Raw genomic sequence first — 72,089 nt, 5'->3', positions numbered from 1 at the left:
AATTATTTTTTTCTTCATTATCCTATATTTTCCTCATACCTAAACTCTACCAATTTTTCTCTCTCCTTAACTTTGCAATCTTCCTCTAAAAATTCGAAATAATATTATTTTTACTTCATTATTGATTCTTTATATTGATTTTTATTTTTTTTTCTATGAATTTTTTATCTCTAATTTTCTCTAATTCTCCATAAATATATGAATAAAGCAAATTTTTCATCGTCAAATTTTAATATATGTTTCATAATATTCATATAAATACTTATATATGAATTATATTTTTAAATATTTTATTTGATCAATTCTTTTATTATAAATTTTATTGTTCAATATTGTTATGAATTTCTAATGAAATATTTTTTTGTTGTTGATGTTTATTAATAATATATATAAGTAATTAGTATATAAGTCTAAACATACTATGGATAAAAATAATAATGTTGAGAATGTTTGTGGGTGAAGTACTATATAATAAGAGTCAAAATTAAAGTTTGTAAGGATGTATTCAATTTAGAATTTCAATGACTTTTGTAAACTTTTTAAAATAAAAAGTTGATAAAAGTCTATGAATGTTTTTTATATAGACTTTTATAGAGTCTTATAAAGTTTTAAAAAGTTTTGAACGACTCTACGAAAGTCAATCAAAGTTTATTAAAATCTATCATTTTAAAAGTCTTTAAAACTCTACTAAAGTCATGATTGAATACACCCCCCTTAATCTCTTTTTTTCTTTCTTTCCTTGCTGCGCAATTCTGTAAAGGAAAAATAAAACCAAACTAATTAAGTTAAAATAATAATAATTATATTAACCTAATGACACCACTTAACTTAATAAATAAAACATTAATTTAAAATTTAAGATATAAAACTACCAAATAAATTTAATACTATAGATAAAATAAAACTCCTATTTACATTAATAAAAATGCAACATTAGCCTAATATTTATTAAAACCCATCTAAACTAGTCTAAACTAGTAACATATAACTAAATATAATATTTATAATAAAATTAACCCTAAAACTTAATTTATTTATGCAAATCACTAACTAAAATTACTCTAAATAATGTCTAGAAATTAATCTTATCACTCGGTCCGACCCCCGCCGCGTGGCCCGGGCGCAAGACCGGGCGCGGTCAACTTGGAGATCCAACTACCCTCACCCCCCCCCCCCCCCCGTTACAAGGGGAGGCGGTTGGGGGGTTTAGGTTGTATAAAAGCCTCCCTACTTGTCCTAACAAGGGACATTCTATCTTACTTACATACTTTGTACTAGCAAAACCATTGTAATAGCCTATTTACGGCATATAATACGATATACGGTCTTCACGACCAGTTACGACACCGTTTTTGTCTATTTACTATTCGTGTTCTTATCCGGGTTTAATAATTCGGGCCACCCCGGGTTAATTAAATCCATCATTGGTGCTCTTGTTGAGAGCTGTTGTACCAGCTCAAGCGTGTTCTTTATTCCTTGGTCTACCGTGACCAGCCACCATGGCAAGATCGAGATCCCACTCTCACCACAGCAACGGTTCCCGCGGCACCCGGCTAGTCGCGACCGGGAACGGCCTCAATGGGGCACCCCGCCCCCAAACGACCGCTTCTATCAGGTCGGGGGAGACCTGAGGGATCAACGCATCGCCCCCGTTTTGAATCTCGCTCTCTTCTAGGAGGGAGTGGTGGTTTTTCAACAAACCTCCGCGCTTTTAGCCCGGGTCGTGGAAGGCCTTCGGGCAGGTGCGCATGCTGATCCGGACGTCATTCAAAGGGTGTCGGCCCCGCCTCCACCTCCCTCCAAGGGGCACAGCAGTGGTGCACCGCCCGCCGCTGAACCCGTTCCGGACCTCGCTCTCTTCCAGGAAGGGGTGTTGGTCTTTCAACGAGCCTCCACGATGCTAGCCCGGGTCGCGAAATGCCTTTGGGCAGGTGTGCAAGCCGACTTGGACGTCAACCAAAGGATGTCGGACCCGCCTCCACCTCCCTCGGACCGCCATCACGCAGACGATGGAAGGAGGTCAACCCAATCCAGGCCTGCCATGGAGAGGTTGGGGCAATTATGTGTCGGCCCGAGACAGGTTGGGTACGAGGCCAACTGCTAACGGGCCACTACTAGCCTAAACGTGCTCCCGTAGGTCGCCACGACAAGAATCAATCGCTCGGAGGTTACCGAGCCGCGGGCCCCGAGGCCCGCCGCGACAAGAGTCATGTTCACAGAAGTTGCCGGGCCGCAAGCCCCGAGCCCCACCGCAACGTGAGCAGGCCTCGCAGGTTGAGCTTCAGCTCTCGCAACACGACCGGTTTCCGTCGCACCCAACGCGCCGCAATCGGAACGGCCCCAACGGGGTCCCTAGCCTCCAATTGACCGTCTCTAGGAGGTTGCGAGGGGACTTGAGAAATCACCCCACCATCCATCGCAGCGGTGGTGTGCCGGTTTCCGCCACCCCTCCTCCGAATCTCGCCCCACTACAGGAGGGGGCGGTTGCCCTTTAACAATCCTCTGCGACTTTGGCTCACCTCGCAGAAGGTCCCCAAGGAGGAACGCAAGACGGTCCGCCCCTCCTGCGAATCTCGCCCCGCTGTAGGAGGGGGCGGTTTCCCTTTAACAATCCTCTGCGACTTTGGCTCACTTCGCAAAGGTTCCCCACGGAGGTGCGCACGACGGTCCGGAGACCACACAAAGGACGCCGACCCCGCCTCCACCTCCCTCAAGGGGGCGCACCGGTCCAAGCACGCGGCCACCCCCGGGCACTCAACACTCAAATCGAAGAAGAGGTCAACACGCCCCGGCCATCGGACACGCGGTGAGGGGGTGACATCTGCCAAGATCGCTATCGAGAGGGCGATAAAGGGAGGTCGACCCATGCTAGGCCTGCCTTGGAGAGGCTTGGCTTGCGCGTGTCGGCCCGAGATAGATTAGGCCCAAGATCAACCCCCAACGCACCACCAGCGGGGGAATCATGTCCCCGAAGGTGGCCGAGCTGTGACTTTCGAGCCCCGCCGCGACAGGAATTATCTTCACGTAGGTCGCCGAGCCGCGGGCCCCGAGCTCCGCCGCGACGTGAGTGGGCCTCCCGAGATGAGAGGTCGGGAGAAACGAATGGTCGAGCTCTAAGAGCCCACCGTGATGAGGTCGGGCAGCTCCGTAAGCGAATGAATGAGCTCCCGGAGGGGATGGTCGCGCTCCAACAAACTACCACCTTGTCGACCCGCTCCGGTGAGGGGCTCCAAGGAGGTGTCCGAGCCCTCCTGTTCGGCCCGACGTCTCTCGAGGGGTGCCTAAATTTACCCTACCCCTCCCAATGGGGCGTAATAGGTCGAGCACCCGGCTTCCCCGAACCCCCAGGAGCTCAAATATGGACATATGTTTTTATCAACCCATGGTCGCGGTCGTGCGCGCCGGCCCCGACTTTGACATTCCCTAACGGTAGTATAGGGGGGACGCCCCCGCTCACTACCTAACGAAAGAACCTATTGTGGGTTGCTTGCCCCTTGACATGGCCGATGCCAAGCGGGTAAGGGGAATCTACCTACTACTCGGTGATACACACTACAAGAGGTTCTATAGCAGCACCCTACTACGATGCATGTACCCCGATGAAAATGTCAAGAGGTGATCCGTCCCCTTCATTTAAATAAAGTTAGTAAAAATTTCGCCATGGACTTATTTTCACTACTTTTTAAGACGGGGGGAGAGAGATGGACCCGCATAACCTCTCCAACTATACCGTAAGGGGGCACGAGGTCCGACCTCACGTACCAACCCCGACGGGGGAGCTTAACGGCCTGGCGTCGCACGACCTGGGTCTAAAGGCTAGTACCCTAAGGGGAAACGAGGTCCGACCTCGCGTACCAACCCCGACGGAAGAGCTTAACGGACTGGCGTTACACGACCTGGGTCTAAAGGCTAGTACCCTAAGGGGGCACGAGGTCCGACCTAGCGTACCAACCCTGACGGAAGAGCTCGGTGGCCTAGCCCAACAGGACTCGGCCCAAGCGGCTTGCGCACCCTAAGGGGTCACGAGGTTCGACCTCGCGTACCAACCCCGATGGCCTAGTCCGACAGGACTAGGCTCATGCGGGTAGCGCACCCTAAGGGGGCACGAGGTCCGACCTCGCGTACCAACCCTGACGGAAGAGCTCGTTGGCCTAGTCCGGCAGGACTAGGCCCAAGCGGCTTGCCTAAGGGGGCATGAGGTCCGACCTCGCATACCAATCCCGACGGGAGAGTCTGATGGCTTAGTCCGGCAGGACTTGGCTCATCCGGTAGCGCTTCCGAAGGGGGCATGAGGTCCAACCTCGCGTACCAACCCCGACGGAAGAGCCGAAGTACCTAGGCTCGAATGAGCTAGGTCGGAGCGGCTATCGCACCCTAAGGGGGCACGAGGCCTGACCTTGCGTACCAACCCCGACGAGAGTGATCATCATTAAATAAAAAAAATAAAATAAAAAAAACGCACACATGAAACTAGGAGGAGCCCGGCCTCGAGTCAGGGCCGAGGGCGGCAAGGCCCCGGCTTGACTCTTGAGGGGTCGACGGGAAGTCGGTAATGGACCCCTACCTGTGGGGTCGTGGCCTACCTTTCGCTGCCGCACCGACACCACGACGAGGTCCTAGCAATAGAAAAATGGGGTGTGTTAGAGGTGTGTTCGGGGTGTGTTGGAGGTGTGTTCGGGCTGTGTTCGGGGGTGTGTTGGAGGTGTGTTCTGGGGTGTGTTGGAGACTTGGAGGTGTGTTCAGGGTGTGTTGGAGGTGTGTTCGCAGGTGTGTTGGAGGTGTGTTCGCGGGTGTGTTGGAGGTGTGTTCGGCATAGATGTGATGGGTTGACTTTGAAGATATCTAGGGAAGATGGATGAGATTTATTGGGACTCTACTGCATATGAGTCCTAGCAGATGAAGAAGCCATGTTCGGGGCGGAGATTTCAGCCTTATCACAAGAAGTGCGTTCCGACAACGCACTTGCGAGTCCTGGACGCAGGCACCTCGAGGTCGGCGTTTTTGGCGGGTCGGCCGAAGCATCTACTCTCCTTCGCTGACGATCACTCGCAACTCGGAGAGTGAGGGACTGATGATGGATATATTAGGAATCGACCCGAGCCGACCCGAGAGCTCGGAGCAAGAACGGGTCCCGGGGCGGTGCCGTGTACCCGCCCCGGCGCGAGGCCTCGACGCGTGGCCTCTGCACGAGGCCGACTTGAGGTCGGACCGACCTCTATTCGGGGTCGGACCGACCTCCAGAGGGGCTCGGTCCGAGCCCTAAACGGGCTCGGTCCGACCCCCGCCGCGGCGCGGTCAACTTGGAGATCCAACTACTCCCCGTTTTAGGGGGAGGCGGTTGGGGGGTTTAGCTTGTATAAAAGTCCCCCTACTTGTCCTAACAAGGGACATTCTATCTTACTTACATACTTTGTACTAGCAAAACCATTGTAATAGCCTATTTACGGCATATAATACGATATACGGTCTTCACGACTTGTTACGACATCGTTTCTGTCTATTTACCATTCGTGTTCTTATCCTGGTTTAATAATTCGGGCCACCCCTGGTTAATTAAATCCATCATATATAATAATAATGTCATTGTCTATAAGCTCAATTGGTTTTAAATTATTTATTCATTTTTATAAACTATAATTCTTTATTTATGAAAACACTGATGCAGTGATTGATTATTTTAAATTTAGGAATGCATCTATAATTGTTTTCATGTGTATGTAAAATTGTTAAAAGCTCGTGAATGTTATTTAAGTTATTTGACATTAGTATTGTTTCCTTATTTAATTTAAATTTTTATTATAAAAATATATATTAATTTCATATAGAACCCATTTTCGTTGGTATGCCCCAAGCCTAAAGAATGATAGGACCGGGCCTGTTGACATGGAGCTGCTATCCGTTGACAATTAACAAGAATGTCTTAGCCGCTATTCGAAGGTGTATATTAGGAAAGGCTCGTCTTGTCAAATTTGAAATTTTATGCTTAATCAAGTTAATCGTCCGATCAACTCGACTGGATTAGCCCTTTACTAAAATGGCGGCAAATTATGCTCTGGACCCGTGTCCACATTGAATTGTGGACACGGGCCCAAAACGACGTCGTTTTAAAAAAAAAAAAACGCGTCATTTAGTTAAAAAAAAAAAAAAAAAAATCGCGCGTGTTTTGCCGTTAACGGCGTTATTTTTTTTTTTTTGATTATGAATGTACAGTTATGCCGTTATGAATGTACAGTTATGCCGTTATGAATGTACAGTTATGCAATTATGAAATTATGAACACAGAGCTCTAACATTATGAACTTACAATTATGAACATATATAGTGATAAAATTATGACCATGGAGCTTTAAAATTGTGAATATAGAGCTTCGAAGATTATGAATGTACAGTTATAGAGTTATGAATCTACAGTTATGGAGTTATGAATCTACAGTTATGAGATTATGAATCTACAGTTATGGAATTATGAATGTATAGTTATTGATCGAATTATGAACAAAGAGCTCTAACATTATGAACTTACAATTATGAACATATAGTGATAAAATTATGAACATAGAGCTCTAAAATTGTGAACATAGAGCTTCGAAAATTATGAATGTACAATTATGGAGTTATGAATGTACAGTTATGAAGTTATGAATGTACAGTTATAGAGTTATGAATGTACAGTTATAGAGTTATGAACGTACAGTTATGAAGTTATGAATGTATAGTTATTAACATATAGTAATAAAATTATGAACATATACTTCTATAACAAAGTGATCTGAAATTTAAAAAAAAAAAAAAAAAAAAAAAAAAAAAAAAAAAAAAGATAACAGTGCCTAACAGCACTGTTACCCGTGTCCAGCAAGCATGCTGGACACGGGTCCAAGGCATAACGATTGTAAAATGGCATACTAGGTTGCTTCCTTGCTTTCCTCCCCGAAATTTATAAATGACAATCATAGATAAAAATAAAAAAAAAAAAAGAAAAAAAAAACTATTGAATTATCTTCGTTAAGTTATTTTTTCTCGGAACAAAGACAATCAGGTGACTATCTTTTAGACCGTTCAAAAACATAATTCTTTTAAATATTTTTGTTAGTATCCAATTCATATGTAATTTCAACCAAATCACCGTTTTGAAAAAAGTATATGCAAAAGTGTAGTCAATAGTAACTCCTTAAATATGTTACATTTGGATTAAATTGTACTTTTTGTTCAATATAAGGGCCAATTGTACAATTCACTTGATTTAGTGATTTACATGGGCTGACCCAACCAATTTTTGAAAATCAGTTGGAGAGATAAATGAGTTAGCCCACATTGGCTCACGGTTACAAAAACGACGACGTTTTGAATAAAAATGTGCGTCTCACTTTAAAAAAAAAAAAAAAAATCAAGTTCGATTCCTGGCAATAGCATTTTTTTTGTGCATAATTTGAATTATATATCCACAATGAATGAACTAAATATCCACAATGAATTAACTAAATATCCACAGTGAATGAATAACTAAAAATCCAGAATGAATGAACTAAATATCCACAATGAATGAACAACATAATGTTGTTGAGAGGAATCGAAACTAATTTTTTTTTTTTTAAATGGGACGCGCGTTTTTAGTCAAAACGACGTCATTTTGCAACCGTGTGCACCATGCATGGTGCACACGGTTGCACACCATAACTATTGCTATTTAGGGGTGGAATAGACCAGTTCCCTATCAAGAGGTCTACAACTTGGCCTAGTGTATTTAATAAAGAGGCCAGAAGTAAACTCTCTCTCTCTCTATCTATCTATATATATATATATATATATATATATAGAGGCGAGTTCAGGTGCGGCAGTGTCTTACGGTGCGGCTATTTCTTACGGTGCGGCAACACCAATAGTTCAACAAATATGCACCATCAACGTTAGGAAAATACACCACACAAAACAGAGTAAACAGAGTCCTGCATCACCAAACACACACCATTAGGTGTGAGTAAAAACACCATACACTGTTCGGAAATACACCATTGGGGGTGGTGAGTTATATGGTGTATTTTTTTGAGTCTGTCGTGTATTTTGTGATGTTTTATTGCATTTCATTGTGGTGTGTTTTTATTACACTGTTGGTGCATAATGTTAACACTGTTGGTGTATTCTGGAATTTGACCGCACCGCCGCACGGTAAGACCCCGCCGCATATGAGCGCTCTTCTATATATATATATATATATATATATATATATATATATATATATATGGGGTCGCGTTCAGGTGCAAACTCAAATTGTGTATTAATTCAAATTATTTTTATTATGACTAATTCTTATTTTTAAATATTTAATTTTGATTCAATATGTGAATCAAACGTTGTGCTGTTAAGTTGGTTGCAATATAACTGACATTTTCATATACTAAGGATTACACCTAAATTCAAAAAGTCCAACTGCTCCTGCCCTGAACATTTTCACATACTATAGTTAATTACAAAGATATGTACTATAAGTAATATAATTGAATATCCACTTCTTCATTTCCGTGCTTCATTTCTTTTTCCATTGTCTAATAATGTCTGTTCTGCATTGACTACATCAGATATGCTTCATCGATCTCCAATTCACAAAACGGATTTTCCGTTAAAAAGCAGTATATATAATTGATAGACAATCAGTTTCCTAATTATTAAAAAAAAAATAGATATATAAAAATTGTTTTAGAGGCAATGAGACATGTTAAATTAGTTGAGACTTGAGAATGAAAACTCAAATCGTTGATAAGTGGGTTATTAATGTAATTGCATGATTAGAGAAGTCAAAACTTTAAAAAGAAATTAGTTGAGATCGAATAATGTCTATAACTAAGAATTTATTGATATTAGATTCTTCTTCCAAAAGGTTGAACCCCAACCCTAAATTGATATTAGATTCTTAGAGATAGCATGCGAGGTTTTTTTTTTTTTTTAGTTAAGGATTATATATAATATGTTATTACGATTGATTTATCATCATATATTTGAAGGTACATATTCCTTATTATGTTGTCGAAGGTTGTGTAATTTAAATTGTAATATTACGCATTTTAAAGGATGATGTGAATATGAACGTCGCGTTGAAAAGCAACGAAAAGTTTTCCATAGTAATTAGTGAAAGAGATTTGAGTATTTTTTTTTTTTTTTTACTATGGTGATTGATTGACCCATATAGTGGTGGTAAAAAGAATTAAGAGCATTCCAATAGGATTGTTTTTTTATAGTTTTTGAAACAGTAAAAAATTAGAAGGTTAGTTTTTATTAGATGGGGAGGGTGATTTTTAGTTGGATTTTTCTTCTGTAATAAATGTTTTAAAAAAAATATTGTTGTCAACCCTTGTTACAACCCAAAAATTAATTTTATAAATCCAATTTTAAGAAATTTCAAAATAGTCATTTTCACTCCATTAAAAATTTTTGAGATAAATTGGTGTTTGAATAAATTATTTTACGTTACATTTTAAATTAATTCAACACCGGAACTTATTTTAATTCTAAAATTCTAACTTTTCGGGTACTTCACGTACCAAGTTTTAAATTGAGAAATCTATCTGAGTGCGATTGGAAGGCATCTGAACCAAGTGTTTGTTTAGAAATCATCTTTGAAAAAATATATTTTTACCCCAAACAATTTAAAAATCACCTTTCTAGACTATGGTTCATGAAGCTTGGTGGACCACTTTCCTCCAAAACCTTTCCCTGATTCATCTTTTTGGCTAAGCAAATTACCATTTTGCCATCCACCAATCATGAGAGAATCTCCTAGGGTTTTGCACCCTATAAAACTCACCTTATTCCCTCATTGATTCACTGATCTCATTCCCTTGCCTCTTCCAAACCTTGTATGATAGAAGAGAGCCACAATCACAGTAAGTTTCCTCCTCCATTTTCCATTCCTTCACTTTGTTCTAGTATTGTTTCCTTAGCCCCTTTCTCTGAGTCTTCTCTTAGTTAGTTTGTGTTGTTGTTTGGGGTGCTAGGTGGTGAAGGTAGTGGTGGAGTTTGAGTGCAGAGGAGGCTGAGGTCCAAGCAAGAAGAGAAGCTACAAAGGTATAACCCCATGGACTCCCATCTTATGTTTGGCTCTGTGAAGCTATTGTTTTATGGATAGAAATAAATAGAAATGCTAGATTCTTGATGTGTTTGAACTATTAAGTGATCTATTACTTGCCTATGATGTGTTGGTGATGTTTTAGATGTGTTAGATTTGCCTAAAAATGTTTAACAGATGAAAATAAATCATCTGGTGCACAAGCAGTGTGCACCAGTAGAGGCACCGGCCCTAGCCAACGGCCCAACAAGGGGATCGTTGGCTAGAGCCGTGGCCAGCCGGGCCTAGGGAACGGCCCTAAGAGAGGGCCATTGCCTAGGGCCGGCAAGTCAGCAGCTTGAGGGGGCGGGCCTTGATGAGCCCAGCCCCATGGACTATGAGATGCTCCTGTGCAGTGGTCGGGCCCTTGTGGCTCAGCTACGTGTCGTTTCGGACCAGGTGTCACGGGCCCTTGTGGCTCGGTATCTCGGGGCCGTCTTGACACACGTTTTGACTTTGATTTCGTTGAATTTGGATTAGAAATGAGCATGTTATGGTAGAATTTGTGATGAAATACTTCATAGTAATGATATTTGAGTTGACTGTTTTGGGAATTGCTTTGTTTTATCCTCCTAATGCTAATTGTGTATTGAATAGAGAAGCATGAACACTTTGTGAATAAGAATTGTTAGAAAAACATGAGTGTAATGTGTTGTATGTTCAATGGAATTCGAAGTCTGTTTTGATGGTAAAAATATACAGAGTTTGATATGTTACAAACCAAGCATGATATTGTGTTCTTGAGAGATCACTGTGATAGATAAATTTGAAGCATGTTGTACAGTAAATTGCATTCCAAGTAAATTATGTTTTAAAAGTGCATAAGTGGCCAACGTGAGGCTAAGTATTATTTTCCAAAAATCTCATTCCACGTAGAACATCTTTATCTTGTCTTTGAGAATGAATTGAGAAGTATGTGCATGTCTTTTGCATAAGTTAAGTGTTGCATATATGAGATGCATGAGCGATATATCTATGGTGAGGAAATCTTATTTTGGAGGACCCGTTTGGACTACGTCCTCTCGGAAGAAAGTTATGGACATTGCGGTCCCAGTATATGTAATGCACCGTATTCCCACGTAACGAGGTTGGAAACTGCCCGCCAAGCTTGGAATCCTGGTCAGGGGGTGTGCACGTTGATAGTTCGATACCTGATTCCACAGAGTTTGAGCATAGAACCAAGAGAGTGGTTCGGTGGACGAGATGAGTATTAGGCCAGCTAGACGCCATGCCCGGATAGGTTCGTTTACGCTACGGTGAAGTTCCTACCTCGTCCATTTGTAGAGAACGCGAGTCATTGTGACTCTAAGAAAAGAAAGAAAGAAAGAAAGAAAGAAAGAAAGAAAGCGAGTCATTGCGACTCTAAGAAAAGAAAGCAAGCGAGTCCTTGTGGCTCTAAGAAACCTCCACAGAACAGTATTCTATTTTACAAATGAGTGTTTGAGTATACTTATAGTATTGCACGAGATTGCATTTGAGTATAGTATTGCACTAGATTGCATAATGAGAATGATTAACTGAGATTATATATTGAGCATGATTGCTTAGTTTCATTTTGATGTCTTTTATATCTAGTTTGCAAGATGAGAACTTGAAAGCATGAAGATAATTTCGTATTGATTGATAGTATGCAATTGCTTGTTAGCATGAGTTCGTTATGATGAGTTTTGTTATGAGAAATGTGTTGGAGTATTTATGTTGATGAGTAATTTATATTTGAAGCATGCCTGTTGATATTATAGGTTGCGAGCATATAGAAAGTCCGTGATGTATCTAAAGTTGTCTAAGTGTTGAGATTGTTTGATTGAGAGTTTGTGAACAAATGTTTTTCCAAAGTATATACTATAGTACTTTACAGCGTTGAGTGTGGTTATACATACTTAGCTTCGTGCTAACGGGTTTTTTCCTACTTGTCTACTTGTTTCTTTGCAAAACCCCTTTCAGGTGGGCCAAGCGTTTGAGAGATGATCGAATTAAACTAGTTTAGTAGATCTAGTAGTCTAAACTCTCTTTATCATTATGATGTTTGATGATGGATTGTAGACTTATGATGCTTATGTTCGATGATAGACATCGTGGTGTTTTTCCCCAAGTGACTTTAAGTTAAGTAATTTGAATGTTAGTTTGGTTTAATGATTTTAGTTCCATCCTTAGCCTGTGTAATCACCGTGGAGAGGTGGTTGTGGCGGTGACATCCCCACTAGTTTATTATTTAAGTTGTTTATCCGCTGCTTAGTTTATCTTAATTTTGGTTTTAGAACTGTAATGAAGTTTAAGAAAAGTGGGGTGATACAACCCTTCTTTTTCTTCCCTTTTTTTTTCTTCTCCTTTCTTTTTCTTAATTGGCATCTCAAAAACTAGAGCTGCTCCTTTCTTTTTCTTAATTGGCATCTCAAAAACTAGAGCTGCTATTGAGGTTGCTCTAAGGAATGTACTGGGCCAAGTTTTTAACAAATGTTTTATTAAATCATTCTTCTCAAAGGTTGAATCCCCAACTCCAAGGGCTCCCCACGCCCCGGCCCGACAGAGCATATGAGAGGATATAAATCATGGTAACTCATTTGAACCACAGAGGCTAGATCTTTATTTACTGTGCACAAGGAGCCCCCATCACATTGAGAGGTTGCTCCACACTGCCGCTGGTGAGACTCGATCTCTGGTCATTCTTCCCAAATTTCACCCCTATGACCAACTGAACTGTCCATGCGGGCATATTTTATCAAATCATGTAGCATGCATGTGATGAGTATCACGTTTACTTTATATTCATTAATCTCAACTTCAAATAAACGAATTAACTATAGTGGTACACATAATGTGCAAACCACTTAATTAATGTAATATACTTGGTTAGAGATATGTCTTTAGGTTGGAAATCAAGTACCAGGTTGAAGAGTTGCTTGGGTCTTTCGGAACAATATATTTTGTTAGGATCAAACGTTTATCATTTACACCAAAAGTTATAGTTAATAGTAAAGTCACAATTTTATTTTCTTATACGCTATCGCACATTTTTGAGACATTAAATGTTGGACTTGATCTTTACCCTTTATCAATTTCCACCCTGTAATTTTTTAATTACTGAGTGCTAGACTTAGTCTTTATGGATCTCTGTCCAACATATTTGGTGATCAGAACTCAACCTTGAAATCAATTACCCATGCATAGTCCAAACGCATAGCCTAGTTGACATACCTACCCCATGAGGCATCTTGACCTATAGGCCATTATCCTACTTAACCCCTTAATAAACTAGTCATTTAACCTCGTTACATTGTGGTGGAGAAATTTTCAATTTTGGTCATATGACTATAGAGGTTTTGTTAATTTCAGCACCTGATTTTCAAAAGTGTCAATTTAGTACCTTGACTATGCAATTTTTATCAATTTTGGTCACTCCAGTCAAATTGCCGGCCAAATTTCGTCGGAAAATTTTAACAGTTAAAATAATAAGGGTATTTTAGTCATTTCACATCTCTTCATTCTTTTCCGGCGAAATTTTTTTTTTCCAACGAATTTTGGTCACTCCAGTCGCACGCGATCCGATCGCGCAGAATATTAGCTTGGCACTGGTCAAATTGAACTACTGTTGGCCCATCTCCATCCCCGCCTACGGGGATACTACCAAGATCTCGCCATCGGTTCAGCAGGCCCTCAATAACACCGGCATCGCCCTCAACCATGTCCCTGCAGGTATGTATCTCTGTGTTTGTAGTGGTTTTGGAAGGGTTTGAAGCGGAGAAAACGACGGCGTAGGGAGCGCACCTAAGAAATGGTGTACAAGTCGGTGACGGTGGTACAAGGCAAGGCTACTGCAAAGCAACTGAGGCTGTTTAGCGTGAACATCGTCGGAGTTGAGCCTCAAGGTGTTGACGCGGGTCGGGGCGACCCGGATCGCGACGATGGTGTTCTCCGTCGAAAAAAAAAAAAAAAGAATTCGCTGGAGAAAAAGGAAGAGATGTAAAATGACTAAAATACTCTTATTATTTTAACTGATAAAATTTTCCGACAAAATTTGGCTGGCAATTTGACCGGAGTGACCAAAATTGATAACAATTGCATAGTCAAGGTACTAAATTGACACTTTTAAAAGTCAAGTGCTAAAATTAACAAAGCCCCTATAATCATATGACCAAAATTAAAATTTTCTCCTTTATGGTGCTACTTTGTCACTTTAGCTACCTTGTCACACCAATTTAATTATCAAGACAAGTAGCCAAATATCATAGCCAGACCATGCGTCCTCCACAATAAATATATAGCTAACCTAGCTACCGGCCTCTTTGATCACGTACGTACAACATCATTATTGTATTTAGCTATCATTAAAACCTAAATAATCCATATGCCAATATATATGATTCGATTATTAGGTTAACAATACGCACATTCTACCCATTCTTCACATATTCCTAATTCTCTTTGTATCACTTACCACCCCACTCGCACATTAGACTTACCGTTTGGATCATTAGGTTCAACACTTATCATAGTAACCATAATGTTTTAAATTCAACTGTGCGTAAAAGTTAGTTGTCTATTGACTTTCTAGGTTTGAGTCGGTTAACTACTATACGTAACCTAGGGTGATTTACTTTATTGTGGTCTTTTACCAGCTACGATCACATGCCCAACAGCATAGGTAACCTAGGGTTTGAGTCGGTTTTTGGTCCATGCATAATGCCCAACAGCACAACGCCTTACTTTTAGAGGGATTACCAATATATATTTTTTACCTAGCTGCTTAAGAAATTAAAAAAAAAAAAATACAATTAAACTCACATCCATTCACGTCTCTTTCTATCTTGCCTAAAACTCATAAATTTTTCCCACAATCACTCACCACCATTGAAGAGGCAAGATTCGTCTTTTCTCCATTAATTTGACAACATTCCCCCAATTTTTTTTTATTACCAAAGTTGCAATTCAATTTTCACTTCTCTCTCCTAATTAGTTGAGCATGATTACGGCAAAATCGTTCAAAATCTTTGACATAATCTTTATATTGAAAAATAATATATAAATAAAAATTATATATTTTACGGTATTGTTTTTAAAGATTGCAAATATATATATATATATATATATATATATATATATATATATATATATATATATATATATATATATAGGGATGCACTCAGGTGCGAATAAGTGCTCAGGAAGGAATATGCGAACGAATCAGCACGTGACACGTGTCCAGATCTAATAGCTTAAAAAAATACGGTGGCATTTTCGTAAATAATTGAACATCGAAGTGCAAGTAAAATCACTTACAAGTGCACCTACTTTCACCTATAAGTGCATGTAATTTTGTCTTGTTAACATTCACTTCCCACAAACATTCATGCATCTGGGTGCACCTACTTATAACTATAGGTGCAACTGTTTATAACTATAGGTGCAACTACTTATAACTATAGGTGCACCTATTTTCACCTATAAGTGCATGTAATTTTGCCTTGTTAACATTCATTGATCTGAGTTCAGCGGGTAGTAATACCCTTGAAAATCACCCGTAAACATTCATGCACCTAGGTACAACTACTTATAACTATTTGTGCAACTACTTAGAACGATCAGTGCAACTACTTATAACTATAGGTGCACTTAGTATTGATGATCAGTGTAAATTTTTACTTGCACCTATAATACATTTTACATGCACTTGTAATACATTTTACTTGCACTTCGATGTTCAATCATTTACGAAAATACCACCGCATTTTTTTTTAAAAATCAGTGTTTCTCATCCATTAGACCTAGACACGTGGATGGATAGAATCCATTTCTATTTCGCGTCTGGGCGAAGCATTCGTAGCGGAGTGCGATTCTATATATATATATATATATATATATATATATATATATATATATATATACTTTTGGTATGGTTTCATTTATTTATAAGAATGGGGCCACAAAAATTCAAAAGACAGCTCTGCCTTCGCGTAACGGGAGCGTTATGTTGTGCATCCGTATGCACCATGCATGGTGTATCCTGATGTAAAAACGACATCGTTTTAACGTCTAACTTAAAATTAAAAAAAAAATTATTCAGAATTGCATAACTACACATCCATAATTTCATAACTATAAATCCAGAATTGCATAACTACACATTCATGATTTCACAACTATAAATCCAGAATTGCATAACTACACATCCATAACTTCATAACTATACATCCAGAATTGCATAACTATACATCCAGAATTGCGTAACTATACATCCAGAATTTCATAACTAAAAATCCAGAATGAATGAACTAAAAAATGAATAACACAATGTTGTTGTTAGGAATCGAAACTGATTTTTTATTTTAAGTAAGACACGCGTTTTGATACAAAAAGACGTCATTTTTGCATCCGTATACACCAACTTCATAACTATACATCCAGAATTGCATAACTATACATCCAGAATTGCGTAACTATACATCCAGAATTTCATAACTAAAAATCCAGAATGAATGAACTAAAAAATGAATAACATAATGTTGTTGTTAGGAATCGAAACTGATTTTTTATTTTAAGTAAGACACGCGTTTTGATACAAAAAGACGTCATTTTTGCATCCGTATACACCATGCATGGTGCAACGGATGCACAGCATAATTTGCCCGTGTAACGTCGTTAGGCTTTCTGATAAATCGAACAATCATTGGGATTGAACAATCATAGTCAAATGATTAAATTAATGATTGTAACATCAATTAATTAATGTGTGAAACTTAATTCAACAGCATACGAACTAAAGACTTTATTAGTAAGGTAACTTGTAATTGTAGGTTTCTCTTAACCAAAATATTGTTAACCCCAATCATTGAATCTTATAACAGATTTTAATTTTACAATTGACACCAACTGAAAGTTGATTACCTTCTAAATTTCCCCACACATTTGCCTAAAGTGTATTCTTCGTAACCTAAACACTCGTACCGAATTATAGTCCGTAAAGGAATTTTATTTGGTCTATCTGTCAAATTTATAATGATAGTTTTTTTAAGCGCTTTGCGCGAATGAGATAATGTCTAATAATTATTTTTAAATAAGTATTTCAAAGTATATCAATGCAATATTATATAGGAGATGTTCATGCATTGGTAAATCAATGTTGAATTTGTTTATTTAAATCGGTAATTTAAAGTATATAAATGCAATATAATATATGAGAGATTGATTATAATTGTCACTAAAATAAATGTTTGCAACTTTGTAATAACGTCAGTCTAAATACTTAGTCTAAAAGCTATAGTCTAAATAAATACTACATTTGGTTTAAATTTGTCTAATTTTTCAATTCTTAATTCTCTTTTGGGTAGCATTGTCATTATCTTCATCTTCAATAAATGTCCCCTTTTTTATTTTTTTTATTGGTAGTGTGTCATGTGCAGTTGGGTTACTGGTGGTACCGCATCGAGGGATACATAGTGCAATGATATTATAGTATAGGAAGCTTTAGATTTGCCTTGTTGTGTATATGATTGGGATACTATATATGAACTTTTTATCTTACAAGTACATATTGATATTTGGTAGTGATAGCTAGTTTTTCCCTACATGTTTCATGTGTTGTGAGATGTGTGTCGTAGGTTATCATGTGAAAGTATTGAACAAAAATATTAATATTTATTATATTTGTATAAAATACTTAGTAAATAAATATATAGAGGAAATTTCAATTTTGTTATATGACTATAGGGGTCTTATTAATTTTAGTCACTGACTTTCAAAAGTGTTAATTTAGTACCTTAACTATGCAATTTTTGTCAATTTTGGTCACTCCGGCCAAATTGCCGGCCAAATTTCGCCGAAAAATTTTAATAATTAAAATAATAAGGATATTTTGGTCGTTTCACGCCTCTTTTCTTCTTCTCCGGCAAGTCCATCCCTTTCTCTCTCGTTTCCGGCGTTTTTTCTCCCAGTATACCCTATCTTTAATATCATCAAGCCTTCTTTCCCCATCATCTTAGTTCATTTCATTTGTCGGAAACGGGAGAGGAAGAGATGGACTCGCCTGGGAAGAAGAAAAGAGACGTGAAATGATCAAATTACCCTCATTATTTTAACAATTAAAATTTTCCGGCGAAATTTGGTAGGTAATTTGACCGGAGTGACCAAAATTGACAAAAATTACATAGTTAAGGTACTAAATTGACACTTTTAAAATTCAGGGACTGAAATTAACAAGACTCCTATAGTCATAGGACCAAAATTAAAATTTCCTCTAAATATATATAACATATTTTGTCTTATAACTTTGATATTTAATTACAAGATAATGTAAAAAGAAAACAATGGACAATGTAGTAAATATAATAAATTAATAAATTTGAAGCTAAACAATCTTTGAATTGTAGAAAATAAAGATAATATAACTAATAAAAGTTTATCTCTTTTTAATTTTTTTATAATGAATAATTTTTTTTTAAAATAAAGACATTATAAACATCTAATTTTAAATTAGTTAAATGCATATATATTATTTTTTATTGTAGTACTAATTTATTTAATTTAATAAGAGTAATAAAGTGGCGTACATACTTTTCATCAACAATAATTAAATCATTCATTTTTCTCATTTTCATTCATTGTTGAGGCAAATTGTTCTTAGAGTTTGTCAATGACAATTGCTACAATTGTTGTGATACTAAATAATTCAAAATATATGGTTACAATAGATATTGTTATAATGATATAGTAAAAATTAAATTAACTTACAAATTTCTTTAGAAGTTTTCATGCATTGATAATATTTTGATATGTAATCTTGTTCAATTGGAGCCAATGAGATGTCAACATTGTCAATTCTTTGGAAAATGGTCATACCATTTTAGAGTCCAGGTGTAATTGTATTTATGATCAATAACTTTGTAGTTAGGCCGCAAAGGTCTGACAATGATGTAAGAACAATTTTGTCCGATAAAAAAACAATAGTATAATATTTGTAAAATAATGTGCAATTGTACCATTATAAAAATACAAAAATACATATAAAAAAATTAATATCATAATGACCTAAATCATTCCGATAATGCAAAAGCATAACTGAAATATTAAGTTTTGTTCTAAATAATCAAAAGAATATTTAATTAAATGGAAAAAAAAATTTAACCTAATTTTTTTTTTTAAACAAATGCAAAAAAATCAAATGATTTTTAAAGTTTCTGATTTATAATCTTTGATGCTCAACTTTGAATGCTACATATTTAGTCGGGCTAATTATTTGACCAAAGTTTATGTTAAATTATATATATATATCTACTATACTAATAAGAGCCCAAGAGAGTTAGGCCTATAATTGGTAGAAAAAATGGCGGTCACAGATTTTAATCAAATGAATGGCTCATATTAATTAAAAGATTTAAATTTTACACTAAATTTCCTAAAATACCCACACACCGTTACTAATTCCGTTAAAATTTTAAGAATTGCCGTTAGTTCACTGTTAACTTACTCATTGATTTCAATAAAAAAAAAAAAAAAAGTCTTAGGTTCGAACCTCATCCCAATCAAAGTTGGCATAATTAGTACTCTATTTTACTCTTATTAAATTATATAAATAATAATTTAGTAGTAACAACAAAAAATAATACTTATGCATTTCTTTAATTTAGAATTATGTGTCCACAATGCCTTTATTCAAAAAAAAAAATTATTCATTATCAATAAATTAAATAAGACAAATAATTTTATTAGTTATATTGTCTTTATTTTTCTTCAATATAAAAATTCTTTATATTCAAATTTATTAATTGATTATATTCGCTACATTTTTTTTTTTTTTGAATAAAGGCATTGTGGACACATAATTCTAAATTAAAGAAATGCATATTCATAATTTTTTGTTGTAGCTACTAAATTATTATTTATATAATTTAATAAGAGTAAAATAGAGTACTAATTATGCCAACTTTGATTAGGATGAGGTTCGAACCTAAGACCCTTTTTTTTTATTGAAGAAAAAATGGCGGTCACAGATTTTAATAAAATGAATGGCTCATATTAATTAAAAGATTTAATTTTACACTAAATTTCCTAAAATACCCACACATCGTTACTAATTTAGATAAAATTTTAAGAATTGCCGTTAGTTCACTGTTAACTTACTCATTGATTTCAATAAAAAAAAAAAAAAGGTCTTAGGTTCGAACCTCATCCCAATCAAAGTTGGCATAATTAGTACTCTATTTTACTCTTATTAAATTATATAAATAATAATTTAGTAGTTACAACAAAAAATAATACATATGCATTTCTTTAATTTAGAATTATGTGTCCACAATGCCTTTATTCAAAAAAAAAATTATTCATTATCAATAAATTAAATAAGACAAATAATTTTATTAGTTATATTGTCTTTATTTTTCTTCAATATAAAAATTCTTTATATTCAAATTCATTAATTGATTATATTCGCTACATTGTCCTTACAATGTCTTTATTCAGTGAAAAAAAATTATTAATTATCAATAAATTAATTAAAAGAAATATTTTCATTACTTAAATTGTCTTTATTTTTCTCAAATGTAAAAATTTTTACATTCAAATTCATCAATTGATTATATTCACTACATTATCTATTATGTTTTTTTGTGCACTATTTTTCTAATTAAATATCAAAGTTATAATACAAAATAATGCTATATATTTATTTACCAAGTATTTTATTAATACCATGAAAAAATTAAAAAAAAATATAATTAATAAAGCTAACCATATTAACTACTTTGAGAGATTTTGTGACATAGAGAGTATTCAAATCACACAACAAATTGAAGTGAGAACTACCTCGCAATGTCCTTGTTTGACAATCAGCAGTTAGCGGATTATACTAGCGGATTTGACCAGCGAATTTATTTAATTATTAACATTGGGTAGAAAAAAATGACCGTCAAATTATTAAATCAAATGAATGGTTCATATTGTTCAGGTTATAATTTTTTTCTTTTAAGATTTTCTAATTTATACTTAATTATATGATTATCCATTTAACTTTTCCGTTAATTCACCGTTAGTCTAATTCTAATATTAAAGTCTAAAATAAAATTATAACTACACCATTAATCTAATTCTAATATTAAAGTATTAATAGAACTTAACCACAAATCCTAATGTCGGAATCTCCTCAAACAATATTAGTATATATTTAATATTTTATGCCCTAATTTTTATGTGTTCTCCCTTATGTCCCGTATTTGGTTTCAACTATACTTATACAATTATTTTATTGACAATTATAATCAATCTTGATTATATTATCTTGCATTTGTAAACGGAGAATTACCTATTTAACCCGCACGGGCTTAGCTCAATGGTTTAGTGGGTAGTATTTGGGAGAAGAGACCAACGTTTGAACCTCGGCGGCGACAGTGCGAGAATTATGTCCAAAGTGGGCAGATTCCTTGTGCGTATCAGCATTTGGCCCTGTCTACTGAACCATTGAGTTACCGTGATTTACAACTTCCCACAATGCTCTGTCGGGCCGGAGTGTGGGGGGCCCTTGGGGTTGAAGACTCAACCTTTGGGAGAAGAATTACCTATTTAAATATGCAAATTCAACCTTCAATTATCTATGCATGAACAATTTCAATATAATCCTGCCTTAATATACTTTAAAGTACTTATTTAAAAAAAAAAAAAAAAAAAAAAAAAGCATTGGCATTATCCCAATCGCGCAATGCGCGTAAAAAAACTAGTATATATATATATATATATATATATATATATATATATATATATATATATATATATATATATATATATATATATATATATACATTTTAACATATTTGTAGTATATGTTTAACAATTATTCTAACTCTAATTGGGAAGTGGTTAGAATGGGTAGAAGGCAAATTATTGTATGGACCATGGTCCACACAACTTGAGTGTACCATGAATATAGGGTACATTTTTAATATACTAAAGGTACATTATTTGATAGTATATATAAAATAATGTATTTTTAGTACTAAAATAATGTATCCTCAAATAGTGTACTTTTAGTATACAAATAATATACCTTTAGTATATTAAAAATGTACTTTTTATTTATGGTCCACACAATTGTGTGGACCATGGTCCATGTAATAATGATTGTGGTTAGAACCTAAGACCTTTTTATAGAAATTAATGAGTAAGTTAAAAATAATAAATAGTTAACAGAATATTCGGTTACTAAAGTTTATGTTAATGGAATTTAGGGTTATTTATGGGAAGAAAATAATATAATAGAGGATAAATAAGGAAAATTATTAAAAAATACAAAAATTAAAATAATATGAACCATTCATTTTAAGAAACAATTATACCGACATTTTTTTTGTTGCGGTTAAGGGCTTAACACTATTGGCTCTTATTAAATTTGTAGATTTTCCTTCTCGATTCGTTAATCATTTTATAATCATAAATGTTTATTATGTTTAAAATAATTAGGAAAAATGAAATTTGTATCATATTGTGGGTAAATAGTTATCACATTTGACCCTTGAGATGTCAACATTGTGACTGAAAGAGTCATTGAGGTAACGAAAATGTTAATTTTAATTGTTAAATTGCTCAAAACTTCAACTTTTTAATTTCAAAGTTATTTTTATAAATTTAGAACATTATTAGTTTATTATTAGGGATGATAATGGATCGATGAGGGCTACATCTATCACCCGATACACCTTATATTTTCTCCATCCACTCTCACTCCAAACACGCATTAGGTGGACCTTTTCAAAACTCACCCCCACCCCCATTGGCTGCGGGTACCCATTACAAATTTACGAGTATCCACCACTTATTATTGCCTAATTAATTTTTTTTTTTCAAAAAATAATATGTAAATAGCTTATACATAATAAAATAATAAAATTCATTAGTTATACTAAAACATAAAATAATAAAAATATTCAAATATAATAACTAAATTGTTAATATTCAAAAATACATTTAGTAGTTTAGATATAAAAATAGTAAAAAGTTAGTTAAAGTTATAAAAACATTAATAGTTAACTACATACTATTACTTATTTATCTCTCTCTCTCTCTCACTCTCTCTCTCTCTCTCTCTATATATATATATATATATATATATATATATATATATATATATATATATATATATATATATATATATGCTCAGGCTCCTGTGCATAATATTATTTACGACGTAAGCTTCAATCTCGCTGCGCGATCATTCTCAGTCCATTTTCCTTCAATATCTCTGTGCAACCATTCTCAACCCATTCTCCTTCATTCTCTCTGTGTGATCATTCTCTGTCATTCAATTCTGTTGCGAATTCCATGATATTCCAAAATTCAATTCAATTCAATGATCTTATGCAGGTAAAAATTATTTTCTATGGATGGATCCAATGTCTATAGTGTTCATCAGGGATCATGAGCTAATCAATGAGGTTTTGAACAATGTGCATTGGAAGAATGAACAATGTGCACTCAAAGAAGGGACAATGTGCACTGGAAGAATGGACAATATGCATTGGAAGAAGAGAAAATGTGCACTGGAAGTAGGAACAATGTACACTAGAAGAAGGAAAAATGAGCACTTGAAGAACGAACAATGAGCTCTTGAAGAAGGAACATTATGCACTTTAACCTTCACACACACACACACACACACAGATATATATATATATATATATATATATATATATATATATATATATATATATATATATATATATATATAATCTAGTGCTGGTAAGTGTCTCCCGTGCGGTTGTGCGGGTGATTAATGTTCGTGAGTTTTGTACTTAATGTGCGTGAGTCTTGTGCTTAAGGTGCGTGAGATTTGTGCTTAATGTGCGTGAGTTTTATACTTAAGGTGGGTGAGTCTTGTGCCTAAGGTGCATGAGTTTTGTGCTTAATGTGCGTGAGTGTGTACTTAATGTGAGTTGTTGTTGAAACTTTAAAGTGCATGAGTTTTCTGTTTAATGAGCGTGAGTTCTGTGCATGAGATGCGTGAGTCTTGTGCTTAAGGTGCGTGAGTTTTGTACTTAATGTACGTGATTATTTACTTAATGTGAGTTGTTGTTAAAACTTAAGGTGTGTGTGTTTTTGTGCTTAAGGTGCGGGAGTTTTGTGCTTAAGGTGCGTGAGGATTTTGCTTAAGATGCGTGACTTTTGTGTTTAAGGTGAGTGAATTTGTGTTCAGAATGTATTTTGTTTGTGTGTTTAATGTGCGTGTGTTGTGTATTTAAAGTGCACAGTGTAATGCTTAATGTGAGTCCACCCGCACAACCGCACAGGAAGCACTACCTGCACCTGATCAGGTGTGGCGGGGTCCTCCCGTGCGGCGATGTGACGTCACCAACAGTTCGGCGATTATACACCATCAATGTTATGAAATGCATCACAAAAACACACACAAATTAGGTACGTATCACCAAAAACACACCATTAGGTGTGAGTAAACGCAGCATACAGTGTTCAGAAAAACACACCATTAGGGTGTGGTGAGTTATATGGTGTATTTTTTGGGTGTATTATGTATCTTTTGGTGTTTTTTTTTTTCTTTTTTGCATTTCATTGTGGTGTGCTTTCTTACACTGTTGGTGTATTTCTGGAATATATATATATGCACATGTGAATATATTATATGCATTGCATATCTTTCAATAAACTAGAATGATTAAAGAATAATATTTGGAGTTGGATCACAATACCAATTTCTAATGTAATTGGATGAAATTATAATTTGATAAATGTTTGGTTATTGTGTCCAAGATAAACATTAGTTCTTGGATGGAAGGGGGGACAATTTGCACTGGAATGGAGAACAATATGCATGCACTCCAAGGGAGAACAATGTGCATTGGATGCTAGGGAGACAATATGCATTGGAAGAAGGGACAATATGCACTGGAAGAAGAGACAATGTGCACTGGAAGGTGGAACACTGTGCACTGGATGAAAGAACAATGTGCACTGGATGAAAGAACACTGTGCACTTGAAGAAGGAACAATGTGCACTGGAAGAAGGGACAATGTGCATTTGAAGAAGGGACAATATGCACTTGAAGAAGAGAAATTATGCACTGGAAGTAAAAAAAAAAAAAAAATACATTGACTTACATAAATTTACAAAACGATCTCCGCGTGTTTTTCCAAATTTCCCTCATTCTTGGAAGTTGATTTGGATTTAAATCAATGGTAGAGATCTCACCCTATTTTTCATCTGGGTAAAGCCTTCGCATTTGATCCGTAATATATATATATATATATATATATATATATATATATATATATATATATATATAAAGGTTCAGGTGCGGCGGACCCTTCCCGTGTGGCGGTGCGACGTCACCAACAATTAAGTAAATATACACCATCAACGTTAGGGAATGCACCACAAAAACACACACAAATTAGGTACGCATCACCAAGAACACAACATTAGGTGTGAGTAAAAGCACCACATAATGTTCTGAAATACACCATTAGGGGTGGTGAGTTATATGATGTATTTTTTTGGGTGTGTTGTGTATTTCTTGGTCTATTTTTGCATTTCATTGTGGTGTATTTCCCGTACACTGTTGGTGCTTATCGTTAACACTATTCGTGTATTCTGGAACTCCGCCGCACCGTCACACGGGTAATTTAAGTGTTTCCTGTGCGGTTGTGCAGGTGATTAATGTGCGCGAGTTTTGTACTTAATGTGCGTGAGTCTTGTGTTTAATGTGCGTGAGATTAATTCGTGTTTAATGTGCGTGAGTGTGTAATGTTTAATGTGCGTGAGTTTTGTTCTTAATGTGCGTGAGTCTTGAGCGTAATGTGCGTGAGTTTTGTGCTTAATGTGCGTGAGTGTGTACCTAATGTGAGTTGTTGTTGAAACTTTAAAGTGCATGAGTTTAATGCTTAATGTGCGTGAGTTTTGTACTTAATGTGTGTGAGTCGTGTGCTTAAGGTGCATGAGTTTTGTACTTAATGTGCGTGAGTGTGTACTTAATGTGAGTTGTTTTTAAAACTTAAGGTGTGTGTGTTTTTGTGCTTAACATGCGTGAAACTTGTGCTTAACATGCGTGAGACTTGCACTTAACATGCGTGAGGCTTGTGCTTAACATGCGTGAGGTTGTGTTCTGAAAGTGTTTTCTTTGTGTGCTTAATGTGCGTGTGTTGTGTACTTTAAGTGCGTCAGATAATGCTTAACGTGCGTCCACACGCACAACCGCACGAGAAGCCTCAAATGCACCTGATCCCTTATATATATATATATATATATATATATATATATATATATATATATATATATATATATATATATATATATAGGGGAGTTCACGTGCGGCAACGTTGTTAGGTGCAGTCAATTGCAGGCCATTAGATTAGATAAATCTAATGAATCACTTTCATAAAGGCTTTTCCAATATTTTCGCGCACGTTCTCACACTACGCGAACTGCAAGGCAAAAGTCGTCATTGGGCACCAGAATAGGGCAAATCATAGTGTTGTGTGTTTTATGTTCGTTATTGGTGCATTATTAACCTTACTCTGGTGTATTTGTGAATTCGTGTTGGTGCCATGTTCAGGTGCGGCCGCGCCTTCCCGTGCGGTCAGTGCGGCCGCGCTAATAGTTTTACAAATATACACCATCCATGTTAGAAAATGCACACCAAAAAAACATGCACAAATTAGGTACGCATCACCAGAACGCACCATTAGGTATGAATAAAAGCACCACACAGTGTTCAGAAATACATCATTGGGGGTGGTGAGTTATATGGTGTATTTTTGGGTGTGTTGTGTGTTTTTTTGGTGTATTTGTGCATTTCATTATTGTGCTTTCTCCTAACACTATTGGTGTCTTTTGTTAACACTATTCATGTATTCTGTCAAGCGACCGCTATAAATGGTCACTATAATTACCATAACACCCCCCGCTTACCAGAATGCGCTTAAATCTTCAAATCTTCAGTAATTAGCCACTGCCGTTAGATTGAAAAGCTTTGACAATAGAGATAAGGCCGCACCACCACACCTACCACACTAGCATATATATATATATATATATATATATATATATATATATATATATATATATACACATATATATACACACACACACATAGCGTAGTTCAGGAGCAACATATTCGATATACCTAGCCCATGAGATGACACAGTCAACTTAAGGTTTAACATCTAGGCCTATAAATCATCATCATACTTAACTGCCTAATAAACCAACCATTTAATCTTGTCAAGTTATATTTGTCCATGTAATTATTTTATTAGGACCGAATCCACCATAAAACAAGTATGAATATATAGAATAGGGAAGCTAAGGGGTAGAAAAATAGTAACTTTGTTACTCGGGAAGCTAGGTCCAAAATAATATGCATAATGTCCGAGATAACGGCTGGAATCAAACTCTGTTGTTCTTGTTGAAAATCAGGATAATGCACTGCTGGACTGAGAGTGTTATAGTGATTAGACAATAATGATGTCCAAATGAGAGACAAGGGTTCCCTTTTATAGTGTTGGAGAGCCTTTGTTGGCTTGATAAGTGTGTGTTCTTTATTGGCTTCAACTTAATCATACATGTGTCTCATCTTCAGCCCACTACTTTGTTGTCAACACCCTTCAACTGTATATGTATATTTTATTGCGCCCACATAAACAAAGTATAGAGTAGCTTGGTTAGTTGGCGTTTATGTTCCCAACTTAAGGTTGCAAGTTTGATCCCAACTTGTTGCACCCCTTTATATATATTTTACTCCCTCCCATCAAATCTTGTGTATAGTACCCACCTTCACCGTTTAGATCTTCCATCGCTTCCTTTCATCTTTAAAGCTTAACAAGACCCTCCTTCACTCTTCTTGGAGTAAGACCTTGCCAATAAAATGGGGACATAGCCCCATCACCATGTAATTCGCTTACTTCCAAAAGTAGATTGAACTGTCATATCCACATATTTACAAACTCGCTTCACCCATTTTTATTTTAATCCCTCACCTCCAATCTATATAGTACTCACCTTCACCTTTTGGGCCTCCCATGCCTCTTTCCCTCCTTTAAGCTTAACAAGACCCTTCCTTCACTCTTCTTGGACCAAGACATTTCCAATAAAATGAGCTCTCGAGACTCCATGGCCCCATCACCATGTAATTCCCTCCCTTCCAAAAGTAGATTGAAGTGTCATATCCTCATATTAACAATTTATTACTATCTTCTCTACATCCCTACTCATTTTAATAATAATAATAATAATAATAATAATAATAATAATAATAATAATAATACACCACGCAAACTACTATATTATAGTGTGATGGCAGTGTTACCATTTCAAATGGATAGTCACAGGGTCAAACACGGGTGGTGGGCCCATTGATTATTTAAGCTAAAAAAAGTTTAAGAAAATATATAACAGATATTACCTGATAATGAATCATGAGTATTATTTAAAAAATAAAAAGTACACCTAGTTGCAAATGAAAAGAAAATTGCGGTGAATAATACTTGCAATACTTTCAACATTTTAGGCTTTTAGCTCTTTCATTCCTTTCTAAGCTGGATAAAGGTTCACGGTTTCAGTCATATTCATGTGGATTCTGATGCTCTCCAAGTGATTCAAAGTTTAAAGCATAATGGGGAGGATTCGTCTTTTGATATTGTTATTTTTTATGTTAATGATTTGCTAGACTCACTTAGCCACGTAGCTATCTCTTATGTTAGTCATACTGTAAATAGTGTTGCCCATAGTCTTGCTAGGGAAGCCAATTTTTTGTGTGTACGTCAGGAGTGGTCCTCTTGCCCTCATTCTTTCATTGTCAATGATTTGTACTTTGATTTGAATTAATGAAGTCTTTGGCTTTCAAAAAAAAAAAAAAAAAAAGCTCTTTCATTCCTATCAATTACTATTTAAACTTTAGAAATAAAAATAAAAGCTGACATGGTCAGTCATGCCAAATAGCAATGCTTGGCCTTTAAAGGTTGACCGCCATCTCAATTTGCACTGCTGCTTTGTCACTTTATCTACCTTTCACACCAATTTTTCAAGGCAAGTGGCCAAATGTCACAGCCAGACCACACTTCCTCCACCACAAGGTTATAGCTCGGACATGGCTAACCTACCTGCCTTTTAGTATTTAGCTACCAGTAGAAATTTAGAACCTTAGGGTGTTCGGGTCACTGTAATTTAGCAATAATTGAATTGAAATTCAATAGATGTCTCAATTACGCAATTTGGTTAAAGGAAATTGCAATTCAATGAATTTGAGAATGGAAAAATATATGAAATGGCACTGCTACCATTGGTTGTTATTACTATTATTATTACACAAGAGTATTTTAGTCTTTATACCACTTCTTTCCTTCTTAATTTCAATAATTCTATTTGTCCTTACCAAAGTGATTTGAATTCCTACTTTATTTTCACCTTATTCTTTGCCCACGAATTACAATTCCTTTCTCTCCTAATTTCTTCCTTTCAACCAAATGCTTTGATTGTACTTATATATAATTGGATTATTAGGTTAATAATCCACATTTTTTACTCATTTTTTTCACATATTTTTTTTTACTAGCTTAATTGTGTCCCATTCCCATTGTATCACTTACTACCCCACTCACACATTACACTCTCATTGGTAAAATTTATTTTAGACTTTATAACTTATTTAATTTTAAACTAAAAATATGCTATAAGCTCTATTTGGTAAAACATGGAGAGTTTAAAATAATAACTTATTTTACGACGTTATCTTAAGTAACATTTCAAAATAAGCTAGTAACTACTAGCTTTTAATCTTTCAGCTTTAAACTAACTACCAAACATAGCATTTATGGTTTGGATCATTAGGTTTGAACCATCCATGTCAAATTATTAAATTAATGATCCAATTAACTACTGTAACATCAATTAATTAATGTGTGAAACTTAATTCAACAGCATATATACCAACTAATGACTTTAGTAGTAAGGTAACTTGTGATGGTGGGTTTCTCTTAACCAAAATATTGTTAGCCCCCATCATTGAATCCTATAACAGAAAGTTGACCTTCTATACTTCCCCACACATTTGCCTAAAGTCTATTCTTCGTAACCTAATCACTCAACTCGTACGGAATTATACTCCGTAGAGGAATTTCATTTGGTCTGTCAAATTTATACTCTGTATTTTCCTTCTTAATTCATTTATTATTTTATATTTTAATTATAAATACCTATTATGTTTTTAAAAAAAAATTTAAAAATGGAATTTTTATTATTTTAACTCTGGGAAAATATTCACCACATTTGACCCTTGAGATGTCAATGTTGTGTAGAATGACACATTGAGGTAAAGAAAATGTTAATTCTAATTGTTAAATTCTCAAAATTCCAACTTTTAATTTTAAGGTTATTTTTGTAAATCTATAACATTATTATTCTATTATATTTAATCCTAATATGATCAATTTTGTAACTTGGTAGCGTATATTAGTGAATGATTGAAGTGTCACATACCTAATGGGATGGCTTAATGTGGTGAGTCTTGGGACATGTACGCACATATTGAATGTAAATTTTCAAAAAAAAAAAAAAAAAAAAAAAAAAAAAAACAACAACAAATTAACGCCAATTCTGAGGGTCTCACATACCTCTACCTTAAAGGCTAGGTGGAGAAGAAAAATTGGAATGTGATTCAACGATTTACAAGTTCTTCAATTGGACAGGCCTAAAAATGTGTACTCATATATTAAATGTAAATTTCCTAAAAAAAATTAAATGCCAACTCTAAGGGCCACACTTGCCCCTACCTTGGAGGCTAAGCGTAAAGAAAATTTGGGATATGATTCAACGACATACAAGTTCTTCAATTGGGCAGGCTTGCAAATGTATACTTATATACTAAATGTAAGTTCTCAAAAAAAACAAAAAACAAAACAAAATAAGCTTAAACGCCAACTCTGAAGGTCTCACTTGCTCCTTCCTTGAAGGCTAGGTGGAAGAGATAAATTGAGATTTGACTCAAATATCTACAAGTTCTTCAAATAAATTCTCATCCTTGTATTGAGGTGAATGGTAAGAAGACTAATTTTGTGTAGTGCATTGCACTTTTGCTAGCTATTTCCTTTTGTTATTATTATCAACAACCATAACACATTAATCTTGTTACCAGACCACCAACAAGTTAAGGAAAAACATCTAACAATTAGTATGCAAAGCTAAAAAGGAAACCAAAAAAACAAAAAAAAAAAAAAAATACCAATAAGTATCTGAAATGTGAAGCAAAATCTTATTAGTTAGTAATGCATGCTATTATGCTAAAGAAAAGTCTTAGGAAGCAAGCATTAAGAGAATTTTGGCAGTTTGATAGGCTTAGTGGGTGCACCAACTCCTACAGGGTTCAACTAAATTTTGCCCTTCATGCTGAATCACAACCTAATAATCTGCCAACCTCAAATTAAACACTATAAAACAGACCCCTCACTTCTTCTGTTTCTCATCACAATAACTAAAACCATAACAACATCTGCTAGCTAGCTGTTACCTGGTAAACCCAGAAGTCAAGCATGGAGCCCTTCAGCAGCAGCATCGACGACAAACCATTCCGCTCTTTCTTCCTCTTTGGCCTTCTGCTTCTCTTTGCAAACGCGTTTTCTTTGGCAAACGCTGAAGTTCACAAGCACCAGTTTGTTGTATGCCATCGACTTTAATTAATTTCATCGCGCTTCCTTTCTCATTTCTTGTTTTCTTTTCCTATTTGCCTGTCTATCAGTGTTGAGCATATAATATATATAAACATAAATGTGCAATCCAACTATCAGCTTAGGTTTCAATTGTCAGAAACTGGAGGGTATATACAGGTATACTGATGTGAGTTGTTGTGTAACAGATTGAAGCAACACCGGTGAAGAGGCTGTGCAAAACCCGTAACGCAATAACAGTGAATGGGAAGTTCCCGGGACCAACCTTGGAAGTTCACAATGGTGATACCTTAGAGATTAAGGTTGTCAATAAAGCAAAATACAATGCCACCATTCACTGGTAGGTTTATGAATCAAAGCATATATCCATGCATGCAAAAGTATTAGTAACCACATTCGCAAATAAAGAAAATGAATTTGCCAAGACCTTGTGGTCTAGTGGCACCAAGGTTGCACTCTTATATGGGAGGTTGAAGATTTGAGCCTCAGTAGAGACGATATTGACTGTTTGTACTTCAGTAGGTTGAAAAAGTAGTTATGAACGTATATTACATTGTAACAGAGTCAGTAACACTCAAAAATATTGACTTCTTTTCATTATGTGCCAATTCAGGCATGGTGTGAGGCAGATTAGAACAGCATGGGCAGATGGACCGGAGTTCATTACACAGTGCCCAATTAGGCCAGGAGGGAGCTATACTTACAGATTCACGATCAACGGTCAGGAAGGTACACTATGGTGGCATGCACACAGCTCGTGGCTCAGGGCGACCGTTTATGGAGCTCTTATCATCCGCCCGAGGAAGGGGGAATCCTATCCATTCCCTAAGCCTGCAAGAGAAACACCTATTGTACTTGGTAATCTTTCCTTCTTGACCAAAGATTTCAATAGAAAACAAGACTAACAAACAGTTACTTTGAGCATTTTCTTCGCTGCAATTAAGTTTCTGAAAGAGCAAATACCAAATTTGGTTGCATGAGTATTAGCAAAATTATAGTTTTGATCCACATGTTTAATTCTTAACAATTTTCATCCACGACTATTGTTTTTTAGTACAAATTTTCATCCACGACTATTGTTTTAATGCCAAAAATTCATCACGCTGGTCACCCCTTCGTTTAAGACATGTCGAAATATAAAATCATTAAGGGTATTTTCGTCTTTTTCCAAAGTAAGATCCCAATTTGAACATGAATAAAGGGATTTAAGCTCTAAGATCTATCCCAATTTTCAGTTCCTCTCAAATTAAGGAAGGATGAGGACGAGAACTGTGAATTGGGATTGATCTTATGGCTTAAATCCCTTTATTCATGTTCAAATTGAAATCTTAAGTTGAAAATGACGAAAATGCCCTTAAAATTTTTAGATTTCAGCATGTTTTAAATGGAAGGGTAACTAGCATGATGAACTTTGGTACAAAAATAACAGTCGTAGATGAAAATTGGTAATAAAACAATAATCGGGGATGAAAATTGGTAGAAATTAAATATGTGAACCAAAACCGTCATTTTTTTAATTCTCGTGGGAACAAAATTGGTATTTGCTCGTGTTTGAAATTAATACTCACTGAAGTTTGATAACAATGATGATCAGGTGAGTGGTGGAATGCAAACCCCATTGATGTTATAAGGCAAGCACAAAGAAGCGGGGCAGCTCCAAATGTATCAGATGCATTCACTATCAATGGCCAACCTGGTGATCTGTACAAGTGCTCCAGCAAAAGTAAGAATTATGAGTACCTCTCTGATAAACAGTCAAACAGAACTAACAAAATCAATATATATCACTTTTCATTCTTCAAGATTGATCACTTTACTGTGTTTCAATACAGAAACCGAAGTAATCAAAGTGGAGTCGGGTGAGACTAACCTCCTTCGAATTATCAACGCTGCACTCAACCAACAGCTTTTTTTGTCCGTTGCAAACCACAAACTCACAGTGGTTGGAGCCGATGCCTCGTATGTTAAGCCCTTTACCACTTCAGTCATCATGTTGGGACCGGGCCAGACTACAGATGTCCTAATCAATGCCAATCAGACACCGGGCCGTTACTACATGGCAGCACGAGCTTATGCCAGTGCCCGAGGCGCCCCCTTCGACAACACTACAACCACAGCCATCCTACACTACAACAAGGCCGCTTCTTCCACCTCCAAGGGAGGACAGAGAACTCCAGTTCTCCCATCTCTACCAGCATACAATGATACAGCAACCGCGACAGCCTTCACAAAGAGTTTCAGAAGTCTAAAGAAAGTCGAGGTGCCTACTGAAATCGACGAGAGCCTCTTCATCACGGTTGGTCTAGGGCTCAATAAATGCCCCTCCAGGGCAAGGTCCCGAAATTGTCAGGGACCAAACGGTACTCGGTTCACTGCCAGCATGAACAACATGTCCTTTGTGCTCCCATCCAACTTTTCACTACTGCAGGCACACCACCAAGGCATCCCGGGAGTCTTCACGACCGACTTCCCAGCAGCTCCACCACTTAAGTTCGATTATACTGGTAACGTTACCCGATCACTATGGCAACCTGTCTCGGGCACAAAGGTGTACAAATTGAAATACGGGGCACGAGTGCAGGTCGTGCTGCAGGGCACAAATATCTTCACAGGCGAAAACCACCCGATCCATCTCCATGGATACGATTTCTATATCCTGGCAGAGGGTTTTGGAAACTTCAATCCGAAAAAGGATACAGCTAAGTTTAACCTAGTGAATCCACCTCTTAGAAACACAGCAAGTGTACCCGTCAATGGATGGACAGTCATTCGATTCGTCGCTGATAATCCAGGTGAGAATTAACAATTTTGCCAAATTTTTTTACTTTTCCTTTTTCAACTAACTAATTAATGGGATGATGTTCAAAACTAATGATTTTTCATAAAAACAGGAGTTTGGATAATGCACTGTCACTTGGATGTCCACATTACCTGGGGCCTGGCCATGGCTTTCATAGTGGAGAATGGAGTTACAGAATTGGAATCATTGGAGGCTCCTCCTGCAGATCTTCCAATCTGTTGAAAACATCATCAGATCAGATTACACCATTCAACAAAATCCAACATCTCCATAAAATATTTCAACTTTCCCTGCTTTAGCTCCTTAGTACTATTCCCTGCATTGGGGGCTATTTACTTTCTAGTGTTCACCTTTCCCTGCAATTTTTTCTGATTGATATTTTGTTAGATAAAGGGTGGAAGAGTGCAAACCAAAGCACTGTCCAATTGAATTAGATCCTTCCATGAGTGTATTCTTTGTAGCATTATGAATTGAAGATCTTATTATTTTGGTTTTTAAATATTTGCATTAATTATGCCTAATATTGAACTCTTAAAATACAATTGATGATGACCAGAAACCAGAAGCTATCAATTTGCAGAAGCCAAATGCACTTGATCTCAACAGTTCAAGAGCAGAGAAAAGTGACGAAAAATATCAATAGGGCACCGGCAAGTACAAAGTTAGATGAAACAATTTGAAAAAAGTACATCATTTTATATAGTATTAAATAATGTACCTTCAGTAAAAAAAAATAATGTATTTTTAGTATATTAAAAATGTATTTTATATTCAAAAAAAAAAACCATAAATTGAGTACTCAATGTACATTATTTAATAATAGATAAAATAATGTACCTTTTTATAGTCCACACAACATTGTGTGCAATCATTATTACATGGATCATGGTTCATACAGCTGTGTGGACCATAAATAAAAAGTACATTATAATATATTAAAAGTGCATTATTTATATATGTAAAATACATTATTTGAAAATACGTTATTTGAGTACTGAAAGTATATTATTTTATATACTATTAAATAATGTATATTTAGTATACAAATAATATATTTATAATATATTAAAAATGTATTTTATATTAATTGTCCACACAATTATGTGAACCATGGACAAGACAATAATTTGCCCACCGTGTGGATCAAAAGCCTAATTCTAATAATACTCCACATAAAAATTTGCCTCCATTTGAGGGATGAGAATAGATTTAATCCCAAATGGACCAAAAGCCTAATTCTAATACATTATAAAATATAATTTGGGCCGAGATATTAACAGTAACGGCGCGTCGTTTCTTTACTTAAAAAAAACAGCGTCGTTTGTGCACCACGGTCCACGATATAACCACTGCAAAACACATTATATCATGGACCGTAATTTACTTCGTAAGGTGAATTAACTTAAATTCTTTTTTAAACTTTAATTTATTTTTTTATAAATAAAATTAATGTATGAAAGATATATCATTAAAAAGTTTAAAATTATAATACTTTAACTAAAATTCATATTGGTATTTTTTAAAATGTTTTAAATTAACATACAATTATATTAAGTTACAAGGTAATAGAGTCAGTAGCATTCAAAAAATATTAAGTCATTATTATAGATTCATTTTTCATATATTACATGTTCATTTCCAAAATGTTATAGGCTCATTTTCATAATACTAATACAAATACATCATTATATCGATGAATATCAAATAAACACAAAGGTACATTTTTACCATGCATATTACAAGTTCATTAAATGCTACATGTTTTTTCACAATTGTAATGTAAATGGATCTCAAATAATTTCATTAATGAAACACCAAATTCATTGTCACAATACTAATGGTTCATTTTTGCAATACTAAAATAAATCCATCCATAATATAAAGTGGACAATGGCCTATTGTATAACTTGCGGCAAATTATGCTGTGCATCCGTATGTACCATGTATGGTGCATACGGATGCAAAAACGACGTCGTTTTGCATCAAAACGCACATCTTACTTTAGAAAAAAAAAAAATAGTTTCAATTCCCAGCAATAACATTATGCTATTCATTTTTAGTTCATTCATTCTGGATTTTTAGTTATGAAATTCTAGAAGTACAGTTATGCAATTCTGGATGTGTAGTTATGAAGATATGGATGTGTAGTTGTGCAATTCTGGATTTATAGTTATGAAGTTATGGATGTGTAGTTACACAATTCTGGATGTATAGTTATGAAGTTATGAATGTATAGTTATGCAATTATGGATTTATAGTTATGAAATTATGGATGTGTAGTTATGTAATTCTGAATGTATAGTTATGAAATTATGGATGTGTAGTTATGCAATTCTGATTTTTTTTTTTTAAGTTAGACGCCAAAATGACGTCGTTTTTTCATCCGGATGCACCATGCATGGTGCAACGGATGCACAGCATAACGATCATAACTTGCATCCAAAGCATATAATTTTCGTTTTTTTTTTTTTTTTTTGAAAAGGGCTGAACTTTCTTAAGATTTCTGGGTTTTTATCAATCATGGCCCATAAAGTAGCAGATTTTAACTCAATGGCCCAAAATATATGTTTTTCTTTTCTTTTTAAATATATTATAGCATCTTTCATGGCAAATTATTGTGTGAACCATAATCCTCACAATGCTGTGTGGACCATAACAAAAAGTACATTTTTAATTTTTAATATAATAAATGTACATTATTTGTGTATTGAATATACATTATACAATATAATATACACTCTGTACATAAATAATGTACATCCCCTTATTACAATATACATTTTTAATATACTAAAAGAACATTATTTTATACTGAATGTACATTATTTTACAGTTACAAAATATGGTCCGCACAGCTTGTGTGACCATAATAATTGATCTTTCATATTCAAATTTCATATAAATATGCCGTTCACCTGAGTTCAGTTAAAACGGAACATATTATTCAATTTGATATTATAGATAAACCCATGAGAAAAGACATGTCACTTGATTTTTTTAAAAGAAAAAAAAAAAAACCTATGGTTTGAAGATTATCAAAATGCAATCGACCAGCACATGTGAAATATGTCTTCAGTACATAATATATAAAATATAAATATATACTTATGTAGTTTACCTATCAGCTTACCTATTATGTGGGGAGCTCTCCCAAGTTCAAACACCTACCTATTACTTTATTTATAAAGTTCGAATTTAAGATCTTACTTAAAAGAATCCAAACTTCTCCGGCTAGACCACAAGATGGAGAGTCTCAATGTCTTCCACAAATAAGCTATAGCCTTTGTTGGTGTTAAATGTGTTTGCTAATTTTTTATTTTTTAAATTCATTTATTGAAATTTAATGCAATTCATTTATTGTCATTTATTATTCTGAAAAAGGGGTGGAAAACTCGTTTTCTTGTGGACCCTAAATTATTTAGGAATGGAACTAATAGTACAAACATGCTCTTGAAACTGAAGAAGACATGTCTGCTACGCCAACTACCAAAAAAATGTGTTCCATTTTCATTTTCTCCGTTCTTGTAATCAACTATTTTTCAGAAAATAATGTCATGGAATATTATCTTGTCCCAAATCAATTCTATTCTATGGCTGCTAACTATCAACTCAATTCTTTGATTTTGGCGGTGTTCAATGCAGCATATATATCATATCCCCAATGAACCATATATATAATTATATGTGAATTAGATAGCGACACATTTTGGTTCAGTTTGAACTTGCATTTAGATGTGTTGAATTGCTTGTTTGGTTCTAGTGGCACTACTCCAATGCTATTTACATTTTAGGATAATTTGGCCCTGATTTTATAACTTTGTTGGGATACTTTAGCTTGAATTTTATGACCTTGTTAAGATAGAATAGTCTTGATTTTATGACCTTGTTGTGATAGTTCGGTCTAGATTTTATGACCTTGTTAGGATAGTATGGTCCGAATCTTGTATATAGCCTTCTTAGGGTAGTCTAGTCTAATTTTTTATAACCTTATTGGGATGGTCTGGTCCTAATATTATGACCATGTTGGGATAGTTCTACCTCATTTTTATGACCTATGATCTTGATTTTATGATCTTGTTAGGATAGTCGTCTAGTCTTGATTTTATAACTTTGTTGGGATTGTTTGGTCCTAACTTTATGACCATGTCGGGATAGTTTGATCCTTTGATTTTAGGAATAAGATTCAAATTGATCACTAAATGTAAGTTGAAAGTGTAATTGGGCCATTAAACGAAAAAAAAAAAAAAAAAAAAAGATGCAATTATGCCACTGAATACCCTAAATATATGCAATTTTATAAAATAAAAATAAAGACAAACCTCTTCGTCTCCAACGGTGGAGACGAAGGAGGAGGGGCGGGGCGAAAGGCCACCCGGCTTTGTTTTGTATTTTTTTTAATTTTTTAATTTTTCATATTTAAAGTTTATTATTAAAAATTATTTAAAATGTCCAACTCACCATCCACGTAAGCAGGCAACCTGATGAAATTGATGACAATCCAAGTGAAATTGCATACATTTGGGATGTTCAGTAATTTAATTGTACATTTTTTTTCGTTTGGTGACCTAATTGCATTTTCAGGTTACATTCAGTGATTAATTTAACCCTTACTCCATTTTATGATGTTGTTGAAATAATTCAGCCTTAATTTTATGACCTTATTGTAATAGTCTGACCTCGATTTTATGATGACCTAGCTTGTTAAAATAATAGTCTGGCCCTGAATTTTAGAACTGTCATTTTCCAGTATTATTTATTTTGTATCTGGGAAAAAAAAAGGTTGGATGGAAAGAAAAAGGAATAAAAGGATGATTTGGTATCTGATTGGGCCCAAATAGAGGGAAAGAGCAAGGAAGAAGATATATAAAAGGCAGCTGGATTGAAAATTGAGCACACGTGAGTTGACGTACACATAATAACGTGTTAAAAAAGCGTTAGGTTTTGGGTGTATATGGTAGTGGTAGATAAGGATTTTGATAATACATGTCGGAGACTGTGGCGACGCCGCGAATCTAACCGGGCTCCGCCACCACCGCCGCCCAAGGCGACCACCACCACCTCCGATCCGGCCGGCCGCCTGCCTTTTTCACTAGCAAACGTTTCTTGCCTTTTGCCTTTTGCCTTTTCACGTGGTACGTGATGATGAACGACTAGGTTCCAGGCATCAACTTTTGTTCCTCAGACAACATCAAATATATATACAATAAGCACAACCTTAATTATTTGTTTCAATTGTATTGAGGCCGGTGCCTTTAATGTAATAAGATCAATGGTTTGATTATTGTTTCTTGGTAAACAAAACCATTTTTATTATAACACAAATGACGTAATGCGTGGGAGGAAATTAAAAATGGATTGGAGATTTGTTGTGTTCCTAAAGAGGCAAATTATGCGGTGCATGGTGCACACGGATGCAAAAACGACGTCGTTTTGACTAAAAACTCGTGTCCCATTTAAAAAAAAAAAAAAAAACAAACAAAAAACAAAAAACAGTTTCGATTCCCGGCAACAGCATTATATTATGCATAATTTGAACTAAAAATCCATAATGAATGAACTAAATATCCAACATGAATGAAAAAAAAAAATCAGTTTTGATTTCCGTCTAAATATCCAGAATGAATAAACTAAAAATCCAGAATCAATGACCGAAAAAACCAGAATCAATGAACTAAAAATCCAGAATCTATGAACTAAAAATCCAGAATGAATGAACAACATAATACTATTGAGGGAATCGAAACTGAATTTTCTTTTTTAAGTGGGACACGCGTTTTTAGTCAAAACGACGTCGTTTTTGCATCCGGCTGCACCATGCATGGTGCACACGAATGCACAACATAACGCTCCTCCTAAAGAATATCAGGTTCTTTTGGTGGGTTTTTACTTGTGGGTCTAGATCAATTACGTAGAGGTTATATACATGGACAGAGCCAAAGGGGGCGGGGGCGGGAGCCGGGGGACAGCTGCCTCCCCTCAGCCCATTCCCACCCCCACCCCATATATAATAGTTGTATGTATATATGTATATATAGTACAAGTTTTAGTATTAGTATAAAGAAACAGATAAATATTAACAATAAGTGAAATAGATTAGTTGATAGAGCATATGTTTGGTTATAGTGAAGATCTAGAGTTTGAATCTTTTGTTGGCATTATTACAATTTTACAATTTCTCTTGGCTTCAACACAATAACATTGTTAATAGCTTTTTTAATATTTAATAAAATACACACACACACACACACACACACACACACACACACACACACACACACACACACACACATATATATATATATATATATATATATATATATATATATATATATATATATATATATATATAACATTCTTTTATATTAAAAATGAGATGTGTAATTTATAATGTGTTCTCTATTCAAATTATTTTATCAAATTAATTATGTTTCATATTTTGTTATAAATATTTTTAATAAAATTTCTGTGTGTTTTATGTTTTGCCCATATCCAACAATTTATACCTATATTTTTTGGATAATTTATTTTTTTTTAAAAAATATCTCTTTCGTTTTAATGTTTCGCCTTCACTCGAAAAAATTGATGGATCAGTCCTTGCTTCTTCGCCCCCTCTCAATAAAATTCCTGACTCCGTCCCAGGTTATATAGGTATATTTCACTACTGGAAATTCTGAAATTTCCGACCACCTGAAAATGATCTTAAATTAAGTTGATACCAAAAAGTCCAAAAAGTGGTCGGAAATAGCAACAAAGGTTTTTCCGGATACCAAAAGTGGTCGGAACAAGACTTTCAACTTGATTTATGATCACTTTCAGGTGGTCGGAAATTTCAGAATTTCCAGTAGTGTTTTATGATGTGTTAAAGTCGGGAGACGTGTGTTTAGACATGCAGAATATTTTGTGGGGTATGGTAATTCTATTATTGTTAACTATAGATATTTTCCTATGTAAAGGACGAAATAGTAATTGGTAAGGAGTATATTTTTTCAATAGCTTTTACAATATGATAAAGTTGTGTACTATGTAATTGATTCATTTATTAACCAGAAAGCAATCCAAGACTGAAAGGGTAGTTACTTATGATCCGCCATCTTAATTTCATATCCGTTTTCACTATCCTTTAAATTTTTTGTCCTTAAATTACCGAATTTCGTAGGGAGCCTAGGATTCCAAAAAAAATAAAAATAAAAATCATCAATATTTATATTAGGTTTCAATTATTTCAAAGTGAAAATACTACTAAGATGAACTCTCTAAATACCTATTACTCAATCTATTTATAATGTCAATTGTTTCTCTACAACCTTAATTATTTTTCTCAATTGGATTGAGGCCGGTGTCTTTAATGTAAGATCAATGGTTTGGTTGTTTTTCGATAAACAAAACCCTTTTTATTATATCACAAATGACGAAATGCATGGGAGGAAATAAATGGATTGGAGATTTGGCAAGTGGCTAAATATATGACCATTCCCTCATTGACAAGTAAAAGTAATAACTCAAAATTTGTTGTGTTCATTGATCTAAAGAATATCAGGTTCTTTTGGTGGATTCTTGCTTGTGGGTCTAGGTAAATTACGTAGAGGTTATATAGGTACATTTTATGATGCCTTAAAATTAGGAGACGTGTGTCTAGACATGTAGGATAATGTGGGGTAATTCTATTGTTGTTAACCGTCTTCATTTCCCTATGTAAGGGATCGAATAGTAAGGGGTAAGGGGTGTGTTTTTTCAAGAGCAATTTTACAAAATGGTAAAGTTGTGTATTGTGTAATTGATCCATTTATTACCTGTGACCCGCTATCTCAATCTCATATTCGTTCTCACTTTCCTTTATATTCTTGTTGTTCCCAATTTCGTAATGAGCCTAGGATCCCAACCCAAAAAAAAAAAAAAAAAACATTGTTTCAATTATTTCAAAGTAAAACTACTACTAAGCTTTATTTAGATGAACTCTCTAAATAGCTATTATTTATAATCTCAATTGTTTTGGTACCATAACTCTAGGACATCCTATGGAATGGTTATTAATTGAAAAAACAAATTGGGAATAAGGGTCAAATAGGCCACCGAACTGCACATCAATGTTCAATTAGGCCATCGAACTCAAAAACAATGCAATTGGGTCCCTAAACTACAAAAATCATGCAATTAGGTCTAAAATGACCTGTTGACCTGAAACTGTGCTGACGTGGCGGTTACCAATTTTAAAAATAAATTTTAAATAAAATAATTAATTAAAAAAAAAAAAAAAAAAAAACTAGAACTGTCGGAGACGAATCGTCTCCGACAGTCTTCGTCTCCATGGCCAGAGACGAAGGGATGGTCTCCGGCTTCGTCTCCGGCCATGGAGACGAAGACCAATCATCTCCGGCAGTTTTAGTTTTTTTTTTTTTTTAATTAATTATTTTATTTTAAAAAAATTTAAAAATTATTTTTAAAATTGGTAACCTACATTTCAGGTAAACATGTCATTTTGGACCTAATTGCATGATTTTGTGTGGTTCAAGGACCCAATTGCATTGTTTTTGAGTTCAATGGCCTCATTGCACTTTGATGTGCAGTTCAGTGGCCTATTTGACCCTTATTCCAAAAGATTGTGAGAGTTGTCTATTAATCTTATTGGTTTGAGTATGTCTACTACTACTACTACATACTAACATCAACATTATCCAAAATTTTTTTCATAATTAATTGATATTTATTTTATTGATTCACTAAATATTTCAAAATTTGATAGATAAAGACAAAAACGAAAATCACGAATTAAATAATCAATATTAATTTTTGTCAATTTCAAAACTAATAATTTAAACTAGCAAATGTATATCTTAAAAGTGTAAATAAATAATTAAAACACACAATAAATCACTAATAGTTAATTAGTCAAAATAACTAATAAAAGTAAAGCATATATATATATATATATATATACACACACACACACACACCAAATTAGGAGATTTTTAAATTAATTAAAATGTATACTTGATGCTCTCCATTATTAAAATCTCGATAAAAGAAATAAAATAATAAATAAAAATAGTGACTTTAATTATTTGATTTATTTCTTTTTATTTAATAAATTTGAACTTTAATATATTTTTTTAATTCATTTAATATAATTGTAATAGATTATTTATATTTAAAAAAAAAATTAAAGAGAGGGACCAAAAGTGTATTTTATCCTTACTATATTAAAATATACAAATATATTTACTAAAAAAATATAAGGTGGGGTAGGGGTGGGATGGGGATAATGGCCCTCTTACCCCCTAAGGTAATTCCGTCTCTCTGGTTAGGGGTGTTCATTCGGTTAACCGTTCGGTTAACCGAACCGTTTTAACCGAACCGAATTAACCGAACTTTTTTTTGCTTTAACCGTTAACCGAACCGAAATTTACTCTACCGAATTGACCGAACCGAACTTTTTTTCGGTTAATCGGTCGGTTAACCGATTAACCGAAATTTTTAACCCTAAAATTTAAAATCCATAAAATAATTCCTAAAATAATAATTCCAATTAAAATAAAATACATATCATAATAAATTCATATTATTATGTATTCTATTTGACATTTTGACTATTTTTTATTTTAGTAATTATATATTTAATATTTAATATATTATATATTATATATATATTCTAAAATTCGGTTAACCGTTCGGTTAATTCGGTTAACCGACACTTTCGAACCGAATTAACCGTTAACCGAATTTTAAGAAAACCTTTAACCATTAACCGAACCGAAATATTTCGGTTCGAAAACGGTTAACCGAATTTCGTCGGTTCGGTTGGTTAACCGAAATTTCTCCAAAATTTGCACACCCCTATCTCTGGTAGTAGCCTACCCCTATGAGTAATCTAAATTAATTTATCTCATTATAATCTTTTGTTAGGTCACAAGACGATCTTCATCATCAAAATATACATTCAAATAACTGTTGTCGACTTTCTTGTAAATTTAAAAAAAAAAAAAAAAAAAAAAAAAAAAGTTATTTGTTTTCATTCGGGCCGGGATTGCCATTTCGTACATATTCATGTCTTCACGGCTTCACGCAGATGGACCAAAAAATCTGTGCAAGTACAGCCCAAGCAAAACAATACTATGATTAATCCTTGATTATGGTCCTAATGACCAAGATTAGTTCACTAAAATATGTCGGCCGAATGCATGGACAAAAAACTTTAATAGTCAACTCCGATCATGGGGCATCATGAAACATTTATCATTAATGCATGGGATTCTTAGGTCGGCAAGACAATTTCTGAGCAGAATTGGGGCCCAGTTGAAAATTGTTCTCAATCTTTCTTTTATCTTTCAACGTTAAAAAGTGGGTATGTAATGGGTACATATATATGGTACTCGAGTGGAAACGTCGACCGTCGTCATAGCTGGAAAATTGATAATAGAATGAAGTAGTTAGGTAACACAATTTGTTTGTCTGCATGCATGTATTACACATCTCTTTCTATTCTCCAATTGTGTTTTTTTCTTCCCTTTATTTTTTTGTGTTACACATATAAATCCAATGGTATCAACTTGTATTATTCCTAGGAAAATATTATCTTATGGTATCTAATAATGCCACATGCATTATATTTTATATTTAATAAAATTATATCTTATTCTCTTAGTATTATTAATAAAAATATAGAACTTCAAAAGTCGACTCCTTTGATGAGTATGGCAATAGGATTATTCGTGGTATTTCTATTTATTATTTTAGAGATTTATAATTCTTTCGTTTTATTTAAATTCAAAAGAGATCATTTTAAGCTCAGATTTCTAACTCATTCTATTTTATTTTTTTTCAGGCTGATCGCATAATTTCTTTGTTTTTGTATTTCCAGAATATGAATGTGTGACTTGTACGTTCTAATTGATCCTATTGATAGTATAGAAAATTGGGCTGTCATCTTGATAAAGATGACTCTACTTCGTCAGATATTTATTCTAGTCTCTAGAACACGAAATATATTAAGAAATATTTTAACTATGATATATTCATACTGAATTGAATATTCAGACCTCGTGCCCGGGTTCAAAAAAATTTTAAAAAGAATTTTGAAAGCGAAAAAGTTTTATTATTTCAAACCCTATTTCTATTTTGACCAAAAGAAAAATCTTTATTTGAATTTTGAAACATCTATTTATTCAGGGGAAGGGAATAAGTGACCATCAAAGAGTACTGAGTGGTATTAGTGCCACTATTGAAATTTGTAAAATTTTAAACATAAAAAAAAAAATCAAAATTTTTAAGTTTTATGACTTTTTCAACCAATGTTTGAGTTTACCAAAAGTAATTGAAAATTTTGACAACTAAAGAAAAGTGGTAGGAATTCTCAACCAGCTTTTTATAGGTGGTCGGAATATTTGAAAAATCTTAAAATATCTAATTTCCAATCATCAAGATGGTCAAAATATTTTTAGTAATAATTCAAAATATGTACAAAATCCGAGTCATGAGAGAAGCTTAAGCCATGTCTAGGAGAAGATATATGCAACCAACTCTATGAGTAGAGCTACAAGCTAAGTCATGTCATGACTATTTTTCTATGCAAAGATAATGAGAAGTTAAAGACCACCTAATTTTTTTTACAAGCCAAGACCATGGTTAATGTTGTGGTTGTGACAGAATACAAAATGAAGTAATGTGTTACATTAACAAAATGATATATAAAATGCCGATGACCTATCATTTTCAAAAATAATAATCAAAATTTAATAAGTAATTTTACTATATTTTTCAAACTAATTACTTATGGCATTATGGATTTTTCTTTTTTACTTTTAATTAGTGGCCACTTTTCATTGTAATGATAACTTTCTGACTTGAAGGCAAAAGAAAAAGTTTTCTCAGGAGCATTTTTCAAACAATAATTGTAGTTGTATGTCTTTTATATTATATATTATATAGTATTAATTATATTTATCAATAATATATATATATATATATATATATATATATATATATATATATATATATATATAATAACACACACTTCTCTATCATTGTAACCATCATAACAATTCAATACAAATAATATAGAGATAAATTATTGACCACTTTCCACTTAATATTGATAGATCATGATGATGATGAATTTGTGTCACTATTGATAACTAAAAAAACATGTTGATTACGCTTTAATAACCTAGCTATCAAAAACCCATATATAGGGTCCTAATCCATATACTTATTAATCTCTTAAATGCATACAATTTTTTTATATAAATTTATATACATATAAAATATTTCATTTGCCAACTACTATATAGCGTAATCGCACTTCTGTTGTTATTCCAAATAGGTAGTCACAAGACTGAATCATGCATGAATTTTCAAAGTTGCATTGGAACATGAAATTATATTAGTATATATGCGTTTAATAGTTTTGATTATTTAATTTAAAGTAACTTTATGAGGAGTGAAGAGACTTTAGTCTGCGCATAGTATATGCTTTACAAGTTAATTACAACAATGATTACCAAACTTTAAACATGACTAATAATACTAGGATTAATGCTGCTTTTACTATTAACAACAATGATTATCTAGTGAACGACACTGCAGGATGTCTCATTGGAGTCATAGTTAATTTGCAATTAAATATAATAGGCTTATTAGCCAATGATAATGATATTTGAAAGGACTGTATTTTCCACTCTCAAAGATAGACAATGAAGTGAAAGTGAAAGTGATGTCTAAAGAATTGAAAAAGCCAGCCAAAATAAATATGGATTACGCTATTCTATAGCTATTATTAACTATTGCAAATCAAATCAAAGCTCTATCTTCCACTGCTTTTTAGTCTTTCGACAAGACAAACACTATTCCAATGAAATTTTACTTGAATTTATATATTGTAGTTTTCGTCATGTTTTTTTTTTTTTTTTTTTTTTTTTTTCAAATGACGACAACTTTTATGGTATTCATTTTCAATAGATAGTGGAGAGGTATGAAACGTGTGGGAAAAATATATATATTAGTTTATTTGAAAATATTCTTGTTTAAAAATGTATAAATATTAATTTTTTACTAATTTTTTTCACATAAAATTATTCTAATTTTTTTTAATTAAGAAAATAACTTTTAAACACCTTATGAAGTTTCAGAAAATTCGTGGGATGAAATATTTATGAAAAGCGAAACGCTAATCACGAAAAGTTTTTATGTAATTTTTTTCTGTTTAATTAATTATTTAGAACGATACTTAACATTTTAATTATGCGTTTGCATTATTGAGAATTAATTAGGTCATTATGGTATTAACTATTAATAATTTTTATCTATATTTCTATATTAAACCGATTGCAAAGATCAAAAGTGCTATCGTGATTGAAGACTCAAGGATATCATCACATAATTTCAGAGACGAATTGTTGAATGTCAATTCCAAGATTAATTGTAACTCGTAGAATCTCTTATGCAGGCTTTATTATTAAGCAATGAATTTCTATAGTTCATAGCGTAGATATATAGTATCTCGATTAATTTGTTACATTTGTAGGTTTGCATATATACTTGGTAGCTCATACATACTTTTGTTAAAACTATACCCTCTTAGTCGAACTCGTGGGATTGAAATTCATCCACAATCTTAGCTTGTGTATTAGTGCTTTGCTCTCTTCTTATTACTCATCAAGTTCTTCTTTTGCTTCCAAAAACAAAACAAAAAAGGCAACGGGTGGAGGGCTCGGGGATGCACCCATCATATCAATAACATAGTGAAAATTATAAGTACTTTTCTTGGGGACTACTTAGTAATGTATTATATGACAAAATTAATGAATAATGAACATTGTTTTATCAATTTTTATTATTGATGATTGATCCCCCCCCCCCCCCCCCCCCCTCTCTCTCTCTCTCTCTCTATATATATATATATATATATATATATATATATATATATATATATATATATATATGTATAAGAGTTTTGGAATTAAAATGAAAAACCCATTTTGGTCATTCCCTACTTCAACTCCCTTTTCATCCCCATTCCTGCTTTTTCCTTTTTCCTTTTCTAATATACCTTTCAGTTGCAGTCTCCATCTCGTCTTGCCTAGCCTTCGTCAATCACCTCTGTCTTTTTTTTTTTTTTTTTTTTTTTTTTTTTTTTTTTTTTTTTTTTTTTTCTTTTTCTTTTGGGTGATAGAGCAAAATCAATAACAATAGGTTATTTAAGAGTGTATCAGATAAATCTTATTCACATATAATATTGAGTTAATACCATCCGAGGTCCTCTAAGTATAGTGGTTTTACCACATTTAGTCCTAAACTTTCAAATTGACCATTCGACTTTCAAATTTAACCATTCGCGGTCCAAGTTAACCACTCATGTTCCTTCAACTATTAAACTTTAACCAACCATGATCCTTTCAAGAGGACCAAAACTGGTTATGTTTTGAAACTTGAAGGACCATGAGTGGTTAACTTGGACCACAAATGGTTAAATTTGAAAGTCGAAGGACCACAGATGATCAATTTGAAAGTTTAGGACTAAACGTGACAAAACGACTATACTCGAATGACCTCAAACGGTATTAACTCTATAATATTCATATGAATAATTGTTGTCAAATTTTGTTTTACTTCAACTCCGTTTTCAATATAATACGTGTCTAATAACAACTTATAGTTCAATTTCAATTATAATTATATTTACAATCAAACATTATTAAGTATGAGTATTTAAATCAAATTTAGATTGGGATAATCTTGTAGCCCACCTCCATCGCCTTCATGCTGCCTGGCAGGTGGTCGGCAGCCGAATTCTGCCAATATATATATATATATATATATATATATATATATATATATATATATATAAACACCAAAAAATTAAGGACTTCATGCCGCTTTTTAAAATATTCAATCAGCTGTGTTCACATTCATAGAATTTCAAGCAAAATGCAGCACTGCAGTTTTCTAAAACACTCCCAACCAACGTCTGATTTTGTTTAGACTTCTCCCTTGATTTTAGTACCTCAATAAAACAATTTTTTTTTTATGACGAGTTAACTCATAGTTACTACTTTAGATAGAAGCTATAAATAATAATTCACAAATCAGATAAAAGCTATAAATAAATAACACTATGAAGATTGTGCAACTAGGTAAACCACAAATTTTGATTTTTATATTTTTTTTTTTCAAAGGGCGTTTATATATACCTATGTGAGCACTTGTACGGAAATATGTAGTCCCAATATAAATTTTAACTTTTAGTTATGTGAAAATAAGTTTCTAATTTAAGTCAGTTTGAACAGTTAATAAGCAGGCTACTATACAACTGCAAGGTAGATGTCCGATTCTTGTAACGCTAGCTAGGTTAAAGAATCATGAGTCAGACATTTTTCGGAGTAAAAGCTAGACTTAACCCAACCCAAGTTTTTTTTTGAAAGGAGCCAGGGTGGCATTTTATTCAAAGTAGTAATGCGAGATTTGTGCTGGTGAGTAACTTAACCCAACCCAAGTTAGTTGTACAATTAATTTGATTGGTAACTACAAGGTTTCAAGTTAAGTTTGACTTTCATGCAAGTTATCGATCTATTAACCTTTTTTGTTTAAACGGATCAGTTTTGAGAAACCTAGACCGATTTACCTCCTTGAAGTCATTTTTCGACAAGGGTCACAAGACGGATTTCAACCAGAGCACACCTTCGAATAATGACCATCAATTTTCTTGTAAATTTAGAAAATCTTACTTTACATGTGTAACTAGATAGAAGGATTTGAATTAGTTTTTCAAACATAAGTATGCATGCAAATCAATATTATATATAGCATGAAAATATAATAAAATATTTAGACATTATAGCATGAAACATTCAAACAACTTTATAGCCTGAAAAATAAAATATTTAGACATTATTTTATTTTGAGAATGTGTGATGGAAAGTTGAAACATTGCATCACAAGAATTTATGAAATAAATGTTAAAAATCAACTTGACTATATGAGAATTAAGTATATATTTATGTAATCTATATATCTTTTCCTTTATTCTATTATAGTGACTTGATACCAAATTATAGTGACTTGATTCCAATTGTTCCACTCTGACGCCGTAGATGTCACCATTCTAAACGACATCACTTTTGCAAAATCGTACACAATCATAATGGGTCCTCACTCCTCAATGCCTTGAACATACAACATATATATACGAAATAATTATTAATTAATTAATTAATTACGGATTGATATTATTTGATAATGATGATGATGCTCCAATGCAATTATCAATGATATATAATAATATTTTTAAATAAATAATATGGGACTAAATACCCTCTATATAAAGAGAAAATGGCACTTTAATTGAAATGTTTTAAGTGAGAATCTGATCTATCTCAAGTGATCTTTCCATTTTGTCAAGTCGTTATTAGTGCATATAATTACATTGTCGACATGCATTACTATGAACATTTTTGTAGCACGATGTCGACATGTCATTTCAGTCATTATCTGTAAATGTTCATATAAAGCATGAAAACAATAAAATACCTAGAGATTTAACCACATATTAAATAGTTACAGCTTAAATACCTATATATTTAAGCATTTTTAGCTTCAAAAATTCATAAGATTAAATACTTAAGGAATACAGTAAATTTATTTTTTCTTGTAATTATAATATAATAAAATTTTAACTAATTTTAAAATTGTAATGTTTCTCTTCTATTTTTATAATTGATCGAGTTAATTCTAGATTTAGTCATTTAATTATCACTTATTTTCAATTTTAGTTCTTGACTTTTAAAATTATCTACTTAATCATTGGGTATTGAATCATATCAAATTAAAATCCATTGTAAGTTCATTGCTGGAAATTATGGAATTTCCGACCACTTGAAGTGATCTTAAATCAAGTCGAAAATTTTGTTCCGGCCACTTTTGGTATCTGGAAAAATCTTTATTGTTATTTTCGACCACTTTTTACTTACGACTTGATTTAAGATCACTTTCAGGTGGTCGAAAATTCCATAATTTACAGCCATGGTTATTCCATGCTTGAACTCTTAACATTAAGAATGAAATTAATGCTATTAGAATAAGAAAATTCAGACTTTGTTTCCACGGTGTGAGAAACAATTAACATAATGTTTATAACTTTCTAATTTAACTCTTTTATAATTCCTTAAACTCTTTAAAGTAGATTTCTTTAATCAATAAACATATCCTCTTCCAACTTAAAAGTTGAAAACAATTGGATGGCATGAGAATTCTCACTACCTATACTACTTACATTATCATTGTTTATCTAATTTGACCAGAGATAATGTCCGACCACCTCAACCGACCACTCTCGAGTGTCTTTGTTTTGTTGTGAACGTGTGAAGAAAATGGAGAAATATATATGGATCGGAGTATGCATGTTTTAATTTTCCAAGAGTGTTAAGGATAGTGTTGGACAGACGCAAATCTTGAAAAAGGGTGTGGCAGTGGCAGTGGGATGATATAATTACCCTCCAAAAGAGGCTTTTCATTCCATTATTTGAGCTTCCCCACTTCACTCTGCCCTGTCATGCACATACATACCGCTAACCTTTCACGACAAAACGACATTATTCCAATTATGAGGCCGTTGACTACACCCACGGCTATGTGCCGACGATATATATACATATATAATTGAATCAAATAAGAATTGGTTCGAATAAGAGAATTAGAAATTAATCAGAGTCCTTCATTTGGAAAGATTTTAACTATCAAAAGCAATTAAAAAATGGGCGGACACTTTGTGAATAATTTGACCTTTGACGTGCAAATAACATCATAAGTGTAACAATATAAAGTATACTTGAGCAATAATATTAAGTTCATCTAACGTTATCATTAATTATATCATAAATTACTTGTACTCTATAGTGTAAATAATTGCACTTCATAGGGATACTAGTTTTTCACGCGCATTGCGTGACTGATTTAATGTCTCATATTTGTATTCAAATAAGTAATTCAAAGTATATCAATAATGTAAGATTATATGGAAGAAGTTCACTATAATTGGCATTAAAATTAATGTTTAATTTGCATATTTCTAAAAATAATTATCTAAATACTTATTGCAGTTGATATTGTATTATGTAGTAGATACAACTTTTGATTGAATTATTCTAAAAATAAGTTTTGTTAATTCGCTTTTGGATATGTTTGTTATTGTCATTGTCTTCGTCTTCATATTGCTTGTCTTTTTTTTTTTTTTTTTTTTTTTTGTAGTGTCTCATGTGGAATTGAGTTACTGGTGCTAGTTTACAAAAAATAAAAAAATAATAAAAAATAAAAATAAATAAAAATTGATCTAATTAGTTTAGTTACATTAAAGAAATATATGCATGGAATCTCTAAGTTAATTCCCTTATAATAATATTTATAAAATTGACCCCGTCATTTTTTAGACATTGATCATCCTAGATGGATGGATCGACTTAGTCCACGCTTATCACGAGAATTCTAGTTCACATGATCATGATTATATATATATATATATATATATATATATATATATATATATATATATATATATATATATATATATATATATATATATATATATATATGAAACTTTAATGATGTGAAAATAATTTTGTCCGATAAAAAAATAATGAGTTAATTCCAGCAATGGTCCTCCGACTATTGTGATTTTCCAAAATTGGTCCTTGTCTTTTAATTTGGACAGAATAGACCCTTGACTATCAAATCTGTTCCAGCATTAGTCCTTCCGTCAACCTTCCGTTAGTTAGGCGTTAGTTCAAGGGCTAAAATGGTCATTTCATTAGCTTGTTTTCTTCTTCCTCTTTTCATTAGCGCCCATTACAGCCTACAGGTGAATGTGCAGAAAATTAAAGAAGAAGACTGTGAGTGTCAAAATGGAAAACAAAGCAATGCAACATGGCGACAAAATACTACACTCTCAATGATTGTCCTGCTTTACGCATCCTCTCTCCGCCTTTCATCCACCGTACCAAAGCTCACCGCTCCGCCGTTTTCACACTCAGCACCTCTGCTCAAATATCTCCTCTCTCGCCAGAAACAATATGGAGACTACTTCACTCTCCAAAACTTGCCAAGAACACCCTGAAATTAGGAATTCGATTGCAAAAGATTTCCAAAAAATAAAAACTGAAAAAGTCCCAAACTGATAATAGAGAAACCCCAAATCTCCAAAAGCAGAGAGAGAGAGAGAGAGTTAGGGGGGGGGGGGGGGGGTTGGTTTAATCAATTGATTTTCTCAATGATGTCGGAGATAACCTTATCCATGTCGAGAGCCTTCAATATGAGTGCAAATGGCCTCTTCATATCCAGAAGGCTGATGAACTTCTCCCCATTCTCTCCGCGGATCTAGAAGCATCCTCGCCGGGGCTTTTCCGGGTTGACCACCACGTTTACGCCGGCAACGCCTTTCTCCAACCCCTCCTTCACCGTCAAAGCCCGAGTCTTGAACGAGTTGCACTGCTTGCAGTGCTCTATCCCGACGGTCTTCCCATCCCTCGACCGACAATGAACTAAGAACCAGATCAGCAGCCCAACAAAAACAGAAATAATAAAAGGAATCATCTTTGCACCTTGTGGCTCCCGCTTCAGCTCAGTGGCGGTGGAGATGTTATCCCCAGAGGATGAGAAACACGTGACAAGTGATAATGGGCCTTTCGAAATTGGCTTGGGAAGGGCGGAAATGAGCGGTTTATGTTCGAGTATAGGAAGTTTTGACGCGGAAAGAGGCGAAACTGGGTGGAGAACGGTAACGGTGGCGGGGAGGTTGGAAGGTAGAGAAATAGAGGGACGTGATCGGAGACAATGGAAGGAGATAGGAGAAAAGGAAGTGGGTGAAGATGGAGAGTGAAATAGCAGTCTCCATATTGTTTCCGGCGAGAGAGAAGATATTTGAGCAGAGGTGATGAATGTGAAACGCAGTGGTGGGCGGCTTTGGTGGATGAAAGGCGAAGAGATGAGGCATAAACCAGTACCATCATTGAGAGTACAGTGTCCCGTTTTTTTTTTTTTTTTTTTTTTTTTTTTTTTTTTTTTACCATTTTGATACTCACAGTCATTCTTCTTTAATTTTCTGCACATTCGCTGGTAGTGGAGTTAAGGAAATGAGGAAGAAGAAAGAAGCTAATGAAATGACCATTTTAGTCCCTACACTAACACCAAACTAACTGAAAGTTGACGGAAGGACTAATGCTGGAACAAATTTGATAGTCAAGGGTCTATTCTGTCCAAATTAAAAGACAAGGACCAATTTTGGAAAATCACAATAGTCGGAGGACCATTGCTGGAATTAACTCAAAAAATAATAGTACAATATTTGTAAAGTAATATATATAATTGTACCATTATAAAATTACAGACAAAAAATATTAATACCATAATTACCTAAACCGTTCCCAATAATGCAAAAACATAATTAAAAGGGATAAGGGTCAAATAAGCTAGTCAACTTTTATGAAAAAGTGCAATTAAGCCATCAAACTCTAAAAAGCTCCAAATAAGTCATTGAACTTGAAAGAATGATGCAATTAAACCACTTTTACCTCCTATAGCAGGTTAACAACACGTTATAGGCTTATAGCTAACTTAGGGTGACTACAATTCCGGTTCCTAACCGGTGTTTCCCAAATTCGTGAAATGGCTAACCAACAATTCCAGTTTGAACTGCCGGTTCAACCCATTTTTTTGGGGGCTAAATTCTATTTCTATTCTTAAAATAGTCCCAATTCAACAATTAAAATTTTTTAAAGTATTTTTTATTCTGGAATTTAAAAAAAAAAAATTATATCAGATATGTAAACTTTAAAGTTAAATTAAAAAATAAAAATATTTTAGGCTTGCATTTAATTTTACCAAGATTAAGTTGCCTACGTATTTTGGTAATAAAATTAAGTGCAAGCTCAAAATTTATTTATTTATTTAGTTTACCTTTAAATATTTAAATACTTGAAATTATCATTTTTTTTAATTACAGAATTTAAAAATTCCAAAAAAAAAAAAAATAGTTGTTGAATTTGGACTATTAAAAAATAGAAAATTGAATTTACAAAAAAAAAAAAAAAAAAAAAGAAATATTTGCGTTCTCTAGGGTCCGTTTGCATGATTTTGCGTTGTTCAGAGGTTCAAGTAATTTCCACATCAGTAATCAATGGATAAACATATCAGTTTTGGTTCAATTGCATGATTTTGCGTTGTTCAGAGGTTCAAGTGTAATTTTTAAAATTTAATGGTCCAATTACAATTTCGTGTGTAGTTTAATAACCTATTTGACTCTTAATTCATATATATATATATATATATATATATATATATATATATATATATATATATATATATATATATATATATATATATATATATATATACTAGTTTTTTACGCGCATTGCGCGATTGGGATAATGCCCAATGTTTATTTTTTTAAATAAGTACTTTAAAGTATATTAAAAATTTGCGTATTTAAATAGGTAATTCTTCTCCCAAAGGTTGAGTCCCCAACCCCAAGGGCCCTCCACACTCCGACCCGACAGAGCATTGTGGGAAGTTGTAAATCACGGTGACTCAATGGTTCAGCAGACAGGACCAAATGCCGGTGCGAACAAGGAATCTGCCCACTTTGGACATAATTCCCGCACTGCCGCCGAGGTTCAAACCTTGGTCTCTTCTCCCAAATACTGCCCACTAAACCATTGAGCTAAGCCCGTGCGGGTTAAATAGGTAATTCTAAGTTTACAAATGCAAGATAATATAGTCAAAATTGATTATAATTGTCAATAAAATAATTGTATAGGTATGGTTGAAACCAAATACGGGACATAAGGGAGAACAAATAAAAATTAGGATATAAAATATTAAATATATACTAATATTGTTTGAGGAGATTTCGACATTAGGATTTGTGGTTAAGTTCTATTAAGACTTTAATATTAGAATTAGATTAATGGTGTAATTATAATTCTATATTAGATGTTAATATTAGAATTAGACTAACGGTGAATTAACTTTCAAAAAAAAAAAAAAGACTAACGGTGAATTAATGGTATTTAACAGAAAAGTTAAATGGATAATCATATAATTAAGGATAAATTAGAGAAACTTTAAAAAAAAAAAAACCTGAACAATTTGAACCATTCATTTGATTTAATAATTTGGCGGTCATTTTTTTTACCCAATGTTAATAATTAAATAAATTAGACCAAGGTTTGAACCTCGGCGGCGGCAGTGCAGGAATTATGTCCAAAGTGGGCAGATTCCTTGTTCGCACCGGCATTTGGTCCTGTCTGCTGAACCATTGAGTCACCGTGATTTACAACTTCCTACAATGCTCCGTCGGGTCAGAGTGTGGGGGGCCCTTGGGGTAGGGGACTCAACCTTTGGGAGAAGAATTACCTATTTAAATATGCAAATTCAACCTTCAATTATCTATGCATGAACAATTTCAATATAATTTTGTCTTAATATACTTTAAAGTACTTATTTAAAAAAAAAAAAACATTGGGCATTATCCCAATCGCGCAATGCGCGTAAAAAACTAGTAATTTAATAAGAGTAAAATAGAGTACTAATTATCCCAATTTTGATTGGGATGAGGTTCGAACCTAAGACCTTTTTTTTTTATTATTGAAATCAATGAGTAAGTTAACGGTGAATTAACAGTAATTCTTAAAAATTTAACGAAATTAGTAACGGTGTGTGGGTATTTTAGGAAATTTTAGTGTAAAATTTAAATCTTATCAATCTTTTAATCAATCTGAGCCATTCATTTGATTAAAATCTGTGACCGCCATTTTTTCTACCCATTATAGGCCTAACTCTCTTGGGCTCTTATTAGTATGTATATATATATATATATATATATATATATATATATATATATATATATATATATATATATATATATATATATATATATATATATATTTGTGAGCTTAGCATGGTCATTTTGTCATCGTTTTAGGCAAAAAAATATTAAATGAAAAACAGAAATGCCAAAAAAAAATAAAAAAATTAGTAGGTCAATGGATCGAGTCAATTGACTTTAATATAGCTCTATTGTTGAATACATATCAAATATAAATTACATCATGATATTATAACCTACAACATTGTAAACTTTACCCCCCCCCCCCCCCCCCCCCCCCCCCAAGTAATTACCTATATGCACACTATTAATTGTTTAGCATGAAATATTCAATCTTGGCTAGTTAAAATGATTAATTAATGCACAAAATGAAGACTATTAATTGTGGCCTATATTGGGTTATACTTCGTAATTCACAATTTGTTACTGCACCTTAATTAATAAGCTTTCTATTTATGCACATATACGACACGGTGTTACATATTGATTATTGCAGTTTATAATAATATATATATAAATATATCTGTATGTCAACCTGAGTCAGAAGCCTTTGGGCGCACACGTTGAGACCGTGATGGTGATCGCCGGCGGTGGCGTCGCCGGTGGCGGGGCCTCTTTCTACTGCCACAGACACTGCATTGACGATAGCTAGTTGTCATTGTACTATGAGAGAGAAAGAGAAGAGAAGAGACATGCATGTGTGTTGTTACTTTCATGTAGTTAATGTTGAGATTCCTAGGGCTTTGGGATCAATGTCGTCGTTTGGTTCGCTGTTTTCGATTCCATTTTAATTATATTTTTCATGAAAAAAATATGTTATTGCTTGGTCTAATGGTCTCTTTAAGTCTTTCCCATTTAATTAAATTTTGGATTTAGATTAATTAATACCGGCCAACACATGCAATGCATTATATGTTACACCCAAGATTGACGGCTGCCTAATCTTTGAAATGCAGCAATGTTTGATCAAAATTGATTATCTGGTCGTTAGATAATAAATTGTTGTTAATGTTGCTAAATCGAATCCAATGGTTGCTTAGCCAACACACAAGTACATGGACGACGGTGATTTGATACTTTTTTAGGTTAATACATTAATCACTTAGTCGTTATCCTGATATAAAATAAAGTTTTTAATAGTGACGATTTACTTACAATTTATTTGTAGCCTTGTAGGTATATCCACTACAAATTCGTACCACTATGTATAGTAGGATTCAAATTAAACAAAGTATTTGGTATTGATCATTCTTTTGTTCTTTGGTATGTCCTCGTTCATTCTTCTAATGAACAAAGATTTTTAGTCTCTTTTTTTTTTTCATGCAAACCTCGATGGTAAATTTTATAAATGATGAATAAGCTGATGGGATGCTAAACCCCAAAAATCATACAAAAATACTAAATTGAACTTTACAGGTAAAGAATTAAAAGAGCATGCAAAAAATAGGAGCTATAGCTAATACCCTTCGTGGCAAGAGTATCAGCCACCTGGTTAGCCTCCCGATAGACATGTCTTAAGGCTAGCTAATCCCCACGACGTAAGGCAAGAACGAATGAAGAGAACAACTTTCCTAATCTTCCACTGGATCTTTGACGTCAAAGAGGAAACAATGCGAGCAAGAGCGAGTGAACCAACTTCGACAAAGGAAGGCATCATCGCCGTTATTTCACACCATTGGAGGGCAAAGCGTAGAGCCAAGGCTTCCGCCTGAAGAGCTTAAGAAGCCGCGAAGGGGAAACAAAGTCCTGCAACGATTAGACCATGAGAAGCCCTCAGGCAAGTCCCGCCCGCCGCGCCTTTGGCTGAAAGCATAGCATCTGTATTGAGCTTCAATCGACTTGATGGCAACGCAAGCCATTTAGAGGTAAATTAAAGGTAATGGCTTCCACGGTGAAAAGAGTTCTACTAAACCACTTTTTTAATTAGCTCAGTTAATAATTTTGTATTTTTTTTACCAAGCACATTATGTTCAATTGACACCTCGTGGCTCTCCTCGAAAGAAAGTCACAAGATCAAACCCTGATGGTGGGGTATTGATTCTCTAAGCGCAAAGATCATTTGCTTGGCAATAAAGTGACTCAACCTCTTTTTGGCTTTGGCCAAACACTTTTGCTGGTCGAGTTTTGGGATGCCTGACTGAATTAACTACTACAAATTCAGTTTGATTAAAATTAAATTGAAATAATAAATTCGATTCAATTAATTAACCTTATATAGATAAAGGTTATGACAGCAAAGAAAGTGTGCAGAGGAAGTTGTAATTGGCAACAACAGTAGAGGGTAGGTTGAAGATTGACAAACTAGGGTTTTTACAAGCCCCATTAAAAGAGGGTCATGCAGAGAGTACAAGAAGTTTTTGGACATAATAGGATAACAAATTTAATTTACAGTCGTCGTACAAGATTCATAAGGATAATAAAACATGGCAAAAATTGTGCATCATAAATTCAATTAAAAGCTTGTCTTGTATTTACTAGACAAATTCACACTTATTTTGGTCGTCAAGTTGAGGTATATAACACAAAGTTCCAAACATGTACATGAGTACATCGATTTAAAAAAAGACTTAACTTGATATTGTACTCCACTCATCCACATCTATACACTGACAAACTTGAAGATGATAAAGCATAACAGACATTACTCACCATAAATTCAATTAAAAGCGTGTTTTGTGTTTACTCATACTTATTCTTGAAGTTGAAGTACATAACACAAAATTCCAAACACCTACACTAGATTAAAGGTCAATGCTTAACTTGACATTGTACTCCTCTTGTCCATATTCATACGAGTCATAGAGTCTATAGTACGTCTATAGAGTACGTTTGACAGACCTTATTTAGAAACTTATAGCTTATTTTAAGCTACTAATAAGCTACGAGCTTATTTTGTGAACATTACCAAACAGAGCTTATAGCTTATTAGTAGGTTAAAATAAGTTATAAACTCTTAAATAAGCTCCGCCAAAAAGAGGTAGCGTTTCAAAATAAGCTAATAGCTTCATAACATTTTTATCATCTTTGTCCTTAGTATTTTAAAGAAAGAACATCATTTACCCTTCCCAATTAAAATCATTTTCTCTCCTCCTTTATTCACATCTCTCACCGCAATTATTATTATTATTATTATTATTATTATTATTATTATTATTATTATTATTATTATGAGATGAAGGAGATTCATCATGATTATGCTAATAATTTTATTTCAAAATGTTAATTTTTTTAAAGACAAAATGTTAAAGTTTAATACGTAAACAAACTAATTTAAATTTTATGAAGATGTTTTTTTTTTTTTTTTGTCTTTTTACATTTATCAACTTATCTAAAAGTTAATTTTACCAAACACTTTCAAGCATAACAGCTAGCTAAACAGGTTGTCAGTTTTCAGCTCCTAGCTTATAGATTTTCAACTTTTAACTCATTTTAAGCTTTCAACTACCTTTTCAGCTGGGTTTACCAAACATAGCCTATACTTGAAAATAATAAAACATATATAGCATAAATTACTCGGTATAAATTAAGTTTTTTTTTTTTTTTTTTTTTTAAATGGCTCTTGTATTTACTCGAGAAAAACATGCTTATTCTTGAAGTTGAGGTACATATTACACAAAATTCCAAAAGACATACAATAATAGATTAAAGTTCAAGGCTTAACATGACGTTGTGCTCCTCTTGTCCACATTCATAGATGATTTTTTTTTTTTTTTTTTTGTTCTTTTAGTGTAGTCCAGGATTTTTACCGTCGGACATAGTGACTAATCCCCTCACTGAATTGTAGGCACGCACCGTCTGGAGATTTAAGACTGTTCCACACTCAAAGCCAATGATCGAACCTTTGACCTTTAGTTAAGCATGAATGAGTCCCTTCCACTCAACCACGCCTCCGCGGGTTACCACATTCATACATGATAGACTTGAAAATAATAAAACACATAAATTAAAGCACAAATAATTAATCAACATAAGTCAAATTAGAAACATGTATTGTACTTAGCTATCACGATAAAAGCATGCATACTTATTCTTGAAGTTGAGGTACATAACACAAAATTCCAAACACCTACACTAGATTAAAGTTCAAGACTTAACTTGACGTTGTACTCCTCTTGTCCACATTCATACATGATAAACTTAAAGATACTAAAAAACATATATCACGAGTTACTTAATATAAGTCATTATAAACATGTCTTGTATTTACTGGATAATATGACATTCCTATTCTTGAAGTTAAAGGTAATTAATACAAAATTCCAGACACCAACACTAGAATAAAGTTCAAGGCGCTTAACTTGACATTATACTCTTGTCCACATTCATAAATGATAGATTTGGAGACAATAAAATACAACACAAATTAATAGTCGTAAGTTCAGTAAAAAAAAAACATGTCTTGTATTTACTCGACAAATACACACTTATCCTCAAGTTGAGGTCGCAAAACACAAAATTCCAAACACATAAAAATAAAGCCCATCAAGTCTTAACTTGGCACTATACTCCTCTCATTCTCATATATATACACAATAAACATAAATATATCCATCTATATATCTATCTCTTTCCCCCATTGGAATAATAAAATTTGGGACCCCATGCATAGACAAGGATGGATGTGTATTGTCTAGGTGTAGAGTTGAAAATTGATGGAGGGGATGAGGGTAATGCTGATATAAGTGAGACATAGGAGAGGATCTGATGGCCTAAAACATTGAGTACAAGCCATTGCATCTGAAATTTGGACCACATAGGAACTGAAGCATTTAATGTTTGCTTTATCATAGGGGCATCCCAAACCATCCTATGAAGTGATAACTTACCAACTATTAGAAATTTTTAAATGAAGGATCTAGCCCTTGAGATAGAGAGAGAGAGTTTGAGAGTGATGCTTTCCAATAATGTATAATGTATATGTATGTATGACTATTGATGTAGATTTTTTTTTTTTTTGTGTGTGTGTGGATGTTGCAAAACATTTTTTATATTTTCCCTCCGAAATAATAATTATAAAGTAGGAATTCAATTTCATTGTTTGGTAAGGAAAAATAAAATTACTGAAAATTGAAAGGGAAAAAGTGAATAACGACTGAAATGCCTTGTGTAACAATAATAACAACAACAATAATAATAATGGCAAAGTTGTCATTTGCTATAGATTTCCATTTCCACATGTTGTGAAATTCCAACTCCGAGTGAGAATGGGGACACTAGGAATTGCAATTTTATGGTTGGAGGGAATTGCAACCCGTAAATGCAATTCCCTCCAACCAAATAATGGAATTGTAAATTTCATAAATTTGGTAGGAATGAAATTGCAATTCAATCCTACCAAACGCGCCATTAGTTCATACATTATGGTGACAGTGTGAAATTTGGTTCAAAATATATTACATAACCTTAGTAATAACCAATAATGTTGTCATTTGAATGTTTCCTATGCATACCATCATTGAATTGAATTGGTTCTTGAGAATATGAGATTTCTTTGAAACAATTTTCAACTTTTTTTTTTTCTTAGGACACTTAACCATTTTGTCCATTTTATAAATGTACTCGTATTTACTTTCTATTTCTTAATGAGGTGACATACACTAGTACATAATAGAGACGATACAAGTCTATTGTAATTTGTAAAAATAAAATAAAATAATAGATAAGATGTCTAAAGTTCTATTGTGGCATTATTGTAAATTTGGATGACTTTATGTGCGTAAAGTCGAATAGTCGATGCATACGCGTCTACCGTAAAACAGATACCTATTGTCATTTATAATAGACACATTTGGTCATTTATGTACTAATGATACCATTGGTGTTGGTGGATGACTCACCTTAGCTTATTGAATTACACATGAACAATATATATTAAAACTATATATCTTTGGTACCTTGACATTATTTAATTTCTCTATACATTATGAAACTTGAGCATGCAATATATAAGCCCTGTTTCATAAATGGTTGTTAGCTGATAGCTGTTAGCTGATTGGGTTAGAGGGTATGACTAGTTGATAACATTATCTGATTGTAGAAATGTGTTTCATAAATTTGCTGTTAGCTGATAGCTGACTGGTATAATTTCTTTTCTCAAAAAACTAATTGAAAAAGTTACTTTGAGCAGTTTTTTTATGTTAGCATTTTGGAGTTACAAAAAGCTGATTAACTAAACACTTATATTGATTTTTAACGAAGTCAAACAATTTATAGTGGTCAAATAAGTCAAAATTAGCTGATAGGCTAACTATTTTACCGAACATGATCATAATATTTTAATGATATCATTTATAGAGGTGAATAGGATTTATATGCTTAATAATTCAAATTGAAACATTTTTTTGTTTGTAATGACAAAGAGAGGATATGAATCATTAAGAGTATAATTGTTGATGTTCACTTATCTATTTATAATATTATATATATTGTAAACAACTTTGTAGTAGGTTCAATAATATAAGTGCGAGACTCTATCTATAAGATATCTCGAAACGGATTTTCTTTTGTGTAAAAATTAAAAAAAAAAAAAAGTACATATTTGTTTACAAGATATTAAAAAAAAAAAACAAAAACAAAAACAAAACTCATCGAGTTAATTATGAATAATTGTATAATTATACCGTTATTTTTTATATCACTTATCAAAAATAAAACTTCTAATGATTACATCGAGTGATAAAAAAGAGAAGAAAAATATGTTGTTTTTTTTTTTTTCCAAAACTTACTCCCACATATTCTTTTTAAACATGACAATATTGAAGGCCATGACACCGAAATCTGTTCAAATAATAATAATAAAATATATATAGTATCATCAATCTAGAAGTTATGTACTAAATAATATAATAATATAGATTATGAAGATACATGATCTCATAAAAGCGTGTACATAGTACGTGCATGGTTGAATTATAAATATGTCATTTCAAGGGGACATAAGGACTACGGTAGGGTTATAGGCTTAACATAACTAGCTTAACATAACTCTTGGCTCATATTCAAAGTATGGATCTTAACTCATAAAAGAAATTTAATTATTTTATTAGAGTTTTTTTTAAGAGTTAATTACTCAAATGGTCCGTTAATTATAGTAAAAGTATCAATTTGACCATTGATTATTTTTTTGACCAATTAAGTCTCAATATTAAAAATCTTAATTAATTTGATCTTTCGTTTGTTTTGCCGTTAGACATCTGTAAATTCGAGGTTAAATTAGTAATTTTGGTATAGTCAATGAACCATTTTAGTAATTAACTTTTCGGAGAAAATGGTGCATGTGATGATCAAAATGATTCCTTAACTACAGCAAAATTATCAATTTGGTCCCAAATTATCCAACTAACGACAAAACAAATAGATAATCAAATTGGTTAAGATTTTTAAATTTGAGGGACTTAATTGGTAAAAAAAATGGTCAAGGACGAAATTTTCGCTATAGTCAAGAGGGCATTTCAATAATTAACTCATATTTTTAATCTTAATTTCCAATACATACTTCTCCCTAAAGGTTGAATCCCCAACCCGACAAAGCATGTGAGAGGACATTTCAATAATTAACTCGTATTTTTAATCTTAATTTCCAATACATACTTCTCCCTAAAGGTTGAATCCCCAACCCGACAAAGCATGTGAGAAGATAATCACGGTGACTAAATGGATTAGTAGGCAGGGCCAAATGCCGGTGCGCACAAGAAATCTGCCAATTTGGACATAATTCTCACACTACCGCCACCAAAATTCGAACATTGATTTCTTCTCCCAAATATTGCCCACTAAACCACTAAGCTAAGCCGGTGCGAGTTTATTCAATACATATTTTCGAATATTAATTGCGGTGTTTTCATTATAAAACAAAAATTAAAACAAAAAAAATTATGGTTAAGATCTTATCTCACAGCTGTATTGATGAATCTATCATGATTCTATCGTACTACAGAGAAGATATCACCAGGTCCTAGAGTCACTGATTGGACATAAATCTTTCAGGGAAAAAATAAACATTTTTATTACCTAATTACATGTTACGGAGTACTTCATGCCGGAATAGCATATTTAGGTCCAAGTCTAAAAATATACTAGAAATTTTAGTGATACAAGTTGTAAAAAGTGTAAGAAGTGTATTATTGATAATATTAGCGGTATTAGTAGAAGTTTAAGTGTAATTAAGGTCATCTCCAACACTCTACATCAAATTCTACACTAAATTTTACACTAAAAGAAATATTCATAACATATTATTACACTAATTTTTTTCTATTTTCAACCCATTACATCAAATTTTGCACTAAATTTTATTTCTTCACTAAAATAATTTTTTTCTCATAAATTAAGAATTTGTATTATCTTTAAATATTTTAATATAAAATATAATTATAATGCTTAATTTTGCTTAAAGTTATTTTAGATTTAATTTGCTTTAATTTTATTAATTTTATGTTTCATATAGTTTCATTTTTAATTATTCAATGTTCAATATTAGTCTTGTTTTAATCGTGTTAATGAGATCTTCTAAATGATATAATTCATTTTTAATAATATAAAATTTATAAATAAAAAATAAAAGGTAGTTTGAGAATAATAAAACAACACCAATTTGGTATGATGAGATGAACACTGCAACACCAATTTGGTGCTGCACTGCTCATCTCACACCAAATATTTGGTGGGATGCCGTGCCCATTGGAGTCCATTTATATATATATATATATATATATATATATATATATATATATATATATATATATATATATATATATTACCGTTTTGGTGATTTGGTGTGCTCTTGGAGATGGTCTAATGCAAGGTGAGTTCGGAAAATTCTACGAAATGTTTTTTTTTTTTCTATTTTTTTAATTTTCAATTTTCAGTCTTTATTTTCTGTTTAGAAAACTTGTTTACTAACACTTATGTTTTTAGATTAACATGTTAAAATTAACACAAATTTAATTTCGAGTGATTTTTAGACTTTATATTTATAATATTTTAAGATATATTTGGTTTAAATTGAATAAATATAACTTTTATTTTTAAGTCTAATATATGTAAGGTTTTTTTTTTTTTTTTTTTGCCAAGCATCTTATGTTCAGATGACACCTTTGTGCTCCCCGTGAGGACAGATCGTAATACACATTGGGCCTTGATGTAATGCTTGAAGTAGTGGCTACGTGTGTACACAAATTATGCTATGCGGGCGGCGTCGTTTTCCGTAAAACGACGCTGTTTTAATTAAAAAAAAAAAAAAAATTTGTTCGAAACGCCGTTAACAGCGTTAACGGCATATTCGTTATGACATTATGAATATACAGTTATAGAATTATGAATGTACAGTTATAGAATTATGAATGTATAGTTATGGAATTATGAACTTACAATTATGAACATAGAGCTTCAAAAATTATGAATGTTCGGTATGGAATTATGAATATACAGTATGGAATTATGAATGTACAGTTATGGAATTATGAATGTACAGTTATGGAATTATGAATGTACAATTATGAAATTATGAACATAGAACTCTGACATTATGAACTTACAATTATGAACATAGAGCTTCGAAAATTATGAATTTACAGTTATTGAATTATGAATGTACAGTTACGGAATTATGAATGTACAGTTATAGAATTATGAATGTACAGTTATGGAATTATAAATGTACAGTTATGAAATTATGAACACAAAACTGTGAATATATGCTCCTATAACGAAGCGGTCTGAAATTAAATTTTTTTTTTTTTAAAAAAAAAAAAAGGGAAGATAACGGTGCCTGACGGCACCGTTACCGTGCCCATGATGCACGCTGGGCACGAGCCCACAGCATAACTATTGTACGTATGTGACTTACTTGTCAATAGCATATGGCCTTCATGACCGGTGATGGAATTAATTAAACCGGGGGTCCGACTTAACTAACCCGAATAAGAATACGAATAGTAAATAAATGATACGAATGATATAGTAAAGGCCGTGAGACCGTAGATTGTATTAAATGCCGTAGAATTGGCTATTACAATAGTATTTTAGGACAAAGTATGTAGGAAATGTAGATCGTAGATAGCGTGTCCCTTGTTAGGACAAGGAGGGGGGCTTTATACAAGCCAAGCCCCCAACCGCCTCCCCCTAAAACGGGGGGTTAGTTGGATCTGGAGTTGACTGTGCCCGGTCTCGCGACCGGGCCGCGCTGCGGGGGCCAGGCCGAGCTCATCATGGGCCCAGGCCGGGCCCATGTGGAGGTCAGCCCGGCCTCCTGGAGAGGCAGGCGAGGCTTCCTGGAGAGGCCGGCCCGGCCTCCTGGAGAGGTAGGCCCGGCCTCCAACGTGGCCCGTGCGGGGGCCACGTGGCGAGGCCTCGGCCGGGGCGGGTATGTGGCGCCGCCCCGGGACCCGTTCTTGCTTCGCGCCCTCGGGTCGATTCCCAATATATCCGTCATCAGTCCCCCACTCTCCGAGCTGCGAGTAATCGTCAGTGAAGGAGAGTAGATGCTCCGGCCGACCCCCCAAAATGTCGACCCCGAGATGTCCGCGTCCCAGCCTTATAGGTGACGTCAAAGTGCACTTCTTGTGATAATGACGAGAACTCCATCCGGAACATGACTCCTTCATCTGCTAGGACGCATACGCACCGCCGCATCTCTGCCAAGTCACTCCGTCACGGCGTCGGCGCGGTGGCGTTGCCGTGACGCTGCCACGGGGGTGGCCTGCAGGCCGCGCCTTCGTGGCCCCCCGGCCGACCTCCCGGGCTCAAGCCACGCCGTGGTCGGCCTCGGCGACGGTCGTCCCCCTCTGCCGGGGTCGTGCCGACCTCCGATGCCGAGGTCGCACCGACCCCGGGGTCGGCCGACCTCGCGTGCCGACCTGCCACGCCGAGGTCGGGCCGACCTCGACCTCGGCCTATGGCCGAGGTCCTCCAAACCGCCCCTGTTTCTTTTTTTTTTTTTTTTTTTTTTTTTTTTTTTTTTCGAGCCTAAGCACTCGGGCTCCTCCGTCGGGGTTGGTACGCGAGGTCCGGCCTCGTGCCCCCTTAGGGTGCGATAGCCGCTCCGTCCTGGCTCGTTCAATCCTAGGCACTCGGCCTCCTCCGTCGGGGTTGGTACGCGAGGTCCGGCCTCGTGCCCCCTTAGGGTACTTCAGCCGCTCGAGCTAAGTCCTTCCGGACTACGCCACCGGGCTCTTCCGTCGGGGTTGGTACGCGAGGTTGGACCTCGTGCCCCCTTAGGGTGCGCCTAACCGCTTGGGCCCAGTCCTGTCGGACCAAGCCACCGGCTCCTCCGTCGGGGTTGGTACGCGAGGTTAGACCTCGTGCCCCCTTAGGGTGCGCGTTAGCCGCTCGGGCCAAGTCCTTTCGGACTGTGCCACCGGGCTCTTCCGTCGGGGTTGGTATGCGAGGTCGTCCCTCGTGCCCCCTTAGGGTGCGTTTTCCGTCGGGGTTGGTACGCGAGGTCGGACCTCGTGCCCCCTTAGGGTCCGCGGGGGGAAGTCATGAGTGAGCACCCGTTCCCCCTTTGTTTCATGATTTTTATTTTATTTGATTATTATTTTTTTTTTGAGAACCAACTTCGTAACAAGGGTCCTACTCACAACGTGTTTCGTGATATGAAACTTTATTCTGCTTATTGTTGTTCACCAAGACATTATTGGGGGAGGGGAATGGTCCTCCTCCTAGAATAGCAATGCCAAGATCCTCCTCTTACGTGGCCGTCCTGGTGTGGACCTGGTGGTCCTTTTGACCAATTTGGCGGCACGCCTTCAAGTAGCAACTACGGCTCACCTTTTGGTCCCCTCGGGCGACCCCGACCCCGGTCGGTGTCGGGAATTTGAGGCACAGGTGCTCCATGGAAATCACGCACCTGAGGTCCTCTAGGGCGGGTCGGCCGAGAATGATGTTGTGGGCGCAGTTGATTTTGACGACTACGAACTCGACCTCCCACCTCCTGGTGTGAGGTGGGGTGCCTATCTCCGCCTTCAAAGTGATCGACCCCTCTGTCTTGATTGAGTCCCCCGTGAACCCGGATAGGGGGTTCGTACCTACTCCAGCTGCCCTCTTGAGAGTCCCAGCAGGGTGAATGTGTCGTAGTACATGACGTTGACCGAGCTACCCGTGTCCACGAGCACCCGGTGCACCACCACGTTGTTGATGTCCAGCTTGACCACCAAGGCGTCCCGGTGGGGGAGGGGCCCGACAGGTAGGTCGGCGTCGGTGAACGTGATGGGCTCCCTCTTTGATTTCTTCTCGTGGGGTGTTCGTGTGACCTCCCCCACGTACAAGCTTCTCGCCCACCTCTTCCGCTCGGCTGGCGAGTCCCCTCCCTCAGGCCCCCCGAAGATGACGTAGATAGTACGTTTCCTCGGGGGCTGGGAGTCCTCTGTTGTCTTCTCCTCCTCCTCGGAGCTGTTGTCGTGGTGGTCCCTCTTATTGGGAGCCGAGGTGGATGGCGCCTGGCTACCCCCCTTCCTCCATACATTGCCTTGCTTCTGGCCCTGCGCCTGGCCTTGCGCCTGGCCGGGCCTCTTAATGAATTGGCCGAGGTAACCCATTTGGATGAGCTCCTCGATTTGTCTCTTTAAGAGGATGCATTCGTCTGTATCGTGCCCCTTCTGCCGGTGGAACCTGCAGTACTTGTTGGGGTCCCCCCTCGCCGATATCTTCACGCACTCTTCCTTCAGGAATACCACGATTCCCTGGTCCTCCGCGTGCGCCAAGATGGTACCCACAGGTTGTGTCAGCGGGGTGAGATAGCGTGTGGGGTTCAGCCTGGGCCCCTCAGCGTACTCACGTCGGTGTGGCCGCGGCGCCTTGCGCTCCTCCTGGGGCGCCTTGTCTTTTCGACCTCTTCCTTCCTACTGTTCCTTCTTCCTCTTCTCGGCAGCCTCGGCGTCAGCGTACCTTGCTGCCTTGTCCATCAGGTCGGTATAGGTCCTGGGGGGGGGTACCTGATGAGGTCCTGGTGAAAAGCGCCTGACCTCAAGTTGTTTCGGAAAATCACCATGGCCGACTTCCCATCAAAGTCGGCAACCCCCATGGCCTCTTTCTTCCACTTGCTGAGGTACTCGGCCAGTGACTCCGAGCTCCCCTGCTTCAAATCACACAGGTCGGCAATTTGCTTCTTCCGTGGTATGCTGGTGGCGAAATGGGATAGGAACTGCCGGGTGAGGTCCGCAAAGGTGGAGATGGACCCCGCCGGGAGGGATCCGAACCAATCATGCGCTTGCTCGTCCAGGGTGGCGAAGAACCCCCTACATAGGATGGCGTCTGTTGCCTCGGTGATCATCATGGCGGCCCTGTACCTGGTCATGTGTGCCCGCAGGTCCGTGGTCCCCGAGTACGCTTTAATGGTGGGAAAGCGAAAATCTCGAGGTAAGGGCTCCTCCATGATGGCGTTTGCGAACGGGGAGGACAACATATCCTGGGGCTCTGGAGATCCGTCCCTCTCATCGATCTTCTTCTGGAGCTCGTCCATCCTCCTCCGCAGCTGCTCGACCTCTACCCGATGGGAGCACGGAGCTCTACCATTCGTTTCACCCGATCGTTCGACCCGGGAGGCCTGCTAACGTCGCGGGTGGGGTCGGGGGACCCGCCTTGCGGATCCACGCGAAGCTGCCTCGTGTCGCGGCTGGGCGCGTGGCCCATGGCTCGGCGACCTCCGAGTGGCCGATTCTTGTCGCAGTGGCCGGCGGGAGCATGATTCCTCCGCCGGTGGCCCGTTTAATGGCCTCGGACCCAGCCTGTCCCGGGCCGACACGTGATCGCCCAACCTCTCCAGGGCGGGCCTGGTTTGGGTTGGTGCCCTTCCATCGCCGTCGCGCTGGCGGCCTCGGCGGGAGTCCCCTCTTCCCCGCCTCTCCGATGGTCGAGGCGAGTTGACCTCCCCCTGGGTGATAAGTGCCTGGGGTGGCCGGGTGCTTGGACCGCTGCACCCCCGGGAGGGAGGAGGTGGAGGTGATGCCGGTGCCCCTCGGGTGGTGCCTAGGTCGGCTTGTTCCTCTGCCCGAAGGCCCGCCGCGACGCGCGCCAGCGCCGTGGAGGCTTGTTCAAAGACCGCCACCCCCTCCTGGATGAGTGCGTGAGCCGGAGCGGGGGCGACAGGGGGTGGTGACGGTGCCCCACTGCCACGGTGGTTGGTGAGCCGGGTCCTTAGATCCTCCCCCGACCTGGTGGAGGCGGCCGGTTGGATGCTGGGGGCGGAGGCCCCGTTGGGATCGTTCCCGTTCGCGAAGAGTTGGGTGCCGCGGGAACCGTTGGCTGGCCTCGGACCCAGCCTGTCCCGGGCCAACACGTGATCGCCCAACCTCTCCAGGGCGGGCCTGGTTTGGGTTGGTGCCCTTCAATCGCCGTCGCGCTGGCGGCCTCGGCGGGAGTCCCCTCCTCCCCGCCTCTCCGATGGTCGAGGCGAGTTGACCTCCCCCTGGGTGATAGGTGCCTGGGGTGGCCGGGTGCTTGGACCGCTGCGCCCCCGGGTAGGAGGAGGTGGAGGTGACGCCGGCGCCCCTCGGGTGGCGCCTAGGTCGGCTTGTTCCTTTGCCCGAAGGCCCGCCGCGACGCGCGCCAACGCCGTAGAGGCTTGTTCGAAGACCGCCACCCCCTCCTGGATGAGCGCGCGAGCCGGAGCGGGGGCGACAGGGGGTGGTGGCGATGCACCACTGCTACGGTGGTTGGTGAGCTGGGCCCTCAAATCCTCCCCC

At 35.4% G+C, this 72,089-nt stretch overlaps 1 protein-coding gene across 1 annotated transcript; it reads left to right on the top strand.

Annotated features, from left to right (window-relative positions):
- Positions 1 to 31,547: 31,547 nt before the first annotated feature.
- On the top strand, positions 31,548 to 35,043 carry LOC109175031 (laccase-12-like). The gene is made up of 6 exons (XM_019324291.1): positions 31,548 to 31,735; positions 31,933 to 32,084; positions 32,358 to 32,602; positions 33,339 to 33,467; positions 33,577 to 34,536; positions 34,636 to 35,043. The coding sequence occupies exons 1-6, from the start codon at positions 31,610 to 31,612 to the stop codon at positions 34,764 to 34,766; spliced, it is 1,743 nt and encodes a 580-aa protein (XP_019179836.1). The 5' UTR covers positions 31,548 to 31,609; the 3' UTR covers positions 34,767 to 35,043.
- Positions 35,044 to 72,089: the final 37,046 nt, after the last annotated feature.

Source organism: Ipomoea nil, unplaced genomic scaffold, assembly GCF_001879475.1.
Source record: "Ipomoea nil cultivar Tokyo-kokei standard unplaced genomic scaffold, Asagao_1.1 scaffold0164, whole genome shotgun sequence".
Taxonomy (NCBI): domain Eukaryota; kingdom Viridiplantae; phylum Streptophyta; class Magnoliopsida; order Solanales; family Convolvulaceae; genus Ipomoea; species Ipomoea nil.
The sequence above is the reverse complement of the archived record's forward strand: the minus strand, read 5'-3'. Positions and strand labels throughout refer to the sequence as shown.

Bases quoted from the DNA above. Each gene is read 5' to 3' on its own strand.
- LOC109175031 (XM_019324291.1), top strand. From the start codon at position 31,610: ATGGAGCCCTTCAGCAGCAGCATCGACGACAAACCATTCCGCTCTTTC. The intron at 31,736-31,932 runs GTATGCCATCGA...GTTGTGTAACAG, and splicing joins TTCACAAGCACCAGTTTGTT to ATTGAAGCAACACCGGTGAA. The intron at 34,537-34,635 runs GTGAGAATTAAC...TCATAAAAACAG, and splicing joins ATTCGTCGCTGATAATCCAG to GAGTTTGGATAATGCACTGT.